Source organism: Nannobrachium achirus (genome assembly GCF_963921795.1).
Source record: "Nannobrachium achirus genome assembly, chromosome: 15".
NCBI lineage: Eukaryota > Metazoa > Chordata > Actinopteri > Myctophiformes > Myctophidae > Nannobrachium > Nannobrachium achirus.
Window position 1 is genome coordinate 1,089,455 of NC_137822.1, and position 72,089 is coordinate 1,161,543.

General features: G+C 42.5%; 1 protein-coding gene across 1 annotated transcript; it reads left to right on the forward strand.

Annotated features, from left to right (window-relative positions):
* Positions 1-3,667: 3,667 nt before the first annotated feature.
* enc1 (ectodermal-neural cortex 1) lies at positions 3,668-27,703 on the forward strand (the record flags this gene model as incomplete). Its single annotated transcript, XM_080742493.1, has 8 exons — positions 3,668-3,770; positions 21,237-21,536; positions 22,507-22,841; positions 24,046-24,199; positions 24,767-24,958; positions 25,764-26,033; positions 26,763-27,083; positions 27,494-27,703. Exons 2-8 carry the CDS (start codon positions 21,243-21,245, stop codon positions 27,701-27,703), a joined length of 1,776 nt encoding a protein of 591 aa, XP_080598619.1. The 5' UTR covers positions 3,668-3,770; positions 21,237-21,242.
* Positions 27,704-72,089: the final 44,386 nt, after the last annotated feature.

Below are 72,089 nucleotides of genomic sequence, written 5' to 3' on the forward strand. Positions count from 1 at the left end.
CTCATTTAATGTTGAATCTCCATATATGGAGATAACCGAAGCATCTCACTAAGTCTGACCTCACAAGCCCCATATTTGGACCCGGACAACCTATAACTCCATATATGGACTGAGTCATCTAGCTGCTGACATCAGTATGACATGCACTGCTGACATCAGCATGACATCACACAGTACACAAGCATTATATAAGGCGGGCATTATCTACCGACAGATCAGATGCAAGCAGCTCTCGAGGAAAGACACCATCGCCTTCCGTACGAGTCGGGATATCTGGCCTTACAACCCAGATATCTCTGCCTTATAAAGGGGTCTTCAGATCCATTATCCATTATCATTAGGGTTGACATCTCGGTTAAGTTCTTACCGGACACCACTGCGGCGGTTCCTAATCCTGGACAACCAGTCCCTTTGAGTAGTAGCCTAAATTACACACTGGTTACCATAGGCACGTGCAAACATAGACATCAAAGGGGGCTTCTGCCCCCGCCCTTTTACCCGTCAGTAAAAAAGTGCCCTCTCCAGACCATTGATGCAGTTGTCACTATGTTGAAAGAGATGCAAATTCCCAACTTGCCATGCTGTAGTGTAATGTAACCGAAGACATTTTTTGTTTGTTTTGATGATGATAATGATGATGATGATGATTATGATGAAGATGAAGATGATGATGATGATGATGATGATGATGATGATTCTTGTTGTTGTTTGGTTGATGAGGATAGGTTATGCACCTGGGTAGACAGGTGTTTTTTTACCAGCACCAGAGAACAATGCCATGAGAAGAAGATGTTTGTATAATTATGCACATTGTTTTGAGATCAGTAAACATGCAAACTAAAATCCAAGTTCTTGTGGACAATGTGTTCTTTTGCCTGCGTTGAAGACAAGCCTAACGGTCTGATATCATAATCGATTCGAAAAACAACAACCATCTGTTGAAAATAGTTATGCGTTATCTGAGCAGCTAAGACATTGCACTCTGCAGCATCACCAATGTTGTGGTGCATTTCTGGATAGGCTATGTGTCTTCCAGGTTATGCCACTTGCCCTTCGCTGCTTTAACACACAAAACACACATTACATTAAAAGTCAAAGCATGTAAGCTACTTAATTAACAAACCAACCACACAGTATAAGTGTATATCTGCACATTTAAATGTAACAACCTAGAAGACGTTTTTTACATCTGGGGGTCCCTGGGGGACCCCCAGATGTAAAAAATGACCAAATGTGCTCACACGTCACACGTCACACTTTTTCCCTGCTTATATCTCCCCACCCGTTGACCCGATCCATGCCAGATTTTACACACACACACACTCCTTGCCTGCCAAACTACAACCTCCAAGGACCCCCCTGGGGGACCCCCAGATGTAAAAAATGACCAAATGTGCAAAAATGACCAAATGACCACCCCAACGGGGCTGCTCACGGGGAATTCCCGGGGACCACCGACTCCTGGTGCTCCAGAACGGATGCAAAAGTGGTGGCGCCCCCAGTAGAGGACCCCCTGCCACTGCAGCGCACATAAAATGCCGTAACTCGGGCTAGGAGCGTCCGGGAGAGCCGGGGCCGGTACCTATTCGGCCGCCAAGGCAACGCGGAGACCACACCCCTCATTTCTCACATGGCCCTATTCTAGCGCCACCTTCAGGCCGATTTTTAAAACACATTTTTGGACACTGCTCCTACAGTTTTTGCCCTAAAATCACGAATATCACTACACAGCATGTCTACACTCATGTCATCAACATGGATCAGGAAGATTTTGGAAAAACAAATTTTTGCCCTATTTGTGGAGATAAGCCACCTACGGTCGCTTATCTCCCGATTAGGGAGTCTTACTGGTGATAGAAGACATTTGTAGAATGTGCCTATCAGTGGTTAAGGACCCCCAAAATGTGTTTTTGGCCGTGGACCCCCATCTGAAAATATGTTGTTCCACGGATGGACCCCTATTGAAAACTTTTTTGTTCCAGGGACCCCCAGAACCTCTGGGCCAGAAGCACAGATGTGATTTTAGTCTAATCTGCATCTAGCTTAAGGCCACAGACCCGTTAGATCTGACCATACAATGAACTTGTTTTTGTTTATGTGCTCTTTCAGGCTGGCTAGAGTCTAGAAAATCACATCCACTTCTGTAACTTACACAACAAACTTATAGACCTACTGTAACTTTACTGACTAGGCTAGGCCTACTGCAAAGCACAGCGCTATTTGCTTTCTGTAGGATTGTCTTTTGTACACTAGGGGGACCCATTGTCATGAAATTGATGATTTAACAGGCAATAGAACTTTTTTTTCCAGCTTTCTTAATCACTGATTTTGATGATTTTATGATTTTGATTTTGAGCCTCAGCTCGAGCAAACCACAAGGAACTTCTTTTAAGTAACAGTCGAAAGCTTTAGGCTAATTACAGTAGCAATATCTCTTTTCTCAATTAAAAGTGCCAAAGCCACATTAAAAAAAGTATGGTAAAGGGAATGAAGCTAGTCGACATCCGACATCCAAGGCAGGCTCAATGGAACAGAAAATAGCAGCAACATTTGGAACAGTAGCCTAATCAAGGCTGTAATTACTAGGGCCTATCCTAATTAGGTTAGTAGGCTACTACAGTACATCATCATCATCATGATCATTGCAAATCACAACGATTTGCAGGCATCTTTGATGCAAAGTATTCTACATTATCATCTTCTTTGCTGTTGTCCTGAATGAGTGCACACAGTTGTTCTCTTCCTGGATGATTTATTCATGTAATGGTAATGTAATTAGGCTAAAGATAATAACTCCATTCTGTCTTTTCTTAAAATTGGAATAGGCTATTTCTGTCAAATGATCTGCTATTTTCAAACAATCTAAACATTTTAACACATCTTTTATAGGTCCCAGATGGAGATCCACTCAAATAATAGGCTACAAAGGCTATGCCTGCATTTGGGGGTCCACATGAAAAGGTTTATGAACCACTCAAACAACAACCGTTTCTTAATTTTAATGATCAATCAAGATTGTGTTCTGGCTTGGATCAGTAGCCTAATAATAGTATGAACGAGGTCTCAAAGACAAAACAGGCCCAAAATAATAAAACATATAACCTAAGTATGCAGCCTATATTTATTTTAAAATATTAATGTTGTATTATCATAAAAATCTCAGTGTTTTGCCAATTACGCACCCGGCCACCCCACTCACAGTGTAAAGGGCCCACCACCACAGACAGTGGTCCCCGGGCCACAGGTTGAGAACCGCAGAAAGATGTTTTGCAGGCTCCCCTCCCACTTCATCCGAGAGGTGATGATGGTCCTCCCCCTCCTCTCTCTCCGCTGTAAAAGAAACCCACCCCATTACATTCTAGGGAAGAGAGTGGTTAGTATAGGCAGGCAGGCAGAGGGGGAGCGACCGTCACAACTCACAAACACACAGAGACACCACAGCAGCAGCAGCAGATGTCTGTGAACGTTGTGGACAGATCGAATACACACACAGACGCAGCCGTGGTGGATTATCATCTCCGTAAAGGCGTTGATGTGCACGAGAAAGAGTATATAGATGCATCTTTTCCCCCGCTGAACATTTCTCTCCAGTAGGATCGATCATCGGTATTATTTAAACCGAGGAGGAGTTGATCGTTTCTTATTCCCCCAAAAAACGCACGGGAGGAGAGGTTTCCACGGAACCAACAATCGTGGCGGCTCCCTCACAAACTGTGGCATGTTCGAGGGATAAAGCGGGCAGAATTGAACTCCTACTTTCACCCAAAGAGGTACGGACAACATGGGATTATTATGATTATCACCCTAAAGCGCAATGATGTGTTATTATTATAATAACTGTGTTATTACTGATAATGATGATAGCCCACAGCGGGGTTTCCTTCCCCCTGCCTGTAGGCTAATTTATTTCTGATCACGAATCGATGATGATCAGGGGAGGGGAGTGTAGAACATGATCAATATTAGCCAGGCTGTGTTTATGTATAAAACATGCCGGGGTAGTTACTACCCCGTTTAAACGTAGGCTATTCCATAACCATTGGTTAGATCAATTTGTATAATTGGTGGAAAATGGGTGTCACTGTCAGACACACATAATTGCAATGAATAGCCTATGCTATGACTGATAGGGTACAGCCTATATAATATATCCCACTCCCACCTTTCCTTCACGTTTCATTTGACAGCAGCCTGCAATCAACACCCGTTCTTTGTTTTAATATATGAATGCAAGGCAGACACTCTCCTTGTTGCAATGTTTGTTGAATGTCTTCTGCTCTGAGTCTGGCAGCATGGAGGTTTAAATCAGTGGTTCTCAACCTTTTCAGGCTGTGACCCCCACAATAATAATATTTTAACTGTCAAGTTGAGGCATTACATTTTGTATAACACGGTTCTATTGTGAAAATGGCAGATCTACGCGTTGTGAGCATGTAGTAGACCTATCTGCTATTTTCACCATTTCTGCCAATATGTGACAAATATGGCCAATGTTTAATTTGTTATTTTATATGTATCAAAGGGTCTTAAAAGTCCTTAAAATGTCACTTTAGAAATGAGCAGATACCCTCTACTGTATGTTGGTTTCTTTACTGTTGAGTGAGAAAACAATGTTTCACATTAAGCTAACCATATGATATGGGGAACCCCCACGGGGGTCCCGACCCACAGGTTGAGAACCACTGGTTTAAATGGCCAGGCCCGGGGCATCAGGTGTGCCCTCCAGTCCAGACCTTGCTGGCTTGTCTGAATGTGTCATTAATGCTCCTAATTTGATCAAGACATCTTTTAGTGACATGGCTTCGGTTCGAAAATACAATTAAACTGAAACTAAACAAGAGCTGGCGACAGCTGTTTCGAGACACAACGCCATGTATCATGTGGCAAACGAGAACGATTCATTCAATTTGGATGGATGGATACCCCCCCCCCCTTACCCCCCCCCTGACAAAGCAGATGGCAAATGAAAATGTACTGAAATGCATCCAGTCGTGGAGGTGCTCGTATAGTAGCCTACTGTCTCTGCAGCGTGGACAGCAAAGAGAAATACCACACACAACAACACATAATACACCTGTGCGTTGTTTTCACCAAGGTCGTGATGAAGAAGGCAACCCACTGTCAAAATGTTGGCGATTTAAAGACTAGTTGCTCGTAAGGAGCATTACAGTGCATATACTACTGCAGGGGTCTTCAACGTTTTCAGGACAAGGACCCCTTAGCTGAGAGAGAGATGAAGTGGGGACCCCCACAACCTGTTCATAGATTCCATAATAGTTTCATTGTTTGACTGATCAGTGTATTTTGGATTCATGTCAATTTGTGTTTTAAAATATTTAACCACTTGAACCATCAATACTTAATACACTTAACCTTTCACTCTGTACTCTTTCTGCTCTTTTTCCCCTCTACACCAAAGCTCTTTGCCGAAAATAGCCGATCTACAAGCTCACTGCAAGGCGTTGTGAGCTTGTAGATCAGCTATTTTTGGCTAAAGTTCTCAGAATATGGACACTAGCGTTCAAGTGGTTAATATAAAAAAGGAGAAAAAAAACGTCCTATCACTCAAAGATTTGGAGGACCCCCTGTAGTAACTCTGAGGACCCCCTATGGGTCCCGGACCCCCTGTTGAAGACCTCTGTACTACTGTATTGTTACATCCGGCGTTGAAGTGATATTGTTTTTGTTGTTCTTCTCAATGGGTAGCATGAAATATCTTTTGGTATTTTCACTTTATCCTCTTTGTTTTGGTTGCATTCATGGCATTCTCTCGAGATAGTAGCTGGGCGGTCCCGTTTCTTGACGATGGCTTGCCAGATTGCATTCATGGTAATAGACCACACTGGTATTTTGTTGCAGACCCCCATTTGAAAACGGTTTGTGCCAAAGTGCCAGGGAGGGACCCCCATACAAGATTTGTGTTCAAAAAAGTTACCACAGATAAATATTGTAAAAATACAAAATAGCTGATCTACAATCTCACACTGCCTCGTGTTAATGTGAGCTTGTAGATAAGCTATTTTCAAATCTTGTAGATCAGCTTCAAATCTTTTGCCTGTGTCATGTGGGGATCCCCCAGAATCACACAAAAGTATCAAAAGTAGCATCGCGTTTTGGGGCTTGTAGATCTACTACTTTTGCTATTTTAGAATTTGAATGCTGAAAAAGAATCCTCATATGTCCAGTTTTGGACATATGAGGTTTCCACCTGCTTCAAACATAATGGTACTTTTGTTTACCTCTCGATTAAACTCTTGATTCTGATTCTGAGGGGAACCATGACCAAAAATAGCAGATCTACAAGCTCACAAGTCGTGAGCTTGTTGAGCTTGTAGATTTGTATGGTTCAATCTGTACAGATTGGCAGCTTTTGCCGTTGGATTTACTGGTGCAGAATATATCATTGAGGAAATCAAATGAGCAGGTATTATATCATACATAATGCATTTAATTAAGCCTGCAATATCTAATGCTCAAGTCAAGAAATCTGGCACCGTAGAACCGGTCCTCTTTTAAAGGTCAATTTTAACACTCTGTTAAGAGTTAAACTCTTTTTTTTACTTATCTGCACGACTACTGTCCACCCACACACTGACTGAGATTAGATCTGCTTGTTTTGATAGATGCTACACAGATGAATATGTAGCAGAGTGACTCACTGCCTCAGCCTGATGGCCTCAAAAAGTATCTCCTCTGGTCCATAGGGATGTCCCTTTGGTCTAGTCTAGTGGTTAAGATGTTGGACTTCCACGTGGGAGACCCAGGTTCCAATCTGCATGTAACGCTCCTCTTCTACCCGGGGTTAAATCCCGGTTTCCTGCGGGTGTAACCAAACGTTTTTGTACCAAGTAGGACCCCCAAATCTTTGGTCGTGGCCTCACGCTACAGCAGGGGTCTTCAACAGGGGAGGGGGTCCGGGACCCCTTGGGGGTGTGATAGAAACTTGTATTTTTCCCCCCTTTTTTATATTAACCACTTGAACTCTAGCATCCATATTCAGAGAACTTTAGCCAAAAATAGTGAGCTTGTCGATTGGCTCTTTTTGGCAAAGAGCTTTGGAGGGGGAAAAGAGCAGACTAAGTACAGCGAAAAGTCAAGTTTATTAAGTATTGACAGTTCAAGTGGTTAAATATCTGATAACCCACATTAACATGAATCCAAAATATAGTGATGATCGTGCTGTCAAACAATGAAACTATATGGAATCTATGAACAGCTTGTGGGGGGTCCCTGATTCATCTCTCTCTCAACTAAGGGGTCCTTGGCCTGAAAACTTTGAAGACCCCTGCGCTACAGAAACAGGAGCTAGGCTCCTCCCCCATGGGCCGCGTGGCTTATTTACTTACATGCCCGTTTTCACCCTGTTGTTTGCTGACGAGCATATAACGTCATTTACTCACTGACCAGAAGCATTCCTCACCGGCCCTCAACATGAATGACAAGAGGAGGGGTAACAAAAGCAGAGGCAAGGGATTTACCCCCCCAACCCAATCCCCACAGCAGATCCAACCCTGCTAATACTTAGGCAGTCTTTACATGAGGACATATTATAGGTAAGACGATACGGAGACGCGTTTTCATGACCCAATCCGATACTTTTTTGAATTCGGGTCTGGAAGTGGATTAGTGCGGTTTCGCATCGTTTTTGTAGCTGTGTAACCAAAGAAAACGACCAAATACGGGAGAATACAATGATAGAACCCCCTCTCCCTCCCCCTGCCATGCATGTCTCATTAAAAACAATATATATTTTATAGTTGAAGGGTAAATACACAGTATATGTAGGCTGGGAACATGACACATTTTGCTTGAATTCATGCGTTGTCAACTTGTCCTGTAAACACAGAAAAACTAACCAACAACGAGGTGTAAACGCGACGTCTTTTGGGTAATAAATCCAAAACGAGACCGGCAGCGTTTCCAAGCGTCCTGGTATAAAAAAAAACCTTACTTACGCCAGCACTAAGATTTCACCCTGTGAATTTCAACCTCCGATCATACCATCAAGGTAGAGGTGGGCAACATCTCTTTCCAGGGGGCCTTACTGACTTTGATAAAGTTAAGTGAAGGGCCACACGTTTGGACAATTGAAACGTGAAACGCATGCACGCGTGGCGTCTTTAAGGCTTATGAATTATTTGGGATGATATGGATCCATGGCAGACTGTTTCACTGTTACATTGTAAACATTTAACATTTGAGTAATGAGTACATGAGGATGAAATATAGAATGCAGTGTATCGTCGTTGTCGGGTGGAAACCTTGTATGTCCAAAACCGTTCGTTTTGCTTTTTTCATTTTAAAAATGATTTAAACTAGTGAAAACAGCTGATCTACATGCACACAACGCCTCGCGGTGCGAGGCGTTGTGTGCTTGTAGACCTGCTGTTTTCACCACCTTTGTGCGAAGGCCTTGTATGACGAAGCAGGGCTTTACTTTGCGAAAAAAATACATACAAATTTGAAACTTGGAGATACGAGGTTTCTGCCCGACAGTGATGATATACTACTCAAATGGTACATAGGCCTAAGTGTTAATTACTTATAATGAATTGGAGTTACGTTAAATTGATTTCCCTTAAAAAAACACAATGCTGCCTTTTAACATGTAGATATTATGGGGGTAATTCGTTTTTTCTTGAGGACTTCGAGGGCCGTATTGAGATGGTCGAAGGGCCGGGGTCCGGCCCCCGGGCCGTATGTTGCCCATGTGTGCATCAAGGGGTGCTGGTGGTTGTGTGGTGGTAGTGGTCTGTGTTTTGTTGAAGTGGAACCACTCAGCACTTTATGAGGTAGGATTGTACTCGCACCCAAACAGTCTTCACCGCTGATGCTCAGCCAATTGACTTTTAAGGACCCTCTACGTTTGATGTTGTCGCTGTAGGCAGAAACCTCATATCTCCATATTTCAACTGGGGCTGGCCATGGACCCATATATATCGTTGTTGTCGGGTGGAAACCATGTATGTCCAAAACCGTTAGTTTTGTATTTATTGTTTTATAAGCGGTTTAAAATAGGGGAAATGGCCGATCTACAAGCACACAACGCCTCGCGGCGCGAGGCGTTGTGCGCTTGTGGATCTGCTATTTTCACTAGTCTTGTGCGACAGTCTTGTGCGACAGTCTTGTACGACGAAGTAGGGCTTTACTTTACGAATAAACATACACATTTGAAACTTGGAGATACGAGGTTTCTGCCCGACAGTGACGATATGATACCTTTTTTAGTTTCTTTTCAAGAGTCTTTGGCCAGATAAGATCTTGGGCTCATGGGCTTCAGGCAGATATACTTGTGAACCAGTAAGGTGTCCTGTCTGACATCCGGATCGATTGCAGAAGCACCTTCTATGGATGTTTTGGTCCGCAGCTATAAATAAATGCCGCTTTTCATTATCAACTTAAACCGTATATGGTTGAGCCCCCAGTGCGCTAGTTCAGTGTTTCTCAACCTTTTTTCTGCATGGGCACACTTTTCATGTCCCAAGAATCCATGGGCACACCAACATAATACGGGGGTGTAAATCTCGTCACTGTCGGGAAGAAACCTTGTATCTCCAAGTTTAGAATTTGTACGTTTCTTCGCAAAGTAAAGCCCTGCTTCATCATACAAGGCTGTCACACAATAGCCGATCTACAAGCACACAACGCCTCGCGGTGCGAGGCGTTGTGTGCTTGTAGATCTGCTGTTTTCACTAGTTTAAATCATTTTTAAATGATAAATACAATACTGGCTTTCAAGCAGTTTCAAGGGCACAATTGACCCTTCTCAGGGGCACACCAAAGGTCCCCAGGCACAGTGGTTGAGAAACACCGCTCTAGTTTATACTAGTGTGTTTTCCGTTTCCACTCTACATGACAATATGCTCGCTGAAAATAGCCCATCTGGTATAGCTCTCCACAGAATACGGATCCTGGGGTTTAAGTGGTTAAATGTCTTGCTCAGGTACGGTACGTTGTCTTGACTCATTGCCCGGGCTCGAACCAGGGACCTTCTGTGGTGCCAGGGCATTGGTCTGACATTACATTGTTCCTACATCCCATTAAAGTCAGAATCTGGTGAATGTTAACCTGGTGAAAATACTATGCCTAAACCTAACCCTAACCTCAGTAAAACTATGCCTAAACCTAACCCTAACCTCAGTAAAAACTATGCCTAAACCTAACCCTAACCTCAGTAAAAACTATGCCTAAACCTAACCCTAACCTCAGTAAAAACTATGCCTAAACCTAACCCTAACCTCAGTAAAAACTATGCCTAAACCTAACCCTAACCTCAGTAAAAACTATGCCTAAACCTAACCTCAGTAAAACTATGCCTAAACCAAACCCAAACCCTAACCTCAGTAAAAAACTATGCCCAAACCTAACCCTAACCAAATTAGGACTAATGAGATGTAGGACTTATGGGCAGTCCCTCCTTCAGTTCCCCTTGGCCGTCATGACAGTATCCCCCCCAGTACAAAGACAAAAACGTAAGCAATTGGTATACAAACAGAATGCAGCCTGTACAATAGCCTGCACTATTGCACTACTATGCAGCTAGTTAAGAACGGTAGTATTAAAAGTAGCGCTCACACGACGCTACTAGGCTGACACACCAGGTAAACAGCAAACTGTCTGCCCAGAGGCACCCTGGAGAGCAGCCGGAAACGGGGGGGACGGCGTGGCAGAAGAGTCAAGTCAACAGTGTCTAACACCACAGGATATTGACATACATCTCTGTTGACTGACTGGTGTTTGCAGTACTTTAGGGCATTATCAGAGCCCTCTTTTGCGATTTGCATACATAACGACCCATGAGACTGTCATGACAAAAGGCGCACTGGGAAATCTTTCGATATTTGTTTAAACATAGTTGCACGTTGGGCTAATTCAACGTTTTCCCATTGTTTTCACCGTGTCGCGCCACTTGGGGATTTCAGCATGTTCGCCAGCAGAACACTACTTTAGTTCCAAAAAAAGTTAGACCAAGGCACTCTTGAGGGACGGTTAAAAAGCCTTGACCAGTCATCCTGAAGAAGGCATTATTTGCCGCAACGCGTAGGTGAATGTCTTATTCTTGCCATGCGTTAGCCCTAAAATAAAGGCTTTTTAACTGTCCCTCAAGAGTGCCTTGGTCTAACTTTTTTTGCATCAATTTTGTCACCTGACTACCAAAGAGCACCTTTCCTGGGAGATTTTTACTCTACAGCCAAACAGATGCACTCCTTTAGTCCCTTACTACTTTAGTTCCTTTTAAACAAACTCCCAAATTGTGGATGCTGCAATGAGTGATAAGATATGATTATACGGTAAATGATTAACCCCTAACATGCTCCTCCCCTGCGCTCAAAGCTTACCTCTTGTTTGGAGATGAAACGTGACTCTAACCCATGTGCTCAAATTATTGCTACTAGAAAGGCTTCGCGCCCTGTGGGCGCTCAGGCAGGACTGCTCTATATTTGATCAACATAAGGGGTTTAGGGGCGCTCAGGCAGGACTGCTCTATATTTGATCAACATAAGGGTTTAGGGGCGCTCAGGCAGGACTGCTCTATATTTGATCAACATAAGGGTTTAGGTTTTAATTCAGATTAAAATGTTTTCAATACCTTATTGTCAATATCTATCATGAACAAAAAGGCACACTTGGTCGGACACCAATAACTCAGGAAACAGGAACAATTGTGTAAGGTGTCCAGTGTAGTCTGGGCTGACAGTCAATACTTTTGTACTTTTACTGACGTAGCCTATATGTTGAATTGAGGACTTTTGAGTGGTGTGGGGGTGGGGGGGGCTGTAGGCAAATTTGCGAGGTTGTTGTATCTAGACTGATTGATTGATTGAAGAGTTTAGCACTGTTTGCAATAGAAGACGCAGTTACAATACACAACATTGGCACACACACACAGTCCCATTTTGCGAGCCACCCGTGGGTCGAGACCCACACAGTACTTGGGAAACAATGCTTAAAACATCATACTCACGCAGCTTTATAGACGCTGTCTGTATCTGTGCTCTCTCTATCTCCGAGGCATGAACGCACACTCACTCATTCACTCACTCACACACGCGACGCAAGCGAAAAGCGGTTGTCCGTGGTGTAACCTACTTATTATAACTCTATGGGTGTAACATGTTGAAAATTTAAAAATATCCGTGCCGTGTGGCAAGCGACGTCGCAAATGCATCATCCCAATGAGCAAACCTCCTTTGTTACAGAGGTTGAGTAGGTATCGGCGTTATGTCGCTGTACTGTCTGGGTATATAGGTGAAGTGAATGAATAGGCTATCAGCCTCTCACCAAATCTGTCATGTGTGCGCACTATAGCCCATGCAGGGACTCATGGGTTACGCGAGGCTACAGCAAGAGTGGACACTGTCTATTGACAAACTATTGGTCCCGTTTGAGCTACTCTGTTCTGTTGTGCTGGTCTCACTCTGCTCATTGATACTTTTACTTCAGTCTAAAATGTCCACCACTGATTTCACACGTTACGTGTTCACTTTCAACATCAAGGCAAATGAAATGGCAGCTTTTAATCTATGCATAAGGATAACACTTGTCGAGTTACGTTCTAGACTCGCATAGAAACACGACACATATTCGGTAACACTTCCCAACTTCAGGTCTCAAGTAAAAGTACAAAAGTATCGCTACCAACGTACCATGCTTGTTATTAACGGACTACGTGTGTTTCTGTACCTTAACTGCTATGCTGCCCGTGGTGCCTGAGTTTCCCCCGGGGGATCACTGAAGGTCTGTGTGTATCCGTCTGTCTAACTGAGATGCAGGTCCATTGAGCGGACTCCCCCAGGGGTTTTAGTCAACAAGACATTATGTCAATATCTCCTACTGTTAAACCCTATATACTTCGTTAACCCGGGGTCCCCCAGGGATCTATCTATGTGAACAGGAAGAGTGGGCACTAAGGATGAGTCGGCACCTCAATGTAATATTGGCTATTTAGTCCAAAATGTCAAAAAATAATATATAGAAACGGTTTTCGCCAAATGTTCGCCTATTATTATTATCAAAACCTCCACCGTCTGTCAGTCTGTCCGTCACACGTCACGTCACACTTTTGCCCATATCTCAAACTTTGTACACACACTCCTTGGCTGCCAAACCACAACCCCTCATTTCTCACATGGCCCTCTTCTAGCGCCACCATGAGGCCGATTCTTGCAAAACACATTTTTGGACACTGCTCCTACAGATTCAGCCCTAAAATCACGCAAAGCGGTACACAGTATGTCTAGAGTCATGTCATCAACATGGATCTGTCCCATTTCCCATATTCCCTCCCGATTGCCTACCATTGCCTTCTAAAGTTTGTGTATGCGACATGACGGTCGCTTATCTCCCGATCAGGGAGTCTTACTGGTGATAATAGAGATGCTAATAGGGACAGTGGGGTCATAAGCAAAGCTAGAAGTCATTATGAGATTGGGGAAGGCCTAAGTACTGGTCGGAGCAGTTGGTCTGCATACCATCATGACTGTGTATCTGGATCACTTGACTTCACTGGCATTCAGCCACGTCTGTGTCAACAACAGGTTGTTCAGTTAAAGAAATGAAATCACTGTGACAGCAGTGATGGGAAAAATGCTTACCTTAATCCAAAGCATACATGACACGAAGAGTTACATTTCTAAAGTAAAAAAAAAGAAAAAGATTAAGGCTTATGATGTATGAGCAACCCAACTTTCTCCACACACAATCAGCTTCATTTGTCACATGATTTATACAGGGCATATAAAATCAGCGGGTGAAATATTCTTTCTATTTTGTGCTGTATGTTTCTTTTTAACTCTTTATTTCTCAAAGATTTTCCATTTTTTTCAACAGACAAAAAGTAGATAAAAAATAAGGTACATAAATAACAAATACAATAAAATAAAATAAAAGAGGTCATGGGACGCCCGGCACAGTTGTTGTCAGGCAGTCATATTTACAGGATTATTATATAACATGCTATATTGGATATCATCAACCTTCATAAAGAATCAGTTGCTTCACCCAAATGTCTTAACCATTTCTCCCATTTCCTTTCTCCTACCTCCTTTTGGAGTCTCAGAGAGTAGGTCATTTGTTCCATAAGATGCAATTGTTTCACAATGTTAACATATAGGTCTAGGACATTTTTTCTGCAACCAATTCTTAGTTATGGCTTTTTTACTTGCCACAAGTAGTATCTTGAGTAAATAAGAATCATCCTGACTCAGTTCATCCGGAAATTGTCCAAGATACAAGAACTCAAATGCATCGCTGATATTGAAGCCCATTATTTTTTAAACCAATGTTGTTATTTTTGTCCAGAAGGGTTGTATCACAGGGCAAGACCAAAAGATGTGTGCTGCATGGTTTTGTTCTAGTATATCATGAGAAGAGAGAGGATAGAGCTAGGATGAGAGCAAAAGCAAAGAGATAGACCACCCGCAGTGGTGTAAAGTTACTTACGGTAAGTACAGTTTTGAGGTTCTTTTAGGCCTACCTTACTGGAGTATTTCCAATTGTCAATAGTTTTACTTCTACTCCATTACAAATCAGAGGTAAATATTCTACTTTTACTCCACTACAATTATATGAAAATTTTATATTAGTTACTAGTTACTTTGAAGATTTTGATTATTATTACAAAACCTACATTAACCACTTCAGCCCTATATACATTTCGGTCATTTGAAAATAGCAGATCTACAAGCTCACAATGCGTCAATGCTACAGCGTGTCGCAAAGTGAAGCATTGTGAGATTATACTTATGTATAATACTGTTGCATACATTTTAATAGAGGTTAATCAGACTTATGTTGTTGATTATATAAACAAACAATTAGAACGTTTTCATGTTGTTTCACTGATGGGGAAAAAACATGCTTGTTGATTATTCGATTAACCTACATGAGCGAGATTAAGTCTTTATCGGTTCTAAAAGTTGGTTTGGATGTATTCGTGGATGAGATTCTTGATGTGTCTGGAAGTAGGGTGGATGAATTTGAGACACGTGAGCCAGAATGGGAAGAGACATCTCCACTCAAAATGAATATACTGCATTGTCTGCATAATTGTGCATGTGTGTGTGTGTGTGTGTGTGTGTGTGTGTGTGTGTGTGTGTGTGTGTGTGTGTGCGTGCGTGCGTGCGTGAGTGAGAGTGAAAAGGACTTTGATATATCTGAGTGTGGACATTCTTCTTTGGTCTCTTTAGAGTCAGTCTTGGCATCTTCAGAGCAGAAGGATGCATTTGTACCCGGCGGGGTAGTGGAGACGACATGTACTGTGCTACTGTCTAAAAGATTAATGTATCTTAATAATTTATATATTCTGAATATCGTTGCTGAGCCTGTCCGGCAGAAACGTTGTATCTCCCTATTTCAGTGTTTCTCAACCTTTTTTCTGCATGGGCACACTTTTCATGTCCCAAGAATCCATGGGCACACCAATATTCTACGGGCGTGTAAATATCGTCACTGTCGGGAAGAAACCTTGTATCTCCAAGTTTCAAATGTGTACGTTTCTTCGCTAAGTAGCACCCTGCTTCATCATGCAAGGCTGTCACACAACAGTAGTGAAAACAGCAGATCTACAAGCTTGTAGATCGGCTGTTTTCACTAGTTTAAATCATTTTTAAAATGATAAATACAATACTGGCTTTCAAGCAGTTTCAAGGGGCACACCTGACCCTTCTCAGGGGCACACCAAAGGTCCCCAGGCTCAGTGGTTGAGAAACACTGCCCTATTTCAACGTTTTATGTTTATGTTGTAAATTAATCCCCTACTTCATCGCAAGGTGTTTTAACGTCATTATAAAAGAGGAACGGTTTCAGAAATACAACGTTTCCATCAGATTACATCGATATATATTGTAGATGTCGGGGCAGATCTTATCTACATCGGTGCTGGACTCGCAATCCAACGGGGTTTCCCCTCGCAGGTTCAAATCCTGCTCACAGCGTTTGTATTTGTGCATTCTGTGCAAATCCTCAGTGAGACGCAATAGAGATAGAGATATTTTCACTTACAACTGAATTTTAAAATGATACAAAAAGAATCTCCACAAATGTGGCTTGAGAAGTAGAATTCTCTGGGGATTTTTGCACATTAATTCTAGGATAAAATCACATCAATGTGGAATATACACATCTATTACAAATAAAACATTCATAGACATGTACTGATGGGAAATAAAATTGATGGACAATACACCGAAGAAAATAAATTCCATAGAATTCCATATTTCCATATCTTCATGGCAAAAAATCCACAGTGACACACACATAATGCCCTAATTCAGTGTTTCTCAACCACTGTGCCTGGGGAACTTTGGTGTGCCCCTGAGAAGGGTCAAGTGTGCCCCTTGAAACTGCTTGAAAGCCAGTATTGTATTTATCATTTTAAAAATGATTTAAACTAGTGAAAATCTACAAGTACACAACACCTCTCACCTACTGTTGTGTGACAGCCTTGTATGATGAAGCAGGGCTTTGCTTTGAAAAAAAACGTACACATTTGAAACCGACAGTGACGACATTTACACCCCCGTATTATGTTGGTGTGCCCATGGATTCTTGGGACATGAAAAGTGTGCCCATGCAGAAAAAAGGTTGAGAAACACTGCCCTAATTAAATAGGGTGAGAGAGACATTAAGCCGTGTACAGAGAGAGAGAGAGAGAGAGAGAGAGAGAGAGAGAGAGAGAGAGAGAGAGAGAGAGAGAGAGAGAGAGAGAGAGAGAGAGAGAGACGTATACCACAGCTCTCCAGACAGAAGCCAGTGATTAAGTGGTTGACGCACACATCAGGTAACCTAGCAGTGGCACCCTGACAATTAATCTCCTTGACCTTCACAGCTCCAAATGTTGGCTTGTTTAGCAGCTTTACGTTTAAAGCTATCGATTCCCTCAATGGCTCTCTATGAGCTCATATAGCAACCTGCTTCGTTCAAAGGTTAGGAGGAAGATCACAGAGGAGGATTCCAGACAGAAAAACCCAGCATCCATTCGTATTCTGGGGAAATGCTTTTGCTGAACATAGCAGATATAAAAGCTCATGAGGCGTCACAAATGAGACATTTGTGAGTTGCTAGTGTCAGTGAAGATAGGCTATGTATTGTAGAGTGAAAACAGAAATATGTCTAAGTAGGCATGTGATGACTTATCCTAAATCGATTTAAACTGGGGACAATTTAAAGAAATAATATCTCTTTGCGTCTTTGCAAGAGAATTGATAAAGAAAATTGTTTTGCTACTGTATTGAAAAGAGGCTAAGAGAAAACAGAGTATTGTAAAATTGTAAAAATTCTGGATTTGTGGAAGAGGAAAAAAAAGATGAAAAAAAAAATGTCTGTAAAATAAGTTTCTTTAAAAATCGTGAAATTCTTTATATCAAGAACCTAGTATCGTGATTTGAATCATATTGTGAGTTGAGCGAGTATAGTAAATAGTATTTTTAACAATATATAATGCAAATAGCCGGGACACCAGGTTGAAAGTGATTAATGACACTGAAGGAGTCACGTGTCACCATGTCCTCTTATTGTGGCGTTCAGCATACCAAAGAAGAACATTCTTTGTACTTTCCCATCATTGCTTGACGATGCGTTACTTATCGGTATGCTATGACTCATCGGGGGTAAAGCAGTCCTTGATGCATGTTGTGTGACCCAAATCATGCCTGTTGTTTTCTTTTCTCATACCTGCCACGTAGATTATGGAGCTCCATTTCCTTCTTTTGAATGTCATGTTCATTTTGTAATAAAACTGGGAAGGATTTGAAATATTCAAAGACTTGCACAAATGTTCACAATCTTTCAAAAATAGCAGATCTACAAGCTCGGTGAGCTTGTATATCTGCTGTTTTTCAATAGTTAAAGCTCAAAATAATTGTGCGGGGGCTCGCAGTGAATCATTGTACCCAGGGCCCAGAATTTGGTGCGACACCCCTGTACAAAACAATTATGCTGCTATATACTGTAGTGTACATAACAACAACAACACAAAAATGTGTTCCCTTCTTGAAGGGTAAGAACACAAAAAGGGTCTCCCGTCCTTAATGGGTTTTAAAGGGGTATTTCACTTTGTGACATCTACTCTTTTGTGTGCAGTCTTAGGTTGCTTGAATCAATATTTAGGTATTTGATATTGTCCTGCTAATGCGTGAACAGGGCCGTTAAGTTTCCAGTAACAAATTGTAATTTGTTTTTGTCTTGAAAAAAAAAAGAAAAAAAAAGACCTGGCTCGATATCTGGTTGTAACAACCTCATTCTCTTCTGACATCTGCCGAGACAGCGGTTGAAACCAGTTCTTCACCGTGTTTTAGTGAGCCGTTTTGGCAGGGACTTAACCTGGCAAGGAAAGAGGGTGCTTATCTCGAACCGGACAAAATGGTTTAGTGGCTTGTAAGACTTAACCCGTCCGGGAACGTGCCCGAGTCGCGTTATATTTTAACCACTTTAACCATTATTTTATGCTTTAAGTTTTGAAAAATCGTGAAAATGTGTGCAAGTCTTTGATGCTGGGAAGAGTGAATGGTATGGGAAAGATGAAAGAGATATGGGATAGTTTTCTAACATATATGACACTTATTTGAATATGTGAAGAGGTTCCTACTTTTATTTATTTTGCATTTTTATTATTGTATTATCTTGGACTGACTGTATATATATTTGTACCCGTTGCTGTGCTGCACTGTACCACCCATTACCACTTTTTGTATTGAGAAGAAAAAATAAAAAAAACATTTGAATTGAATATCCTTGACCCGATCTTTGACCCGACTTCTAAATCCTTCTTCTAAATCAGTGGTTCTCAAACTTTTTCATGTCAAGGACCCCCAAAATTACATTTATTTGGCCGCAGACCCCCATCTCAAAATATGTTGCTCCAGGGACCCCCCAGAAGCAGAGATTTCAGTTACGAAAGTTTGCTTTGAAAAATATATATTGAAAAATGTGCACACATGTTCACGATTTTTAAAAAATAGCAGCTCTACAAGCTTTCAGCGCGGCAATAGTTAAAGCATTAAATAATTCTAGGCCTAAACGGGTTAAGAAAAACCAATATCAACGTGGAGAAACACAATACAGCACTGTATTAGGTTTCTCCACCTACTCTATCTGCAAACACGTAGATAAAAACAGGTCAAATATACACGATAAACGCATGGTTGCTCTTGGAATCCCACCACGTGTTACATTATACTATCGTGCTGTAAAGTGATATTGTTTGGTTAAAACGGCAGTGTGACTTCTCTCTCTCTCTCCCCCGCTGGATGAAATCCTGACCTGAAAATGTATATTCTGCTAAAGAGCTGGAGAAACGGGGACCCCTGTTACTGAACAAACATTCTATAGCAATGATTACTGGAACAATATCACTACACCACCTTTAAAGAGCTGGTGCCATGATCCCCCCCCCCCCCCCACCCCCCCCCTCTAAAACATGATTATCAGGTATTATGATTATACTAGGAGGAAGATTTTTTCCAAAAAAGTATACAGAAAGAGTTAAAATTGGGTTTTTATGTGGCCACACCCCCAGTTCATTAAGTATGCATGGATGTCATGGTGGGTGGTGACCCAGCTGAAGTTAGCCACACCCCACAGTGTTGGGTGAATGGTAATTTGGGGAGGAGTTGATTCTGTGATGTAATCGTATCTGTGTTTTTTAACTGACACTTTTGACCACAAGGTGGCAGCCTCCAAGAGAAAACAAACAAATATCAAGAGAATACATAATTGCTCATAAAAACCACACCAGGGGGTCTAATGAAGTACTGTCAACCTCCTAGACACATGAAAAACAGAAAAAGTACAAAACTATGGCACCACCTCTTTAAGTCATCATTAGTAGTGGAATGATGAGTAGACAAAATACTTGTCTACTTCTCAAGCCTTATCTCAGTGTTTCTCAACCACTGTGCCTGGGGACCTTTGGTGTGCCCCTGAGAAGGGTCAAATGTGCCCCTTGAAACTGCTTGAAAGACAGTATTGTATTTATCATTTTAAAAAACGATTTAAACTAGTGAAAACAGCCGATCTACAAGCACACAACGCCTTGCTCCGCGAGGCGTTGTGTGCTTGTAGATCTGCTGTTTTCACTACTGTTGTGTGACAGCCTTGTATGATGAAGCAGGGCTTTACTCTGTGAAGAAACATACAAATTTGACACTTGGAGATACAAGGTTTCTTCCCGACAGTGATGATACTTAGACCCCCGTAGTATGTTGGTGTGCCCATGGATTCTTGGGACATGAAAAGTGTGCCCATGCAGAAAAAAGTTTGAGAAACACTGCCTTGTCTATCTATCGATTACTCACCCCAATGGAGACTTGAATTCATGGATTTTTTTTGTTTGTTTTTGTCACATTCTTAAAGGACAACTTTTTTCAACATATTTTAGATTGTAATTAGAGAAAAGAAAAGATGAGTGTTAAAATTGTTTCATTTACTGCTTTCTATCGTTTTAGCCACTTTAACGATGCTGATTTCAGTGGTTGGGGGCACACGTACAGAGTGGCTAAATATGTATTCTTAGACACAATAAGCCCATTCCCAAGATGCTCTGCAATCGTTCATGGGAATATGTGACTTATGAGGGCTAGTATAGTGTTACTGTAGATAGTAATAAAGAAATCACCCCCACACACTGAAATCAAGCTCGCTAAAATGGCTAAAACAATAGAAAGCAGTAAATGAAAACACTTTAACACACATCTTTTCTTTCCTCTGTTTAAAATCTAAAATATGAACCCTTGTTGTAAAAAAACAAAAGTTGTGTGTTAAAGATCCATGAGGCCGATTTGACAAATTCCTTCTTAATCAGTAGTTCTTTGTGTCAAGGACCCCCCAAACATGAAATGTATTTGGCTGCGGACATCCCATCTGAAAATGTTCTGTGCCAGGGACCCCCAGAAGAGATTTTGTGTACAAAAATAAAATGAAAAGAAAAGGGGAAAAAAGAAAACGCTTTCAAAACTTTTCAAAGTGTTCAGCATGCAAGTGAGCATGCCACTTTTGGAGCTCGCCCTCCCTCAGAAAACTGTCAGCGCAACACAAACGCATTCCGATTTCATCATCTGGAACAGTGGTTCTCAAAGTGGATTCTAGGGATTCTGTAACTCTGAACTGTTAGGGTCCATTTGGTTCCATTTGTACCCTGTCAGAGTCAAGGGGAGACCTTGAAATGTAAAAGTTTGAGAAACACTGATCCCGGAACACATTTTACAACGTGCTTTTCCTTTTCTTTTTTCTTTTGGCAGGATTCAATGAAAATGTCCGTCTGCGTCCACGAGAACCGCAAGTCTCGCGCCAGCACGGGCTCCATGAACATCTACCTGTTCCACAAGTCGTCATACGCCGACAGCGTGCTGATGCACCTGAACGCGCTGCGGCAGCAGCGGCTCTTCACCGACGTGCTGCTGCACGCCGGCGCGCGCTCCTTCCCCTGCCACCGCGCCGTGCTCGCCGCCTGCAGCCGCTACTTCGAGGCCATGTTCAGCGGCGGGCTGCGCGAGAGCCAGGCCAGCGAGGTGGACTTCCGCGACTCCATCCACCCGGAGGTAAAGGAAGATGACTTGATTTTTTTGCGACCGTCAGGTCGCAGTTACTATCAAAACCTTGACCAGCTGTCAGTCAGTCAGTCTGTCAGTCTGTCACACGTCACACTTTTGCCCTGCTCATATCTCCGCAACCGTTGCCCCAATCCATGCCAACTTTTGCACACACACTCCTTGCCTGCCAAACCACACCCATCAATTCTCACATGACCCTCTTCTAGCGCCACCATGAGGCAGATTCTTGTAAAACACATTTTTGGACACTGTTCCTACAATTTTTGCCCTAAAATCACGCAAATCGGTACACAGTATGTCTACACTCATGTCATCAACATGGATCTGTCACGTTTAGCGCCACCTTCAGGCCGATTCTTTTAAAACACATTTTTGGACACTGCTCCTACACATTTTGCCCTAAAATCACGCAAATCGGTACACAGTATGTCTACACTCATGTCATCAACATGGATCTGTCCCATTTAGCGCCACCTTCTGACCGATTTTTTAAAACACATTTTTGGACACTGCTCCTACAGATTTTGCCCTAAAATCACGCAAATCGGTAAACTGTATGTCTTCACTCATCTCATCAACATGGATCTGTCCCATATAGCGCCACCATCAGGCCGATTTTTTCAAACACATTTTTGGACACTGCTCCTACACATTTTGCCCTAAAGTCACGCTGCAACCTGACGGTCGCTTATCTCCCGATTAGGGAGTCTTACTGGTATATTTAGGTTATGTGTCATATCTGCCATGTGCAACTTCAAAGCTTAAAACCCAAACAGAAACGTAATTGTCAACGACAAAAACACAATAAAATCGTTAATCGCAATTATCTGAGTGACAATTAATCGCCATGTAAAATGTCATAATGTCGTGACAGCCCTAGTTGTATGTACATCTTCATAGCTACCGGCACGAAGGGCCTGTCCTAAGTCCTAACTCTGTCGGCTTTGACCCACTGCAGGTCCTGGAGCTGCTGCTGGACTACGCCTACTCGTCGCGCGTGGTCATCAACGAGGAGAACGCCGAGTCGCTGCTGGAGGCCGGCGACATGCTGGAGTTCCAGGACATCCGGGATGCCTGCGCCGAGTTCCTGGAGCGCAACCTGCACCCGTCCAACTGCCTGGGCATGCTGCTGCTCTCTGACGCCCACCAGTGTGCCAAGCTGTCGGAGCTCTCGTGGGGCATGTGCCTCGGCAACTTCCCCGCCATCTGCAAGACGGAGGATTTCCTGCGGCTGCCCAAGGACATGGTGGTGCAGCTGCTCGCCCACGAGGAGCTGGAGACGGAGGACGAGCGGTAATGGGGAGTGGGGGCGATTATTGTGGCCAAAGAAATTACGATTTACGATATTATCGTGATGATCGTTATATCCCCAACGACCGCTATCCTGTGGCAGGACATTTGCCCAAAATATAGCAGATCTACAAGCTCACAGCGCGACGCGTTGTGAGCTTGTAGATCGGCTATTTTTGGGCAAAAGAGATTTGGTAGAGAGTGAAAAAAAAGACTGTATCCAGTATGTTATTTCCAGGTCTGTTTTACCGATTATAAAGGGTTTAATTGGTACCAAATATGCTCTTAAAGGAAGTAAGTCGGTGTGTCCGAAAACGTAGTTACTGCACTCTGCCTAGTTCACCCCCAAAATGACTTTTTTTCTATTGATTACTCATGCAGGGGTTGACACTAAGGTCTCAGAGGCACTTGCCCGTCGGGCAAGTACAGGTCATGTTCTACTTGCCCAAAGGTTATGCCCACTTGCCCGAAAAGTAAATTGTCCATTATAAAATGATAGGTACGATTTTAATTACCGCTCAATTTAACACTTATTTCTTTACTTTCTGGGGCTGTGTGATAAAAATGTCATACTGTACCTCAATACTTACAAATCCAAATACCAAATAATCTGTCGTAAATAGTGCTCTTATTTTACATTCCGCAGACCAGAAGACAGAGCACGCTGGCCACGTTCAGGTGTTTAGAGAGATATATCTTGTTGTGTTTATAGACGGTTGTGTCGGCCTCTCAAATGAGCACTTGCCCTGTCGGGCAACTTGAAAGCAAACTTCACCTGCCCCCAGGTTTTAATTACCTGCCGGGGGCAGGTGGGCAAGCCTTAGTGTCAATGCCTGCTCATGCCATGGAGACTTTATTTGTCGCATTCCTAAGACAAAGAAAATCATTATAGTAAATGTACCCCCACTGATTCCGGATGGGGACCCAAATCCTTTGGGGTACATTTATTTTACTGTAATCAAATTACTGTCTTAGGAATCCCCCGAAAACCTAAATATATTATTGAACTCAAGTCTCCATGACGTGAGTAATCAATAGAAAAAAGTCATTTTGGGGGTGAACTACTCCTTTAAGCAAATAAAAGGTGAATCGATCCACAGTGCATGACGGAGGACAATTTCAAGAAACATTTAAATCTCCACGATGCGTTTATTGCAAGTGTTTTTTTTTTTATCACGATAATAACGGCTATCGTCCCCATCCCTAGGCTGGTGTACGAGGCCGCCCTCAGCTGGGTGAACTATGACCTGGAGCGGCGACACGGCCACCTGCCCGAGCTGCTGCGGACGGTGCGGCTGGCGCTGCTGCCAGCCATCTTCCTGATGGAGAACGTGTCCACTGAGGAGCTGATCAACGCCCAGGTAGGGCTGGGCGATATGGAAAAATACAATATCATCACGATAGTTTCCCAAGCTGTATCACGATACACGATCTTATCACGATTCTTTTTCATGTTGGTTTTTATGGTTATTTTTCGAGTTAAATAACAGTACAACAACCACCTACAAGGTAACAAAAACTAAAATAAAAAGTAGTAAAGCTTCATTCCCACCGGACGCGATAAGATATGTCGGCGTTCACATCAACTATGGCGGCTTTATCGTTGTGGTGTGGACGCTACCATCCACTTAATCCACAGTGGGAAAGTGCCTTAACAGACCATTTGGACCAGTGGTCCTCAAAGTGGGTCCAGGGACTCTCTGGGTTCCTTTTGGGAGGTCTAAATTGATCCTTACAAGTATGTAACTCTGATATACAAATGACTGTCAGTAACCAAATGAAAAATGCAGGTTTAAATGAATTCTAGGATTTCTTTATGGGGCTCCCTCTGTGTATCACAACATATACGATATCTCTGAAAAGGCATATCATGGAGACGTATCATCTCAATGATATTTATCACCATATCGCCCACCCCTACTACCCAGGCCAAGAGCAAGGAGCTGGTGGACGAGGCCATTCGCTGCAAGCTGCGCATCCTGCAGAACGACGGCGTGGTCAACAGCCCCTGCGCGCGGCCCCGCAAGACCAGCCACGCCCTCTTCCTGCTGGGCGGACAGACCTTCATGTGCGACAAGCTCTACCTGGTGGACCAGAAGGCCAAGGAGATCATCCCCAAGGTAGGGAGGGGCACAGGGACGATAAAGGCCTGTCCAGACTTTCACCAAAAAAAACTAACTTTTCGGTCAAAACGTTTTTCCGGTTCGACCACAAAATGATGCCACTCGCGACTTCTGAAAAGCATTAAGAGTTCGGAAATTTGCACGTCGGAAAGTCCAACTTACCGAACATTTCGGAGATACTATGGACAGGCGTTAAAGGAGTAGTTCACCCCCAAAATGACTTTTTTTCTATCGATTATTGATTGTTATTGTTTATTGACTTGAGTTCAATAATATTTTTAAGTTTTTGCCAATAATTAAGCCAATAATTTGATTATAATAAATGTACCCCCATTGATTCCAGATGGAGACACAAATGCATTTGGGTCTCCATCCGGAATCAATGGGTCCACAAAGAGTCTCTTCAAATGATTGGCTCCATGGGGTGGGTAATCGATAGAAAAAAAGTCATTTTGGGGGTGAACTACTCCTTTAACTGTAAAATGTATTAATTGCCGTTAAGAAATGATTTGATTAAAGTAAATAATTATATGTATATATGTGTGTGTGTGTGTGTGTGTGTGTGTGTGTGTGTGTGTGTGTGTGTGTGTGTGTGTGTGTGTGTGTGTGTGTGTGTGTGTACGTACGTTCATGCTCGTTAATGTCACATACATCAAGGCAATTATGTTTCTGCACTCATCTTTGGTTTTGAACCAGAATTTTCCTTTTGGTCCTAAAAAAGAAACGATCGATTAATTGATCGAAAAGGTTATCAACTTTCAAAACATGAATGAATCGTTAATTTGCATCCCCACCCCATAAGGCGGACATCCCCAGCCCCAGGAAGGAGTTCAGTGCCTGCGCCATCGGCTGCAAGGTCTACATCACGGGCGGGCGGGGCTCGGAGAACGGCGTGTCCAAGGACGTGTGGGTGTACGACACCGTCCAGGAGGAGTGGTCCAAGGCGGCGCCCATGCTCATCGCCCGCTTCGGCCACGGCTCGGCCGAGCTGAAGCACTGCCTCTACGTGGTGGGAGGACACACCGCGGCTACCGGCTGCCTCCCCGCCTCTCCCTCTGTGTCTCTCAAACAGGTCAGTTGGTGGACAGAAAGTACTCCCAAGTTACTGTAGGTCCGGTACTAGAGTCAAAGCATAGATACTCCTGGTCAAGTTGAAATACTGGACTACTTGGTTTAAAAAAAAAAGATATTCATAAATACACTTAAGTATTCAAAAGTACACATTACAAAGTTAATTTTCTATTTAATATCAATGTGTTGCTGTATTTAAATGTATACACTATCAATATTAGTGATAATAGCAGATCTACAAGCTGTGATAATAGCAGATCTACAAGCTTGTAGATCTGCTATTTTCAATATATTTGAAAAAGGGCCCTTTCCCCTTTCTAGAAATGTAGTGGAACTAGAAGTTCGCGCCGCTCACGTCTAGAGACAACTGATCCAAGACACAGAACTATTTTGGTGCGGACATGTTTTACAGACAGTACTTTCGGTTTCCGCTAGTACTTCCGGAGCGTCGCAAAGCAGATTTTTATAGTCATTTCAAAACTATAACATATGTTTTTTTGTGGTGTAGATGACACTAAAATGAATATGAGTATGAATTGGTAAACTTAGGAGAGAGTATATAGCAGCATGTAGTGTGTGTTTGTGGCGGTGGCAGTCACAACATGTTAGCATCGTCTATGGGAAGCTCCATGTGAAACGTACTCAAGTAAAATAAATATACTCCAAAACCTGTAAACCGTAAAAGGTCCAGTGCTCGAGATAACCGACCGTCACTCCCACTGTGAACCAGGTGGAGCAGTTCGACCCGGCGGCCAACAAGTGGACCATGGTGGCGCCGCTGCGGGAGGGCGTGAGCAACGCCGCCGTGGTCAGCGTCAAGCTCAAGCTCTTCGCCTTCGGCGGCACCAGCGTCACGCACGACAAGCTGCCCAAGGTGCAGTGCTACGACCCGCTGGAGAACCGCTGGACCGTGCCCGCCTCCTGCCCGCAGCCGTGGCGCTACACGGCCGCCGCCGTGCTCGGCAACCAGATCTTCGTGATGGGCGGCGACACAGAGTTCTCGGCGTGCTCGGCCTACAAGTTCAGCTGCGACAGCTACCAGTGGACCAAGGTGGGTGGCACACATAGACATCAAAGGGGGCTTGAGCCCCTGCCCTTTTATCTTGTCTGTAAAAACTGCCCTTTCCAGACCATAAATGCGATTATTACTATGGTGAAATAAATGGCTGTTGCCAAGGCAATTAAGCCTTGGCAAGCAGGAAGTTATTCTAAGCTAGCATTGGACAAAAGCTTTTTGGGAGGGGCATAGCTACCGGCTAATTGCCCTCTCTGTGTAGAAATCCATGCCATTATGCCACATCTCCAGTATTGACTTGGTTGGTTGCACAACATGTGTGCAGTGCGACATGTTGTGAGCTTGGAGGTCGGCTATTTCCGGTGCTTCCGCCAAAAAGGCCCTTTTGGAAATTCCAGCCCCTGCCTCTCTAGTAGTCTCTAACATTCTCTGCTCGTCCCTGACAGGTGGGCGACGTGACGGCCAAGCGCATGAGCTGCCAGGCGGTGGCGTCGGGCAACAAGCTCTACGTGGTGGGCGGCTACTTCGGCACGCAGCGCTGCAAGACCCTGGACTGCTACGACCCCACGCTGGACGCGTGGAACAGCATCACCACCGTGCCCTACTCCCTCATCCCCACCGCCTTCGTCAGCACCTGGAAGCACCTCCCGGCCTGAGGCCCCCCCCCCCTCCCCCTCCCCGTCCTCCGTCCTGGTCGGCGTTTACCCCACCTCGTCCACTCCTCTTCCAGGAGGTATGTATAGACCTGTCACGATTATTGTATTATCGTATAATCGCAATTATTTGACATGATCCAATTATTTCGTCAGAATCGTCAGAATTGTTTCCATGTTGAAAAACATTTTCAAAAATAGTGGAAATAGCAGATCTACAAGATCTACAAGACAGCTTGTAGACTAGAGGGTCTATTTCCTAGAGCAGGGGTTCCCAAAAGTTTTTTGTCTCAGGGCACCCCATGAATATTTGTTTTAATCCGAGGTACCCCTACATTATAATTTTCACTCCCATCACCTTATATTTATAGCATATAATTGTTGTCGGGTGGAAAAAACATTCGTTTTGTATTTATCATCTATGAAATGTCCAAAACCGTTCGTTTTGTATTTATCATCTATGAAATGTCCAAAACCGTTCGTTTTGTATTTATCATCTATAAAATGTACTGAAAACAGCAGATCTACAAGCACACCTCGCATCGCGAGGCGTTTTGATTATGTTGCGAGGAAAACGTTGAGATAATAGCCATTTTGATTAGAACTGACTGAACATAACTTTGTACTTCAAGTTTAAAATGATACTAAATATTTTTTCAAGTGTCCAAATAAATTCCAAATATTATCAAATGATCTCACGGCACCCCTGGACTGCCGTCACGGCACCCCGGGCGCCCCGTCACCCACTTTGAAAACCCCTGGTCTAATCGCAATTATTTGACATTATTTAGTCAGAATCATCATAATTGTTTCCATGTTGAAAATGTTCAAACATTTTCAAAAATAGTGGAAACAGCAGATCTAGCAGATCTACAAGATATACATATAGCAGATCTACAAGCTCACAACGTGACGCGTTGTGAGCTTGTAGAGGGTCTATAACCACTATCAAGTTGTCAAATATGTCAGTAATTCATTTGTATATTTAGGTTATGCGTCATATCTGCCATGTGCAACATCAAAGCCTACAAGCCAAACAGAAATGTATTATTCAACGACAAAAACCCAATTAAATCGTTGATCGCAAGATTATTTGAGTGACAACTGAATTAGTCGTCATGTAAAATGTCATAATCGTGACGGCCCTAGGGATGTACTGTGTACGTGTGTTTGGAGAAAGCCTGTCTTGCTACACTGCAATGTCCCTGAGTGTTGAATGTGTGTTTTAACGGAGGAGAAAAAGACAAACCGTGGCTGTGATGTGAATATAACCTGGCACAAAAAAATCGGAAATCTAACTTTGGTCGATTATATCTCCCCTTTAATAAACCAACTGGTATTGTGTTTTATATCATTTTTATCGTTGATTTGTCACCTTTACAATGAGGTACAGCTTGTAGGGATCTGTCATTCGTGGAATGAGCAACACAGCCAAACGTGTGGGTAGCGCCCCTCCAAAAATGGACAAAATGGCCTGGCAGGCCTGCAATACTGTTCTTTTGGTGTTCACCTTTTTTACTTGGGGCATTGAATGATTGCACTCTCTCACAGTAATAAGGAAAAGAAAAAATAACACATATTGGCCATTTTTACACTTTGTTAATGTTAAGCTTAGTGTCAGGGAAGCCCAAAACGAGAGTAAATGCCAGCAGAACAGTATATTGCCAGCCATTTTGGCAAAATTCTGGTCGGCACTACCCACACGTTTGGCTGTGTAGCTCATGCCTCGAATGCCTGATGCTTACAAGCTGTACTTCGTTGTAAAGGTGACAAATCACTGATAAAAATGATATAAAAATACAATACCATTTGGGTTTATTAAAGGGGAGATATAATCGACCAAAGTTAGATTTCCGAACTTTTTGTGGCAAGTTTTTTAGTTGCTGTAGCTTCAAGTGAAAAAGGGAGTAGCTCTTAGAAGGATATACATCACTGTTCTGATGACGGGGTGGTTTGGGCAGCAATGCACAATGCTTCTAATACGAACCAGACACTGTCCGTCTGTTTTTAATTCCTTTGTTTGTCTTTCAATTTTTCCATGAAGTTGTTTCCACGTTGTTAGACCCAATATAATATGTGAACAATAGCACACATAATTGCATAATTAAATATGCAACGCGCTTTGAGCTTGTAGATCCGCTATATTTTGCCATTTTGGAATCTGAATCCTGACACAATCCTTGTATGTCCGAAACCTTCCCTTTTTTATTATTTAAAAAACGATTTAAAATAGTGAAAATAGACGATCTACAAGCACACAACGCCTCGCGGCGCGAGGCGTTGTGTGCTTGTAGATCTGCTATTTTCGCTACTTTTGTGCGACAGTCTTGTATGGCGAAGCAGGGCTTTACTTTACGAAAGAAACATACAAATTTGAAACCCGCAGATACAAGGTTTCAGCCCGATTTCAGGATTCGACGATAGTAAAAGCACAGCCGCAATTCTTGTTTCACCCGGCGTTCCCCTCCATAAAGTGCTGCTATTCCGCGGGGGATCGTATGTTATGTCTCACTGTCATAGTGAGGATACTATTCTTCCTGTGGGACTCTTGAGGAGGACGGGAGAAATGGAGGAGGAGGAGGAGGAGGAGGAGGGGAACATTATAAATAAGAAAAGATAAACCTCTCCTCTAGTATCTTTTTGTTGTTGTTTAAGACTATGAATATGCAAAGAACCATATGGCTGCATCAGTGGTGTGTGTGTGTGTGTGTGTGTGTGTGTGTGTGTGTGTGTGTGTGTGTGTGTGTGTGTGTGTGTAGGCATGTGCACACATAGACATCAAAGGGGGCTTGAGCCCCTGCCCTTTTATCAGTCTGTAAAAGGTGCCCTCTCCAGACCATGAATGCAGTTTTTACTATGGTGAACGAAATGCAAATGCCCTCTTTCCAAAGGCAGAGTTCAAGAGAACTGCCTCTTCCAAACTCTCCTGAACTTGAATCCAGCATCTTATGTTGAAAGAATTGCCCTCTCTGTGTAGAAATCCATGCCCTTACATCACATCTCCAGTATTCCTTTGATTATGCTTAGTTCAGTGCGGTATCAAGTAGTGAGTGAGTGAGTGAGTGAGTGAGTGAGTGAGTGCGTGAGAGAAGGATGGGGGTAGGGGGGGTCGTTGGGACACAAAGAGAGGTTAAATGACTTACAGTATGGGGGGGGGGGGGGGGTAGCACCAGGCTGAAGGACACAGTATAGAATACTATTAGTGTTGTTCCCGGTGGGGGGTGTCGATTAGACGCGCTCTGCGCTCCATGGTGACTCCCGGGCTAATCCACTCTGTGTCATGTTGATGAGGAGCTGTCACACATGTTGATGAGGAGCTGTCACACAGAGAGAGACTGACCCTTCTTTATGGCCACTGCTGTCCTGCAGTGCATTGGTTCCCGAGCAGCGGGTCGCGGACCCAATTGTGGGTCACTTTGTTTTTTGTTTCCTACATTTTGTTTTTGAAGCAGTGAAAACCGCTTCCAATGAGTGGCTTTGTGTGTCCCACGCCCATATATGGTCATTTCAGTCCAGAATGAACAGGTTTTTTCAAAAACAAAATGTGTGTTTCATGTCCATATATGGTCATCTCAGTCCAGAATGAACAGGCTTTTTCAAAAACAAAATGTATGTCACCTCATGTCCATATATGGTCACTCCTGTCCAGAATTAACAGGTTTCTGTCCCGTACGTCCAGAATATCAGTCCAGAATGAATAGGCTTTTTCAAAAAGCAAATTGTGTGTCCCATGTCCATATATGGCCATTTCAGTTCAGAATGAACAGGTTTTAGTCTGTACGTTCATAACTCTAGAACACATAGAATAAAAGTTCACCGCTTCACTTCGAACCGAGGTTTGATTTTTTTAATTACTTGTAAGAGCGCCTCAGGGCGACATGCAACCTGTCGCGCCAATTCTTGGCCATCTGGCCAGTGATGTATATCGGACCAGTTACCCATATATGGAGATCCATGTACTGTTTAAATTACATTCCTTTTATGCCCATACATGGAGATCCCTGTCTGAACCAGCCGCAGATATGGGCGGTCTTCCTCCATGTATGGGCATTCCCATATGAAGTACTGTTAGGTAGGAAGCGACTTATTGTGAGCTTGTAGATCTGCTGTTTTCACTAGTTTGGGTCCCGGGGCGAATATGTCATTTCTCTTTGGGGTCACAGGCTAAAATGTTTGGGAACCACTTGGTGCCAATAGTTATGTTCTTTTCTTTTCAAGTCAATTTTCAATTCTGGACTTTTACTTGTAACATAGTATTTCTAATTGTACTTAGGTAGAACATTGGAATACTTTTTCCACTACAGCCTGCTGCTTATCCCATTTAGGCCTCGAATTATTGAATGCTTTAACCAGTGAAAAATAGCAGATATACAAGCTCACAGCGCGGCACCGAGTGCCGCGCTGCGAGCTTGTAGATCTGCTATTTTTGAAAAAGTCGTGAAAATGTGTGCAAATCTTTGAATATATGTATTTTCAAAGCGAACGTTTGTAATTCAAATTTTGCTTCTGGGGGGGTCCCTGGAACTAAATATTTTGAAATGGGGGTCCGTGGCCAAATACATATCATTTTGGGGGTCCTTCACATGAAAAGGTTTGAGAACCACTGACATAGTAGTCTCTCAAGAACAGACTAACTGAGCTCCAGTTCAAGTGAAAAGGACCTTTTCTTTGACGATGGCTGGCCAGATTGCTGACCTAGAAACATAGGCTTTTCAAAAAACCTTAGAAGGATTCAAAAGACACTTATAGAATTGGGTCAAAATTCAAATCTTCGCAATTTTTCAAAAATAGCAGATCTACAAGCTCGCAGCGCGGCACTCGGTGCCGCGCTGTGAGCTTGTATATCTGCTGTTTTTCAATAGTTAAAGCATAAAATAATGATACGCAATACTGTGTACCCGTTCTGAATGGCTTATACAATGCCCCCAGCCTCGTAGCTTCCCCCTGCCCTCATCCCATGACAGTAAGCAGGCCAGACAGATGTGGAACATGGGCAGTCAGTTGGCAAACAGGATGATGATGATGATAGCACACACTGCAGGCCATACATCATGCTGCCTCATTAAACCCTGAAACATACTCCGCGCCAAGTATACGGAAACACAGGCACTCCAAGGCGCCACGCGAGATCCGTTTCATGCGTTGTTGTTTCGTTTCGGAAAGTTCCGCATCGCAAGCGTGGACATCGTGTTGCGTTTGCAGCGAGGGTTTCTAAAGCAGGCAGTGGACATTAGCTTAAACAGCATGGTTTGGTACAGTCTCCTGGCTGACTGACTGATTGATTGATTGATTGATTGATTGATTGATTGATTGATTGATTGATTGATTGATTGAAGACTTTATTAGAAGTTGGCATAGAAAAAGGTACAGTTTCATGACGGTACCGTTCACTGGTACAAGGTCAACTAAAAGGAGATCCTAGGAAAGCACTTGGCTTATTTACACGGGAGGCTTATTTACACGGGAGTATCTCATATAACATTGAATGACAGACGGATAGAACACAGTACTATGCAGTAGATATAGTAAAAAAAAGTAAATAGAAATAAAATAAACAGTGCAAAAAAATATATACAGTAGGTAAATACAAAGAGGGGTCAGGGGAGGCTGGGTTAGGTTTGTTATTGCCAGTTGCGAATGGCTGCCGCCTGTACTGTAAGTGGTTTTTCAGGGCGATTTTAAAGGATGCTAGGGAACCACACTCCTTTAAGGCCTTTGGTAGGGCGTTCCACACTTTGGTTGTATAGCAGAAGAACGAATTTGACCCTTTGTTTGAGTTGACTTTGGGTTGAACATGATCTGTGGCGCTGCCTCTGGTGTTGTAATTGTGGATGTCCTTAACGTTTATAAAGTATTTTGCCAGGCACATGGGTATGTTAGTGGCGACTGATAGTGCGACTGATAGCGCTAAGCACAAGCCCCCAGAACCCTGGTGGAGCCCTGAAGCGCAATGGACATGGTGGCCGTTTTGAGGTACTGCAGTTGGGGCCACTAACATGAACGCGCATCTAGGCTTCTTTGTATTGACGCGCGTTCATACCGGAAGTGCTCGTTCATGAATTGGAGCCCCAGCGCGTCCATGAACACAAACTATGACGAAAAATGTGTCACAGTGGCCCCACTACGTCACGGTTTTACAACCCGGAAGAAAGGGTGAAAACGCCTCATGCGCTGGGTGAGCAACTCAATGCAAGTGGACGGGTGGGGATATCTGGTGTCCTCTCTATACTTATTATAACTCTATGGCTAAGCATCAGAGCAGCTTCACTCACTTGCTCCATCATTCCAGGATGACATCCTGTCTGACGTATTAATCGCTGTGTTCTCAGTGACAGTGACTCATCACCACCGGGACGGAGATGCATGCTGCAGATGCATTGATGGCCTTAGTTAACACTCACTTGGTCTAAAGCAGTGGTTCTCAACCTGTGGGTCGGGACCCAGGGGGGGTCCCCAAATGATTTCGGGGGGGTCCCCAGATGATTAGCTTAATGTGCAACATTGTGGCGGGTCCCCAGATGATTAGCTTAATGTGCAACATTGTTTTCTCACTCAACAGTAAACAAACCAGCATAAAGTTTAAGTGAATAGAGGGTATCTGCACATTTCTAAAGTGAGGACTTGGTAATACCTCTAAAATGACAAATTAAACATCGGCCAAATTGTCAAATATTAGAGACATAAATTGTGAAAATAGCCGATCTACTGTACATGCTACGCCTCGCTTTTGTTTTACAAAATGTAATTCCTCAACTCTTAGTGCTCGTCAGGGTGGGGGTGGTCTCCAGTTAAAATATGATTATTTTGGGGGCCGTGGCCTGAAAAGGTGAGAACCACTGGTGCTAAAGAAGCCAGAGCAGCCGCAGTGTTCAGGGAGGTTCATGGCAACCACCCTGCTTCACAGAACAGAGGAGAATAATGAAGAGAAGGAAGGTGTGAGGAGAACAGGAAAGAGGAAGGAATGTAACTGGAGGGAGGAGGGTGGTGTTTTCACACTTCAACGTGTGGCAAGGCTTCCCACTTGAAAAGCGGTCGCGGCCCACCCATCTGAAAAGCGCCCACAGCTCGCCACCCCTATGCTCGTATATTCACGCTTTTCGCATTTAAGTGATTTACGGGTCCCGATTTGGAATTCTGTACATACCAAGAGGTTCGGGCCTCACATCTAGTGTTTGGGCCGGTTTGGCTGGGACTGTCCCGTTTTCAAGCTGTGTGTCCCGGTGTCCTAAAACACTAATATGTCCAGGTTTTCACTACAAAATTGTCTCGGTTTTAGAATTAAAATAATAGTTGTTGCATAGACATTTATCATGTTCTTTTCATGAAAACATGCTCCCCTAACCAATCAGAAACATGAACAAATTCATTGCATGTCTGAATTCAAGGCTGAGGCTGTTTGTCAATCACTCACTGCCTGTACGCAACCCTGCGTGTATGTGCGTGCGCACAAACGTTAGAGAATGGGCATACGCATGCGAGGTAACGTGCTCATTGCTTTTAGGGTGCCGGTTTTAGGCAACAGTGATTCGTGTCCCTGTTTGAGCGGCTGAAAATATGATCACCCTATATACAAGGCTCTGGAACACTCATACGGACACTCATAAATAGGGACCTACATACAAAGTCAGACGGAGGAGTGGTTAGGTAATTAATACTTAACTAACTCAGGAAGGAATAACCTTATCAGTCTCAGGCGGTTTGACGTGTCAGCCGACCCGGGGCTCAGCAGCAGAATGTGTTTGTCTCGTCATACATCCAGTGCGTAGACAGCAGGTCGCTGCCGGGGCCAGATGGCGTGCAAGCCAGGTGATGTTAAATGATTCATAGAGAGCTGGGAGGATGGACACAGTGAATGAGGATTCACAAGTCATAGACAAAAGGCTCACTGGAGGTCATCTAAACCCAGAGCGGAACATTTGCATGCATGTGCGTGTGCATGTGCGTGCAAGTGTGTGCGCATGCGTGTCTGGAGCTGACTCATAACCCGTCATGCATATCGTTGTCGTCCGCTGGAAACCCTGTATGTCCGAAACAGTTTGTTTTGCATTTATCATGCATTCATCATTAAAAATGATTTAAGACAGTGAAAATTGCTGATCTACAAGCACACAACGCCTCGCACCACAAGGCGTTGTGTGCTTGTAGATCTGCTATTTTACAGTGTGTTACAGTCTTGTATGATGAAGCAGGGTTTACTTTATGAAAACACATACACATACTGTAGAATAGGCAAGCTGCATGGTTCAAGTGGTTATTAGAATAACATTGCATTAGTTGAAATAAGCTCCAGATAGAAGCCTCTTAACTTTGGGCATGAGAAAGTATTTACGTTACTTCTCGCTACATCCGTGGGGGTAAGCAATAAGCATACATGTACGTTCGATCATTGACCAATGATTTGCCTGCGAGGCAAAATGCAAATGTCTCTTCAGGTAGTCAGGGTTGACTTCATACACAAAGGGGATATCTTGGAGCCGACTCATAAGCCATTATGCATGTTGTTGCTATTGGGCAGACACCTTGTATCTCCGTAACTGTGTAAATGAATGGGATACACTCGGACTGAAAGACCTGCAAAAAACACTCTCCCGTAAATAAATGGCCTACTTCTAAGAGTGTCGCACAAAAGTAGCAAAAATCCGCCACAGAGAAACACTTGGAGTTGAGATGGACTCATATGGAGTTTAGTAGTGTTTCTCAGTGTTGATTTGGTCGACTAACACTATGACGAAAAATGTTCGTCGACTACCTTTTTTCACAGACGAAAACTAAATAAAAACGAATCTATGATGGCTAAAACTGAGACTATACTGAAAACTTTGTCCACAAATAGTCATCATGTCTGATTTACAAGCTCACAGATCGGATATGTATGGCATGCAGCCAAAGTGAAAATCTGACGAAATTGACTAATCCAACAATAGATTTAGTTGACAAAAAACTTGTGATATTTAATCAACTAAAACTAGACTGAAAGTAAAACATTTGAGATGACTAAAATATGACTAAAACTAAACTGAATTTTATTGAAAAGACTGACTAAAACTAAATAAAACATTTCTATTTCTTCGTCATGGTCTCATATGGAGTTCAGTGGAGTGTTTCTCCAACATGGACAGAGGGCTCACATGGAGTTTAGCAGAGTATTTCTCTAAACATGGACACAAGGGGCTCATATTGCGCGGCCGCCAAGCTCATAAACCATCCCGGTTTAAAGTTAAATTAAACGAAAGCCTCAAAATCCGAAAGGTCAAAATGAAATTCTTTGCGGGAATTGAATCCAGCGGCAAATGATGGGGGGCGGGGGTGGGAGAAAGTATAAGTAGATGATGTTCACACAAAAAATCTTTCAGCCCGGTATAGGAGATGTATTTTAGAGGAATATCATCGTCGCTGTCGGGCAGAAACCTTGTATCTCAAATTTGCAAATTAGATTTTTCGTAAACTAAAGCCCTGCATCATCATACAAGACTGTCTCACAAAACTAGTGGAAATAGCAGATCTACAAGCACACACGAGGCGGTGTGTGCTTGACTGTAGAACGTCTATTTTCACTAGTAAACACATTTTTAAAATGATAAATACAAAACGGTTTTGGACATACAAGGTTTCCACCCGACAAGAACGTTATGTTTAGCTGTAAATCCTGGGAGAAGAGAATATGCACCACCTTTTGGCAGCCTAATGGCTCACCAATCAGTCACCTTTGGCAGGTGACTGATGAAAAGCCATTAGGCCTGAATCATCGTCCAGTAACCCAGCGTCGGAGCAATAAATTGCGCAGCTTTTTTGTATTTTTTGTATGTTTTAGGTGGAAGACAAGACATCATTATGAGCTCATTTAATGGACGTTTTTTTCTTTTCTTCTTCTTTTCCTCAGATTTCCCCGCGTTGCATCATCCACTGGATTTCCAACTGTGAAGAATCGCACCCCGAACCTCCTGTGCTGCAATCATAATTACACAAACATGTACTTTTACACGTCCGCGGAAAGCGAACTAGACATCGATGTACAGACAGACACCTTGCGCCTCATTTCTTTGGATGTTGCAAAAACAAGTCGCTCGGCACACACATGTGAAGCAAATCATCGTTCCTGGGAGGACCTTTGTAGCCGGAATGATGTCATCTCATGTTTCTCAAAGGGAAGCGGGGAACATAGTTCACGTGAACATACCAAAACAACTGCTGCTCGCTGGAATGAGACACAGACTTCAGCCTATATAGTGTGCTATTGTTGCCATATGGTCGCCGTCGGGCAGAGACCTCGTATCTCAGCGTCTCTACTTCTTAAGCTTTTATTTATTTCTTTGTGAGTCAAAATGAACGCCCTATACTTTGTCATATCACAGCGTCACGCAGAAATAGCAAATGAATAGCAAGCTCTTTTGCGTTTGTGTTACAAAGTTCTTAACTTGTCACAAGCTAACAACTTGTTCATGCTTTTCTAGTTATTATTTAATAACAGCTACATTGGACCATCTGGCATGCAGGTTTAATGTACAAGGTTTCCCACCGACATCGATGTTTTATTTTCTTCGAGGCACCGACATACAGTGAGAACTCCAAACGCAATCGCATCTCGCATCCTTCTTTATTTTTCTCCTTCCCCCATCCACTAAATAATTCCAAGGACGTGTATAATGGATGGATGTTCTTCTCCTGGGTGGAGATATATTACCAAAAAAAAAAGCCGGTGACCCCTGTGCATGAAGGACCGAGAGGAGGGAGAGAAAAAGGGGGTCCCCGTAAAGTCAACCAGATAAAAACACTTGCTGACTGACAACATGGCACAATGGAAGGAGCACCGTTTCCCCCTCCAAACCAAGCCCCGCAAATAATACCTGCTGTGTGTGTCTCTCGAAAGAATGTCTCTGTCTTCTTCAACTAAAAGCCTGATTACGTACTTGGTCGCACGCCGGGCTTGTCATGCTCGGTAAATAGCGAATCTGCAAGCTCGCAACGCGTCACGAACGTGACGCGTTGCGAGCTTGCAGATCCGCTATTTACCGCATGCAGGCAATGCCGGTGTGCCAACTAAAGTGTGAATCGGGCTCATAAGCTCATCAGATGCTCTATGTCCAATGCTGCCTCTTGTTCTTTTTTAACCAAGACATTATTAGTCTTATTCGCTTTCGTTTTTTTGTGTTTTCATTTGGGATGGGTCCTCTCGCTGGTCCCTGCACCCAAAAAATATTAAGGAGCGGAAAATATTGTCAGGCAATATGCTTCTGATAATGTACTTCCAGACATGGAAGGTTTTGGGCTTTGATGGTTTCGCTGCATCCCCCGGTAGGTTGGCTGAGGGAAGCTGAGAGTGGTCAGAGAGTTACTACAGGGGGGCCGCCAAATCTTTGTGTGATAGGAACCTATTTCTTTTTACATTAACCACTTGGACCCTCGCATCCATATTCTGAGGAGAACTTTAGCCAAACAATAGTAGATCTACAAGCTCGCAGACTAAGTGCAGAGTGAAAGTTTAGTGAGTATTGAGGGTTTAAGTGGTTAAATGTCTGAGATAAACGCGATAAATTAATTTCGTCACTGTCGGGCAGAAACCTCGTATCTCCGAGTCTCAAACGTGTACGTCGCACAAAAGTAGTGAAAACAGCCGATCTGCAAGCACACAACGCCTCGCACCGCGAGGCGTTGTGTGCTTGTAGATCGGCTGTTTTCACTAGTTTAAATAATTTTTAAAATGATGAATACAAAACGAACAGTTTTGGACATACAAGGTTTCCACCCGACAACAACGATTTAGTAGTGTTTGTGTGTGTGTGTGTGTGTGTGTGTGTGTGTGTGTGTGTGTGTGTGTGTGGGCGGGGGGTCCCTGCTTCATCTCTGTCTCAGCTATAAGGGGTCCTTGGCCTGAAAAACTTTGAAGACACGTCCATTCATTGTGACAGACAGTACCATTGGCATGAACCTCTCCGTGGTCTTACATGTTTGTTGTCACCTTACTCTATATGAGCTGAGAATGAACTCGTTTTGGTTTGGAAACTCGCTGCAATATCTTTTTCTAAAGTCTTAAGTTATACGAGCGATTATTATAACTTTGTTTGCTATGTTCAATCCTATTTATTGTTTCTATGCCTGCATTCATATGAGTGAATGTCTTTTTTCTTTTCTTTTTTTCTAGAGTGCGTCATGCATGGCCAGATAATGTGCTTTATTGGATCTCAGTTGGACTGGATTTTCTTTTTTTGCACAGTTCAGTCTCCGAAGGTGAATTCTTTTTTTAAAACGAGAGGGAATTTCCCCAGTCTGAGGGAGGTTAAGCCCAATTTATACTTTTATCACCCCAAAAATGGATAATACTCAACCGTTTCTTGGTTGGAAAATCGGTTATCTTCGGCGCACGCGTCACGGTCGGAAATATAAGTGGGCCACCATTAGAGTGCTTAGGGATGGACATGGGGAAGAATGCCTGGCGGCGTGACACCTGCCCAATACCGTGGTTGATCTTTTTGTTCTCCAGAAATCTCAGATCCTTATTTAACCACTTGAACCCTAATAGCCTCCTGATTCCGATGGCCAATATTCGCAGAAATTAGCAGATCGGCATATCTTGTAGATCTGCTATTTTCAACCCGGGATCCCCGGCTGAGTTGTCTTAGATCTCATTTACTGCCACCATTAAATGTTGACTTTGGTAGTTCCCAGCCACGCTCTATTTTCCAGTTTTTCGTAACTTTTAAAGCGGTACAGGGCCGATCGCAAAAGACTCCAAAATCCCAAAACTATTAAGCCACAACACCACTTGGAGACATAAGTGATAAGGCAGCTGTCCTTGGACGCGTGCGTGTGTGCGCGTGTTGTTGCTAACTAAGTGGCAAGTTGTCCTGACCTGACTGTATCTCTACGAGGAGATCACTGTTAAAATACGCAGAGCACACAAAGTGACTGTGACATGTTTAAAGTACACAGAGTGATTCCGGCGCGGTCAGGAATGTGACTGTCTAAGCAGCCGTACTACAGGGACAGCTGGGGGAGGAGGTGGTGGTAGTGGTGGTTTGTCACACGTGTTTACTTTAGCCTCTGAGGGTGTCAGACGTTAGGGGCGCCAACTGCTATACTATACAGCTACACTATAACAGTGATTCTCAACCTGTGGGTCGGGTTAGGGCCCCCCAAATTCCCAGATGATTGGCTTAATGTGAAACATTGTTTTCCCTCTCAATAGTAAACAAACCAACAACGTTTTAAGTGTATAGAGGGTATCTGCACATTTCTAAAGTGACAATTCAAGGACTTTTTAATACCAAAAAAAAATTCAAATTAACAATTGGCCGAATTGTTAATTATTAGAGGAAGAAATTGTTAAAATAGCCGATCTACATGCTCACAACGCCTCGCGCTGCGAGGCATTGTGAGCATGTAGATCGGCTATTTTCACAATAGAACCGTGTTATACAAAATGTAATTCCTCAACTCTTAGTGCACATTTCTAAAGTGACAATTCAAGGACTTTTTAATACCTCAAAAATGTCAAATTAAAAATTGGCCAAATTAGAGGCAGAAATTGTTAAAATAGCCAATCTACATGCTCACAATGTAGATCTGCTATTTTCACAATAGAACCGTGATGCCTAAACTCTTAGTGCTCGTCAGGGTGGGGGGTCCCCAGTTAAAATATGATTATTTTGGGAGTCGCGGCCTGAAAAGGTTGAGAAACACTGTACTATAACACAGCTTGTCCACCACTTAAAGGAGTAGTTCACCCCCAAAATGACTTTTTTTCTATTGATTAGTCAAGCCATGGAGAGTAGAGTTCAATAATATTTTTAGTTTTTTGTCGCATTCCTAAGACAAAACTTTGATTAGAGTAAATTTACCCCCATTGATTCCGGATGGTGACCCGTTTCGAAACGGGTCACCATCCGGAACGAATGGGGGTACATTTATTGTATCACATTTTTGTCTTAGGAATGCGACAAAAAACTAAAAATATTATTGAACTCTAGTCTCCATGGTGTGACTAATCAATAGAAAAAAAGTCATTTTGGGGGTGAACTACTCCTTTAAACCCTCTAGGAGGCTTAGTAAACTCGACCTCAGATGTACTAGGACCGCTCGTTTTCAGCGTGAACCGAATCTCTTTGCCAGAAATGGACAGATCTACGAGCTGAGCATGTAAATCTTGCCATTTTTGATTCCCCCAAATGGTTGTTTCCCCCAAGAGAAAGAATTCTGGGGTTCAAGTGGTTAATATAATGTACAAAAATGACATTTATACAGTGAGAGTTTATCGGTGCATCCCTTGTTCTTCCTAGTAATAAGGGCAGGTGTCCCTTAAGTTTGCATTTCAGATATTTGGCAACCGTATAGCCTTCTGGTGGCCCTTTTATATCTCGCCGTGCGGCGCTGTAGAGTGCCGGAGATCACCAGTCTACAAGCTCACAACGTGTCGCGCGCGCCGCTTTGTGATCTCGTAGATCTCCTTGTGATGTCGAAGATCTCCATTTTTTAGCGAGTGTCACCAACGTGCGACGAAAGCACAAATTAGGCCATTGTTCCTGACCTGCGTCGGATGCTACAGATGGCTCAGTGGAATCCAGTTATGAGTTTTATGTTTCTTATTTAAGGGCAGATACCACAGTGCTTTTCACCGTAGTGTCATTGATGCACAAACGAGAAGAAAATATTGCAAGTTGTAAAAAAAAAAAGACCAAAAGAAAAAAAAAAGAGAAAATGTCTTAAAGACTTTTAAAACTTGTTTGGTATACGGTACCTCTTTCTGATGTATTTGTCTGTACAGTATGTCTGTCTATAGGTGAGCTGAACATTTTATTTTAATTTTTTTATTATTATTATTATTTTTTTTACAATTGAACATTAATGAAATCATGCTCCAATGCAAACAAACATGTGATGTGTTTTAAATCAAACCAATCGATTTAATTGATTATAAACATAATCGGCAATCGGCAGTTTTATGAAATAATCGATTCATGATCGGTCCCTATTCTGTCATTCACGGATGAAAAGCAGAGAAACGAAATGCAGAACTTTTCAAAGTAGTGAAAATAGACGATCTACAAGCTCGTTTAGCTTGCAAAAATCGTCACCATTTCGCGTCAAACTATGAAAGAGGGCTCAAGTCGATCTATTGACATAAAGAAAACATATAGTCTCTGTGACCGTCCAAAAATAAAATCCTTTTCGATTAATCGGGGGAAAAAAGTGATGGAAAACATGTGAGACATGTCGCGGCCTTGATGGGGTCTGGTTTTGTTCCCCCCCCCCCCCCCCCCGTTGAACGAGGGGAGAACAAAACGAGGGGGGTCCGGTAGCATTCCTGCTCATTGTGTGAGGCGCCCACAGACCACCCTTTCAAACCTGAGAGACATTTTAGGAATTCCGGGGATGTCCTTTCATTGGCTCGTTGATGTCGACCCCCCCACCCCCTCTGACCCAGGGGTCCTCACACTTTCTAATTTCAAATCCCCCCCCCCCTTTGGTATGCATTAGGGCCACGGGCCACCCCCCTAAAAGCAGTGGTTCTCAACCTGTGGGGAGGGGGGGGGGGGGGGGGGGGGGATTAGCTTAATGTGTAACATTGTTTTCTCACTCAACAGTAAACAAACCAACATGAAGTTTAAGTGAATAGAGGGTATCTGCACATTTCTAAAGTGACAATTTAAGTTTTTAATACCTCTAAAATGGCAAATTAAACATTGGCCAAATTGTGAAATATTATAGGCAGAAATTGTGAAAATAGCTGATGTACATGCTGATCTACATGCTCACAACGCCTCGCTATATTATATTATGATATGATATTTTCACAATAGAACCGAGTTATACAAAATGTATTGCCTCAACTCTTAGTGCTCGGCAGGATGTGGGGGTCCCCAGTTAAAATATGATTATTTTGGGGGGTCGCAGCCTGAAAAGGTTGAGAACCATTGCCCTAAAGTACCATTTTCACTACTACAGTACATTAACTCTTGAGGGTGTACAAATGTGCATTTGTTACAAACCTGTAAGGGTTGGTCCATTTTTGGTCATTTTGCTGGGGAACAGGGACCCCCTGGGGGTCCCCGTGCCCCACGTTGAGCACCACTGCCCTAACCGCTGTCCGGAGAACCAAACCTCTGGCTTCTACCAATCGGATAAGAGCCTCCCTACCCAACCTCTGGCTTCCACCAATCAGATATAAGAGCTTTCTGTCCTCGCAAAAAAAAAAAAGACCAAGTTTCCCCGGCAACAGTGAGTAATGAGTGCGCCTCAGAATTCACACGTAATTGCTGAGTGCCGTTTATTTCCCAGTGCTGTCCCTGTACTCAGTGGTGGGGGAAAAAGTACTCTGATTGTATTTATGTTTTACTTAAAGGAGCTATAGTCAACTTTTTCTTGAAAAACGGATGCTAAAATAAAAATGATGTTTCGAAAATATTTGATAAAAGAAATGCTTCATAATATGTGTTTCTGTTCAAAAATGTCCACAAAAAGCGTAAAATAATGATAAAATAATCATTTTGGCCATTGTCGAGCTGACACTTTGTTAACATCCTAGTCTATTCTTTTATATGGAATGATAGGATTACAAAGTGTCAGCCCGACAATGGCCAAAATGATTATTTTATCATTATTTTACATTTTGAGTAAATGTACTTAGTTACTTTCCACCACTGCCTGCCCTCTCTCCCTAGACCATGGGTCTTCAACAGGGGGTCGGGGACCCCTAGGGGGTCCTCAGAGTTACTACAGGGGGTCCTCCTAATCTTTGAGTGATAGAAAGTCTACAAGCTTGTAGATCGGCTATTATTGGCAAAGAGCGTTGGTGTAGAGGGGAAAAAGAGCAGACTAAGTACAGAGTGAAAGGTCAAGTTTATTAAGTATTGACAGTTCAAGTGGTTAAATATCTGAAAACACAAATTGACATGAATTCAAAATACACTGATGATTGTGCTGTCAAACAATGAAACTATATGAAATCTATGATAAGGTTGTGGGGGTCCCTGCTTCATCTCTCTCTCAACTAAGGGGTCCTTAGCCTGAAAACGTTGACGACCCCTGCCCTAGCCTCTGGTTTATCCCACATTCCAGGTGCTCACATTGGAGCTGTAGAAAGAACACAATTCCTTCATATAATGACGTGAACCCAGGCAGAACACACTGTCAATACGCATCGATTTCATTTATGTCATGTAAAAGTTTGAGTTCATTTTCTATTTTTTTAAATAGCATTGTTTTGTACATGTGTTTTTTCACAATGTGAAATCCATGGCTTAATAAATAAAGAGTTTTTCCTCTTGACTGTAAAGCGTTGTCTGTGTTTGGTATGAATTGTTGTGGACTTTTCGGTATACTTGTTGAGTGGAAACCACTTAATGTCCAAAACCGTTACTTTTTTTTCTCCACCATGTATCTGGGTATAGCTTGACAAAATAATACATACCTGCCAACTTTCGCTTTCTTTCCCTTTCTCCTGCTGTGCTCCTATACCGTATAATGTAATTTTGAAAATATCCTTAATTTTGGACAACTCAATCCCATATGCCCATATGGTGTTACACATCACCACTGATATGCAGCCAGGGCCATAAAGATAATATTAAGTCAGCGAATACTGTCAGTGAATACTAAGTCAATGAATACTAAAGTCAGTGAATAATAAATTAATACTACAGTAAGTCAGTGAATACTAGTCTGTGAATTCTAAGTGAATGCTAAGTCAGTGAATACTAAGTGAATACTAAGTCAGTGAATACTAAGGAAATACTAAGTCAGTGAATACTAAGTGAATACTAAGTCAGTGAATACTAAGTGAATACTAAGTCAGTGAATACTAAGGAAATACTAAGTCAGTGAATACTAAGGAAATACTAAGTCAGTGAATACTAAGTGAATACTAAGTCAGTGAATACTAAGTGAATACTAAGTCAGTGAATACTAAGTGAATACTAAGTCAGTGAATACTAAGTGAATACTAAGTCAGTGAATACTAAGTGAATACTAAGTCAGTGAATACTAAGGGAATACTAAGTCAGTGAATACTAAGTCAGTGAATACTAAGGAAATACTAAGTCAGTGAATACTAAGTGAATACTAAGTCAGTGAATACTAAGTGAATACTAAGTCAGTGAATACTAAGTGAATACTAAGTCAGTGAATACTAAGTGAATACTAAGTCAGTGAATACTAAGTGAATACTAAGTCAGTGAATACTAAGTGAATACTAAGTCAGTGAATACTAAGTGAATACTAAGTCAGTGAATACTAAGTGAATACTAAGTCAGTGAATACTAAGTGAATACTAAGTCAGTGAATACTAAGGGAATACTAAGTCAGTGAATACTAAGTCAGTGAATACTAAGTCAGTGAATACTAAGTGAATACTAAGTCAGTGAATACTAAGGGAATACTAAGTCAGTGAATACTAAGGAAATACTAAGTCAGTGAATACTAAGTGAATACTAAGTCAGTGAATACTAAGTGAATACTAAGTCAGTGAATACTAAGTGAATACTAAGTCAGTGAATACTAAGTCAGTGAATACTAAGTGAATACTAAGTCAGTGAATACTAAGGGAATACTAAGTCAGTGAATACTAAGGAAATACTAAGTCAGTGAATACTAAGTGAATACTAAGTCAGTGAATACTAAGTGAATACTAAGTCAGTGAATACTAAGTCAGTGAATACTAAGTGAATACTAAGTCAGTGAATACTAAGTGAATACTAAGTCAGTGAATACTAAGTGAATACTAAGTCAGTGAATACTAAGTGAATACTAAGTCAGTGAATACTAAGTGAATACTAAGTTAGTGAATACTAAGGGAATACTAAGTCAGTGAATACTAAGTGAATACTAAGTCAGTGAATTCTAAGTGAATACTAAGTCAGTGAATACTAAGTGAATACTAACCCAGCCAGCACGCCCACATGGGTCCCGCATGGGTACAGGGTGGGCTTCCCTACATGGGCCCCATGTGGGAATGTCCGCGGTTTCCACAAGGGTCCCTTGTGGGTTAGCCCACGTGGGCTCTGTGTGGGTTCTACATGGGCCCGGGGTGGGCCCCACCTCGGCTAATTTACATGGGACCCAGGTGGGAACCACTTGGGCTAGCCCACGTGGGCTCAACGTGGGTTCTACATGGGCGCTGGGTGGGCCCCACCTCGGCAAATTTATATGGGACCCATGTGGGAACCGCCTGGGCTAGCCCACGTGGGTTCTATGTGGGAATGTCCGCGGTTTCCACAAGGGTCCCTCGTGGGTTAGCCCACGTGGGCTTAACGTGGGTTCTACATGGGCGCTGGGTGGGCCCCACCTCGGCTAATTTATATGGGACCCAGGTGGGAACCACTTGGGCTAGCCCACGTGGGCTCAACGTGGGTTCTGCAGGGGCCCTGGGTGGGCCCCACATCGGCAAATTTATATGGGACCCAAGTGGGAACCACTTGGGCTAGCCCACGTGGGCTCTGGGTGGGTTCTGCATGGGTCCTGGGTGGGCCCCACCTCGGCAAATGTATATGGGACCCAGGTGGGAGCCGCTTGGGCTAGCCTGTGTGGGCTCTAGGTGGGTTCTACATGGGCCCTGGTTGGGCCCCACCTCTGCAAATTTGTATGGGACCCAGGTGGGAGGCGCTTGGGCTAGCCTGTGTGGGCTCTAGGTGGGTTCTACATAGGCCCTGGTTGGGCCCCACCTAGGCAATTCTATGCGGGAACCATAGGGGATAAACGTGGGATCCAAGTGGGTTCAACCTTGCTCCTAGGAAGATTTTAATGGTAGACTAAAACAGTGTTTGACATGAACTGTGTTAATTATTGAAACACCTGAAATACATTTTGGATGAAAATAGACAATATACTGTATATTTGACAACGTTTATTACAAAAATAAACAAGATAATAAAATACGATATAGATAAAGATAGCAGCAGCATGAAGGCAAACAGATCAAATGTGCAAGTGTACATACAGTACATCAGTGGTTCTCAACCTGTGGGTCGGGACCATAGACTGTGGTCGGGACCCCCAGGGGGGGTCCCCAAATTATTTTGGGGGGGTCCCCAGATGATTAACTTAATGTGCAACATTGTTTTCTCACTCAACAGTAAACAATCCAACATGAAATGTAAGTGTATAGAGGGCATATGCACATTTCTAAAGTGACAATTTAGGACTTTTTAATACCTCTAGAGGCAAGAATTGTGAAAATAGCCGATCTACATGCTCACAACGCCTCAGGTTGCGAGGCGTTGTGAGCAATGTAGATCTGCTATTTTCACAATAGAACCGTGTATATACAAAAAAAAAGAATTTTACTGGGGGTCCCCAGTTCAAATATGATTATTTTGGGGGTCTTGACCAGAAAAGGTTGAGAACCACGGCAGTACATTAAAGAAAACACTTGAAATGCAAAAAGAGATATTGCTCCACAGATTGCTAACAGAACAAAATAAAGGATAAACATTTTCCAAAAACATAAATTGCGTAAGAGGTGCATCAAAATCTTGAATTTTGTAACAAAACTGTTTTAGGGCATAGGTTTTCTGGAATCCAGTGTTCATTCATGTTGCATTCATCATCTGGGTCCGTTGTGCTTGTGGGTGTTTTTTTTTGAGCCAACCACAGGGGAGGGAGAGAGAGAGTTTGTCTATTGGGGTGGCACATCACCCAGTTCTTTTTCTGTTGTATAGTCCTTACACTCGGTTGCAGCAATCCAGTCGAGTGTGTCATTGTCTAGGTCATGATCATTCTCGGCCATGATCACCATTCAGTGGCTGGTATATAGGGAAGCTGATCATCACATGCTCCACAGTCTGTGATGGATCCTGTGCTGCACTGAAACGTCCCACACCTGTCCTCAGCTGATTGAGGGTTGTCCACTCCTTACAGGGGAGGTGCTGGTCAGGAACATCTGTGAGATCCTTGATGAATTGGTGAAGCCTGGATGGTTCTGCTGCCTTCCACTGTTCTGGCCATCTTGCCTTCACCCAGGAAGCCTTAACCTTAGATATCTCCGACATGGCAATTCCTGAGTTTATGACAAAAGTCAAAGAAAGGAAAAGCCACAAGATATGAATGTAAAGTAGTAGTCATTCTATCTTTAAACACACTTACACTGGCGTCACCAGGAATGAGATTTTAGTAGGCAAAATGCCAGCCGAAATGCCAGTGAAGTGAGCTTGTAGATCGGCTATTTTCAAATGGACAAAATGTATAGGGCTGAAGAGATTAATGTAGGCCTATGTTTTATAGCCTAATAATATTCTAAATAAGTAATTAGTAACTAAAGTCCAATAGTGTAGTATACAGGAGGAGACATCATTTGGTGAGTGTGTGCACATTTGATTCTTTGTAAAGCCAGGTGACGATGACCCAAAGTAAACCCCCGTCACCCAATGGAAACAATAGCAATAATTTGCATCTCTATAAGCAAGTTGAGTAGGCTATCAGCTGCCTACTGTCTACGTGCCTGCTGACTGTGGACAAACTTGTTTTGAATTCTCAATGTTTACAGGCCAAGGACCCCTAGTTGAGAGAGATGAAGCAGGGACCAACACCTTTTCCTTGCTTCCATATAGTTTCATCATGACAGGAAAATCATCATTGTATTTTGGATCCATGTCAATTTGTGTTTCAGATATTTAACCACTTGAACAGTCAATACTTAATAAAGTTGACATTTCACTCGGCACTTGGTCTGCTCTTTTCCCTCTCTATAAAACCTCTTTACCCAAATGTCTGATCTACAAGCCTTGCACTGCGAGGCGTTGTGAGCTTGTAGATCTGCTATTTTTGGCTCAAGTTCTTCAACAAATCTGCCCCTTCCACTAGTTAGCTGCAGCTATATGCTGTCACATTCAACTTCAGTTTTTTCCACACAACATTTAAGTTAGCCAAGCATTATGTAAGTTTATATTACCATTGTCACTTATGGGGTACTTCATTGTCTGTCTGTAGTTCGAAGCCTCTGCTTTTCAGGTTTGTGTTGAGCACATTTTCTTCATGAAAGAGGGAACAAAAGAGATTTCAAAAGTTAAAGCAATGTAAATGTCAATGTAGGCCTACACATATTTGAGGAGGGGAAAAAAGTTATGTTCTGGCCCACCTTTAAGCATCTGGCTGCACTAAATACTTAACTGCTCTGCACACAACTCTGACACAACATTGCCAATTTACAAGCTCATAACATATGTGCTGTGATGCTTCATTAGCTAGTAGAACTGCTATTTTTGTGGGTTTGCCCAGAATAGGGACACTATAGGGTACATTAACCAACATATACAGTAGGCTACATTAAAATATAATATATAACAATATTGGCCTGTCTAAATCCATGGTTTGAAATAATTGGTTGCAATGTGATAACTAGAGCATAAAACATGTAACTTGTTGTTTAAAGATAATGTCCTTATAGTTAAGTTGACAAAAACAACAAACCTTGAGTTAAAACTAGGCTAGTCTCTAGGCTAGTTTGAGAAGATTTTAGAATATAGATTAGATAATGAGGTTACTTACCACATACTTTTGGATTTTTTTAAGGTCCATTCGTGGAACCTCTCATGAAGTTCCTCACTCTCAAATGACAAAGAAAAAGAGATTCAGTTTGAAAAAGTCTGGGAAGGACAGTGATTGGCTAGACGGTCAATAGCACCTACATGTGAAATCACCCTGTATTCACATGGTAATGAGAGTCTTGGTTTGGTCTACTCACTGTGCCTGCCTGCCTGCCTGCCTGCCTGCCTGCCCCTGCCTTTTTGAACAAAATGAATCAAGTAGAATGTGGTGTTGTAGCCTAGCGTAGCGAGACTATATACTAATGCAGCTAACTAAATGCAATATTAGGTGGATTGTTTAGCTCTGCTAGGCTATTGGTGTTGTACAAAGCAGCTATAACTAGCAGCACATAAAGCAAAGTCCAAAGTCTGGCCAATCGTGGAACACCGACAGATTGTGTATGGCCTGAGGCTTTTCTCCTAAAATGTTTATAACCACACATAATAACTACAGTTTTGCAGTGGAATGCGTTGTGATCTTGTAGATTGGCATATTTGAGTGTGGATTTGACCAGGAGTCTGCTTAACTTATTTTAATGAATATAATGTAATGTTGTCGAATGTTGTTTTAGGAGCATATGAACAAAATAGAAGTAATGAAATTAATGTTTTTCCTACTACCACCAGACAGGTTAAAAGCACACGCACGCACGCACACACACACACACACACACACACACACACACACACACACACACACACACACACACACACACACACACACACACACACACACACACACACACACACACACACACAGACAGACACACAGACACACACACCACCAGTGGTCCTTTATTATTATTATTATTACCCTTATTAATATTATGAATAACCTGTGTATAGATATTTTGGTCAAGCTGTTGTTAATAACTAGGCTACTCTTGGTTGGTCCATATGGAAATATGTAAAGGAAATATGTTTTTCCCCCACTGCCTAAGCCAAAATTCACAGCAAAAGAAAATTAAACTGGGTAATGATAAAAAAATACACCAATGTAGGAACTGCAGGGATTGAAGCTTGAAGTGTATGAAAATGTATGTAGACCAATGTGGGAACCACGTGAGCCAGCCCACTTCCATCCCATGCACAGTTATCCCACATGTAGCCCATGTGGAAACCATGTGGGCCAGCCCACTTCCAACCCATGCCCAGTTAGCCCACATGTAGCCCATGCGGGAACCATGTGGGCCAGCCCATGTCCATCCCATGCCCAGTTATCCCACATGTAGCCCATGCGGGAACCATGTGGGCCAGCCCATGTCCATCCCATGCCCAGTTAGCCCACATGTAGCCCACATGGGAACCACCTGGGCCAGCCCACTTACATCCCATGCCCAGTTAGCACACATGTAGCCCATGCGGGAACGACGTGGGCCAGCCCACGTCCATCCCAGGTCGTTAGCCCACATGTAGCCCATGCGGGAACCATGTGGGCCAGCCCATGTCCATCCCAAGCCCGGTTAGCCCACATGTAGCCCATGCGGGAAACACGTGGCCCAGCCCACTTCCATCCCATGCCCACTTAGCCCACATGTAGCCCATGCAGGAACCACGTGGGCCAGCCCATGTCCATCCCATGCCCACTTAGCCCACATGTAGCCCATGCAGGAACCACGTGGGCCAGCCCATGTCCATCCCATGCCCAGTTAGCCCACATGTAGCCCATGCGGGAACCACGTGGGCCAGCCCATGTCCATCCCATGCCCAGTTAGCCCACATGTAGCCCATGTGGGAACCACTTGGGCCAGCCCACCTCCATCCCATGCCCAGTTATCCCACACGTAGCCCACGTGGGAACCACTTGGGGCAGCCCATGTCCATCCCATGCCCAGTTAGCCCACACGTAGCCCATGTGGGAACCATGTGGGAAAGCCCACTTCCAACCCATGCTCAGGTATCCCACATGTATCCCACGTGGGACCCATGTAATTTGCCCACATCAAGCCCATGCCCACGTGGTACCCAAGTAGCCCAACTCGTACCCATGCGGGACCCATGTGGGCGTGCTGGCTGGGAAGTCAGTGAATTCTAAGTGAATACTAAGTCAGTGAATACTAAGGGAATACTAAGTCAGTGAATACTAAGTGAATACTAAGTCAGTGAATACTAAGGGAATACTAAGTCAGTGAATACTAAGTGAATACTAAGTCAGTGAATACTAAGTGAATACTAAGTCAGTGAATACTAAGTGAATACTAAGTCAGTGAATACTAAGGGAATACTAAGTCAGTGAATACTAAGTGAATACTAAGTCAGTGAATACTAAGGGAATACTAAGTCAGTGAATACTAAGGGAATATTAAGTCAGTGAATACTAAGTCAGTGAATACTAAGGGAATACTAAGTCAGTGAATACTAAGGGAATATTAAGTCAGTGAATACTAAGTTAGTGAATACTAAGTGAATACTAAGTCAGTGAATACTAAGTCAGTGAATACTAAGTGAATACTAAGTCAGTGAATACTAAGTGAATACTAAGTCAGTGAATACTAAGTGAATACTAAGTCAGTGAATACTAAGTGAATACTAAGTCAGTGAATACTAAGTGAATACTAAGTCAGTGAATACTAAGTGAATACTAAGTCAGTGAATACTAAGTGAATACTAAGTCAGTGAATACTAAGTGAATACTAAGTCAGTGAATACTAAGTCAGTGAATACTAAGTGAATACTAAGTCAGTGAATACTAAGTGAATACTAAGTCAGTGAATACTAAGTCAGTGAATACTAAGTGAATACTAAGTCAGTGAATACTAAGTCAGTGAATACTAAGTGAATACTAAGTCAGTGAATACTAAGTGAATACTAAGTCAGTGAATACTAAGTGAATACTAAGTCAGTGAATACTAAGTGAATACTAAGTCAGTGAATACTAAGTGAATACTAAGTCAGTGAATACTAAGTGAATACTAAGTCAGTGAATACTAAGTCAGTGAATACTAAGGGAATACTAAGTCAGTGAATACTAAGTGAATACTAAGTCAGTGAATACTAAGTGAATACTAAGTCAGTGAATACTAAGTGAATACTAAGTCAGTGAATACTAAGTGAATACTAAGTCAGTGAATACTAAGGGAATACTAAGTCAGTGAATACTAAGTGAATACTAAGTCAGTGAATACTAAGTGAATACTAAGTCAGTGAATTCTAAGTGAATTTTAAGTCAGTGAATACTAAGTGAATACTAGTCTGTGAATTCTAAGTGAATGCTAAGTCAGTGAATACTAAGTGAATACTAAGTCAGTGAATACTAAGGGAATACTAAGTCAGTGAATACTAAGTGAATACTAAGTCAGTGAATACTAAGGGAATACTAAGTCAGTGAATACTAAGTGAATACTAAGTCAGTGAATACTAAGTGAATACTAAGTCAGTGAATACTAAGTGAATACTAAGTCAGTGAATACTAAGTGAATACTAAGTCAGTGAATACTAAGGGAATACTAAGTCAGTGAATACTAAGTGAATACTAAGTCAGTGAATACTAAGGGAATACTAAGTCAGTGAATACTAAGTGAATACTAAGTCAGTGAATACTAAGTGAATACTAAGTCAGTGAATACTAAGTCAGTGAATACTAAGGGAATACTAAGTCAGTGAATACTAAGTGAATACTAAGTCAGTGAATACTAAGGGAATACTAAGTCAGTGAATACTAAGGGAATATTAAGTCAGTGAATACTAAGTCAGTGAATACTAAGTGAATACTAAGTCAGTGAATACTAAGTGAATACTAAGTCAGTGAATACTAAGTGAATACTAAGTCAGTGAATACTAAGTGAATACTAAGTCAGTGAATACTAAGGGAATACTAAGTCAGTGAATACTAAGGGAATACTAAGTCAGTGAATACTAAGTGAATACTAAGTCAGTGAATACTAAGTGAATACTAAGTCAGTGAATACTAAGTGAATACTAAGTCAGTGAATACTAAGTGAATACTAAGTCAGTGAATACTAAGGGAATACTAAGTCAGTGAATACTAAGTGAATACTAAGTCAGTGAATACTAAGGGAATACTAAGTCAGTGAATACTAAGTCAGTGAATACTAAGGGAATACTAAGTCAGTGAATACTAAGTGAATACTAAGTCAGTGAATACTAAGTGAATACTAAGTCAGTGAATACTAAGTGAATACTAAGTCAGTGAATACTAAGTCAGTGAATACTAAGGGAATACTAAGTCAGTGAATACTAAGTGAATACTAAGTCAGTGAATACTAAGGGAATACTAAGTCAGTGAATACTAAGGGAATATTAAGTCAGTGAATACTAAGTCAGTGAATACTAAGTGAATACTAAGTCAGTGAATACTAAGTGAATACTAAGTCAGTGAATACTAAGTGAATACTAAGTCAGTGAATACTAAGGGAATACTAAGTCAGTGAATACTAAGTGAATACTAAGTCAGTGAATACTAAGTGAATACTAAGTCAGTGAATACTAAGTGAATACTAAGTCAGTGAATACTAAGTCAGTGAATACTAAGGGAATACTAAGTCAGTGAATACTAAGTGAATACTAAGTCAGTGAATACTAAGGGAATACTAAGTCAGTGAATACTAAGGGAATATTAAGTCAGTGAATACTAAGTCAGTGAATACTAAGTGAATACTAAGTCAGTGAATACTAAGTGAATACTAAGTCAGTGAATACTAAGTGAATACTAAGTCAGTGAATACTAAGTGAATACTAAGTCAGTGAATACTAAGGGAATACTAAGTCAGTGAATACTAAGGGAATACTAAGTCAGTGAATACTAAGTGAATACTAAGTCAGTGAATACTAAGTGAATACTAAGTCAGTGAATACTAAGTCAGTGAATACTAAGTGAATACTAAGTCAGTGAATACTAAGTGAATACTAAGTCAGTGAATACTAAGTGAATACTAAGTCAGTGAATACTAAGTGAATACTAAGTCAGTGAATACTAAGTGAATACTAAGTCAGTGAATACTAAGTGAATACTAAGTCAGTGAATACTAAGTGAATACTAAGTCAGTGAATACTAAGTCAGTGAATACTAAGTGAATACTAAGTCAGTGAATACTAAGTGAATACTAAGTCAGTGAATACTAAGTGAATACTAAGTCAGTGAATACTAAGTGAATACTAAGTCAGTGAATACTAAGTGAATACTAAGTCAGTGAATACTAAGGGAATACTAAGTCAGTGAATACTAAGGCCATTTCCAAAAAGCTACAGTTCCCTTTCGAAAGAGAGCTTTCTACGCGGCTTTATTTGACCACACGGCCATGTAACCTCGCTTTAATCACGTTTATATGCTTTATATTTGTAACATTGTTTGATGTATTGAGGCAGGTTTAGAGTGAGTGCAGCGCTTACACGCTTCTCTGGAGGCATTAAAACCGGTGCATTATTGGATAGTGGTTCTCGTATGTTGCACACTGATCTCATTTTTATCTCTGCCTCCGGCTTCCTAAGCCCTCTTCCCAGAAGAAAAAAGGCTGGAACACAAGCCAGATCCTTACTTCCTCTTTCTGTGTTGACTCACCTTGGCAGTCCTGACCTTTTATCTGCAAAGCACGGGGGCTGAGGGAGAGAGAACATTAAATTTTAAAAAAGCACTCCGTTCTGATCTATTCCCCTCTCTCTCTCTCTTTCTCTCTCCCCATCCCCCCACGCACACTTACTACCAGGAGAATTCACTGCAAAGCATGGTGGAAGAAGTGTCCCCGTTTATTTGTATTTCTACCATTGTACTAGCAAAGACGATATCAAAATAAATCTCTGTTACAAAGTCCTGCATTTGAAATGTACAACAGTACTTTTTTTTTTTTTTTTAAGACCTGTCCAACCTTTAAAAAAAATAGCTGATCTACAAGTAACATAGGCCAGGGTTAAAGTGGTTAAGACCCCAGCATCCATGTTCTGGGAAAACCTTTGCAGAAAAAGATCAGACAAGCTCGCCTATTTTCAGCGAACATTTTGAATGTAGAGCGAAAACAGAAACTACACTAGTATAGAGCCCTGAGGGACTCCGCTCTACAAGGTATGGAGTTTAAGTGGTTATAGATAGATAGATACCTTTATTATCCCAAGGGGGAAATTTAGTAAGGAGGCAGTGGTTAACAATCGTTTTCTTGGGGGGGGGGGGGGGGGGGGGGGGACCCTTGAGGGAACCAGTGTTCATTTCGCTCTGAAAATAGCAGATCATACAAGCTCACAAGTTGTGAGCTTGTATGATCGCGCGTTTGTTCGTCGACAAAATCGACTGTAGATTTAGTCGACTAAAACTAGACTAAAAGTAAAACATTTCAGATGCCTTAAACTATGACTAAAACTAAATGGAATTTGATTCAAAAGACCGTGACTAAAACTTAACCAAAATCTTCTGTCAAAATCAACACTGGGGCCAGTGGGGGGAACCCCCATCAATCAGGCACGTGCACACAGACATCAAAGGGGGCTTCTTGAGCCCCTGCTCTTTTATCTGTCTGTATAAAGTGCCCTCTCCAGACCATGAATGCAGTTTTTACTATGGTAAAATGCCCCTCTGTCCATGCCATGCCTGAAGGCAGCATTCAAGAGAATTGCCTTGTCCAAACTCTCCTGAACTTGAATGCAGCATCTTATGTTGAAAGAATTGCCCTCTCTGTGTAGAAATCCATGCTTTTACAGCACATCTCCAGTAAGCACTTAGATTATGCTTAGGATCAGTGTGGTATCAAGCACTGAAAATAGCCGGCCTCCAAGCTCACAAGCTTGGAGGTCTGCTATTTTCGACATTTCCACCAAAAGGACCTTTGAGAAATTTCAGCCCCTGCCTCTCTAACATTCTCTGCATGTCCCTGCCCTCTAGGACAGGGGTTTTCAAAGTGGGTGACGGGGCACCCTGGGGTGCCGTGACGGCAGTCCAGGGGTGCCGCGAGATCATTTGATAATATTTGGAATTTATTTGGACACTTGAAAAATGTTTTAGTATCATTTTAAACTTGAAGTACAAAGTTATTTTCAGTCAGTTCTAACCAAAATGGCTATTACCTCAATGTTTTCCTCACAACATAATCACTAAAATATCGCCACTGTCGGGCAGAAACCTTGTATCTACAAGTTTCAAATGTCTACGTCTTTTGGTAAAGCAAAGCCCTGCTTCATCATACAAGACTGTTGCACAAAACTAGTGAAAACAGCCGATCTACAAGCACACAACGCCTCGCGATGCGAGGCGTTGTGTGCTTGTAGATCTGCTGTTTTCACTAGTTTAGTACATTTTATAGATGATAAATATAAAACGAACGGTTTTGGACATACAAGGTTTCCACCCGACAACGAAGATATGCTATAAATATAAGGTGCTGGGAGTGAAAATTATAATGTAGGGGTGCCTCGGATTAAAAAGATATTTATGGGGTGCCCTGAGACAAAAAAGTTTGAAAACCCCAGCTCTAGGACCCCTGGCGGGTTCCCCGGACCCCACTTTGAGGACCACCGACTCTCTGGACGGCTCCAGATGTCCTGCTGTGTTGGTTGTGTACAATCCGGGGTCAGAGGAACAGGAAGTAAATTAGAGAAAAGAGGGGGGGGAAAAAGAAAAACCTGGCGTTTCTCGCGGGCCTGCTGCCATCAATCAGCAAGTTGTTTCAGGGACAAGAATGTAAACAATGGAGGAAAAAGCTGGACTCTGGAGCGCTGAGGAATGTGGTAAGCGGTCGCGTACAGCGGCCTGTGTAAGCGCGCTCTGCAGTAAGACAGACGCCTGATGACACCGCGTTGAGCGTGTTGTAGGAGGCCACACGACTTCAAACACTGACACGTCCACTGTCAGCAAAGCCCAGGATTTGCAGCACTGTAGGGAAAGCAGGATAGCTTTTGATCGATCGATTGAGTACTTTATGAGTCTTACAGCAGTGGTTCTCAACCTTTTCAGGCCACATTTTGTATACACGGTTCTATTGTGAAAATAGCGGCGTTGTGAGCATGTAGATCGTCTATTTTCACAATTTCTGCCTCTAATAGTTGAAAATTTGGCCAATGTTTAATTTTTCATTTTAGAGGTATTAAAAAGTCCTTAAATTGTCACTTCAGAAATGTGCAGATACCCTCCATGCACTTAAAATCTATGTTGGTTTGTTTACTGTTGAGAGAGAAAACAATGTTGCACATTATCTTAATCATCTGGGGACCCCGCAAAATAATTTGGCGACCCCCCCTGGGTGTCCCGACCCACAGGTTGAGAACCACTGTCTTACAGGAATGTAAAGCAGCACGAGGTACAGTCAGACATTTCAGCTAAAAGGATAGCAAAGAAAAAAAGTAGAAAAAAAAAATCCCAGGGAACTTCTTTCCATTGTGGTCTATCATGCGGGTGATTAGATCAAACGGACCCTTTCATGCTTTGGTTACATTTGGTTACATTTGGTTACACACTGCACCCTCTCAGAGTTAGATCCATTCCTATGGGATCCCAGTGTGCCAGGAACAAAGGCCTGACACATGTATATAAATGAATGGTGATCTGTGCGACGGAGGCTTTTTGTGGTTAAACGGCTCCTAGACAGGGACGTGCAGAGAATGTTAGAGAGGCAGGGGCTGACATTTCTAAAAAGGGCCTATTGGTGAAAATATCGAAAATAGCAGACCTCCAAGCTTGAAGGTCGGCTATTTTCAGCGCTTGATACCACACTGAACTAAGCATAATCAAGTCCATACTGGAGATACGGCATGGGTTTCTACACAGAGCGGGCAATTCTTTCAACATGCGATGCTGCGTTCAAGTTCAGGAGAGTTTGGACAAGGCAATTCTCTTGAATGCTGCCTTCAGGTATGGCATGGAAAGAGGGGTTGCATCTCTCCATTCCGACATCTCTCCATTACGACATGTCTCCTTTCCGACACTAACCTTATACCTAACCTCTATGGTAGTGTGTTGCCACTCCGACAATAAGAAGTCAATGTCGGAGTGGCGACATGTCGGAATGGAGAGCGCCCCCCCGGAAAGAGGGCATTTACATTTCTTTCAGCATAGTAAAAACTGCATTCATGGCATGGCGAGGAAACTTTTTTTTTACAGATGAATAAAAGGGCAGGGGCTCAAGTCCCCTTTGATGTCTGTGTGTGCACGTGCCTGCTCCTAGAGGACGCATGAATTGTCTGTCTCTACACTCTACAGAGAGACTTGTCCCTCCCATACCAATGGTTAAAGCAGAGGAAGCAGGAATTGTCTGTCTACAGAGACGCGTCTCCCTTCCATACCAATGAGGGATCAATGGCCTGGCTGTGAGTCACTGCTTAATCTCACACAGACCCAGTTTGCTTCAGCACATTCAAATAGCGAGCCGCTGTCGGGCCGGGAAACCTTGTATGTCCGAAACTTGATATTTTTATTCAGGAAGTATAGAAGAAATAAATAACCTCTGTTCCAATGGATCCAGGCTATACAGACCAGGGACGTGCTGGCCATTGGGAAAAGCGGGACAACTCCCGAACGGCCGGTTCATTCCCGGCCGGTCCAGGCCGGCCATTAGGAAAAAATTAAAAATAAAATGTCAGCCATCGTTCCATTTTGGGGGCTGGGCGGCCAACAAAGTAAATCGTCACTGTCGGGCAGAAACCTCGTATCTCCAAGTTTAAAATTTGTAATTTTTTTCGCAAGGCAAAGCCCTGCTTCATCATACAAGGCCGTCGCACAAAAGTAGTGAAAACAGCAGATCTACAAGCACACAACGTCTCGCGGTGCGAGGCGTTGTGTGCTTGTAGATCGGCTGTTTTCACTAGTTTAAATCATTTTTAAAATGATAAATACAAAACAAATGGTTTTGGACATAGCCTACAAGATTTCCACCCGACAACGACGAAATATAAGTCATGTAATTGGCCCACTGGCTTGCCAAAACTTATCAGGATCTGAAATGGCAAATCTTTGAGTAGCAGCAGCGCTATAGAGAGATCTATAGCGCACAATGAGGGCCTCTCCAACTCTTTTTCCCGGACTGAATCAGGGGCCCATCATGTCCCTGATACAGACCCTTCTCGAAAAATTAGAATATTTTGTAAAAAAAGCATTGCAGATGCCATAGCAGCCCAAATCATAACTGACTTTGGAAACTTCACACTGGACTTCAAGCAACCCTGACTTCAGAAGGTTGACACTTCTATTATAAATCCTTGTTTTGAGTGGTCTCGTGTAATATTGTAATATTTTGAAATATGGGCATTTGATATGATATTCATGAGCTGTATGCCATAAAAATATCAAAGTTTTAACAGAAAAAGGTTTGGAATAATTCACTGAATGTCCAATGTATCTAGAATATATGAAAGTTTCAAGAAATATATGAAAGTCTCAAGAAAATGTACTTTTATACAATATTCTAATTTTTCGAGAAGAATCTGTATATACAGGGGTGTCACACCAAATTCTGGGCACTGGGTACACAAGGATTCACTCACATTTTGTGAGATATACAAGCTCACAGCGCGGCACCAAGTGCCGTGCTGCGAGCTTGTATATCTGCTATTTTTTTTAAATCGTCAATTTTGTGCAAGTCTTCGAATATTTCAAATCCTTCTAAGGTTTTTCGAAAAACCTATGTTTCTATGTCAGTGGTGCTCAAACCTTTTCATGTGAAGGACCCCCAAAATTATATGTATTTGGCCAGGGACCCCCATCTCAAAATATTTAGTTCCCCCAGAAGCAACATTTGAGTTACAAATGTTTGCTTAAAAAGTACATATATTCAAAGTTTGCACACATTTTCACGACTTTTCAAAAATAGCAGACTACAAGCTTGCAGTGAGCTTGTATATAACTGCAATTTTTCAAAAGCTGAAGTATAAAAAAATTAAGTCCAACCACCTTGGGCCCTAGTAACTCAGTCCCACTCCCCCCCCCCCCCCCCCCCCCCCCTTTGTGACGCCCCTGTATATATAGTTATAATTTCAGTCACCAGTAGGGATGGGTATCGTCTGCGATACTTTAAATTGTATCGATTGCATGACGTCGATACTATCGGGTATTGGTTCACGTAAAAACGAACGATACCTCGTTTCGATACTCTGGAACGCACCTCTGGCCGGTCGCATCTGTAACAGTTGGGCTACTGAGAGTTTAATGACTGCTTTAGTAGGCTACACTCGTTACTGTGGAAAATAGCCGACAATAGCCTATAATGTTCATTATTATGATGATCCAATGTCTATCTTTCTTATATTATATGGCAATTTGGCCAATGTTTGACCATTTGATAGTTTTTCGATTATCTTTTTTCTTTGTTTTTTTGTGAGGTATTAAAAAAGTTATTTAAAAAAGTCCTTCGATTGTCACTTGTCACTGTCATCTGGGGACCTTTATGAGGGTCTAAATTGACCCATTCAAGTCCGTAACTCTGACAGTGTGCAAATTGGTTCCATTTGTACACAAACGGTTCCGTTTGGTTCCATTTGTACACGGTCAGAGTTAAGGGGAGAAACACTAATTTACAAAAAAAATATATATATATATAACAAAATGGAGATGCGAGGTTTCCGCCCGACATTGACAATATGCACTTTTCACTTTAAGGAGGAGGAGGTTTTACAGACAGCAGAGGTAGAAAATAATTGCTCATGAAGCGCCCCACGCTGCTGCACACCTGTGTGTGTGTGTGTGTGTGTGTGTGCGTGCGTGCGTGCGTGCGTGCGTGCGTGCGTGCGTGCGTGCGTGCGTGCGTGCGTGCGTGCGTGCGTGCGTGCGTGTGTGCGTGCGTGCTCACACCACCAGTGATAAAAACAATGTCCCTTCATGTCTCTGTCGCCATGGCAACAACATCTAGCAGGCAGCCTCGATTCACACCTGCGTTATGCACACGCACACACAGACGCGCGCACCAGGGGCCTCAATTGGGTATGGCAGGGGTATGCAGCTGCCATACCCTGGGTCCAGGGGGGGAAATAAAAGTTACTTTTAAATATAAATCTTTGTCTATCTGTGCTGGTTATTATGTTGTTAAATTACAGTAAAATAACTACAAATGCAAAATGTAATAAAATGGTCACTTTAACAAGGTATTATAATTATATTCTCCACACTTGTATTCTCCCCATCTTGACAAAATGGTATATTCCCAGGTTCCGCAGGTCAGCTGCACAGGTGCAATTCATTATTGTTAATTGTGGCACGTTTACTATCATGCCAAGTTTAGCTGCACTTGAATAACCGTTCCAGGCTGCCATATCCAGCCCAAGAAACCGTAGAAACGGGGGAAAAAATAGAATGTACTTCCTAAAATAAATGTATCATGCCTGTTGCTAAGGTATGGCAACATGACTGGTGTCTTGCACGGGCGTCGCAACACGAGCTTGTAGATCATTTGGCAAGAAATTTGATAGAGAGTGAAAAAAAAAAGAATGTATCAAGTACATACAGTATATTATAAGTACCTTTTTACCAATTATAGAGGTTTAAGTGGTACCGGATATGCAGCTCGGCAAATAAAAGGTGAATTGATCCCAGTGCATGACGGAGGACGATATCACAAATCTCCATGATTCGATTATTGTGTTTTTTTTTAGGGCTGGGACTTTAACTGATTAATTGCGATTAATTAATTACAGAAAATTAACACGATTAAAAAAAATAACTTTGTTTTTGCACCACAGAACTTTCAGTTTCGGGCATACCAATCATAGCGATGCCAACCAAGAAGAGACAACAAACGCAAAGGGAGAAGTAGCCAATCAGAGCGCTTTGCTTGGCCCAGTGGATGCGAAATTTAGATTTAAATATTCACTCGTACAACCAAATATGTTTTACTTGAAAAAATATGCTTCTCAGGTCAAATATTTATATGCGATTAAACATGTGATTAATTTCGATTCATTAATTACAAAGCCTCTGATTAATTCGTTTTTTTTTTTTTTTTTTTATCGAGTCCCAGCCCTAGTTTTTCTTATCACGATAAACTATAATATCGCTTATCGTCCCATCCCTACTCCATTGCTGACGGCGTCCAACCTCAAAAGTCGCCCCGGTTAATGTTTTGGGCGCCATCTGACGCCGGCATGAGGCCGATGGCTGCAGTGGAGCCCTGGAGTAGGCATAAATCAGCCCCCCTAAAACGTGTGAAATTGGACATTCTGCAGAATGAGTTAACTATAAGTAGATTTGTATGCCAATATTTTTATCGTCGCTGTCGGGTGATAACCTTGTATGTCCAAAACCGTTCGTTCTGCATTTTTCATTTTAAAAATGATTTAAACTAGTGAAAACAGCCGATCTACAAGCACACAACGCCTCGCGGTGCGAGGCATTGTGTGCTTGTAGATCTGCTGTTTTCACTACTTTTGTGCGACGGCCTTGTACGATGAAGCAGGGCTTTACTTTGCGAAAGAGCGTACAAATTTCAAACTTGGAGATACGAGGTTTTCGCCCGACAGCGACGTTATGCTTTTAATACCAGACTTTTACTTCACGCCACGGTCACGGTCACGTAAGGGCACGGTCGGTCACGCCAAAGTAAGGTTGCCAGGCAGATAAACTCTTTTTGCGTGCGGCCGACTAAAAACACAGAGAGCGTATTCTGTCCCAAAGCCTGTGACGCCCCTGTCACTCACTTCCAGGACCCTCCCTGTATCTGCTTGGACTCTGATTGGACAGAGGGGGAAAGCCGTCATCTACGTGGAGAATATCAGCTCCAGCATAAACGCAAGGTCGGCGCGGCACGCAGAAATCCTCTACTGGCATGAAACCGCTCCATTCCCATTGAAATACATTGGCGGAATGGGGAATCTACCCTCATAGGTACTTTGTGTGAAAGTGCCCTAATAAGAGTATTTCATTTCAGTAGTGATACCGGTACTGTCACCTAAAGGGGTTGAGGGGGCAGATTACACTCTACACTGTGACATGAGCTTCTCTGAAAACGGTCTGAGACAGTCAGCTCATGTCACAGTGTAATCTGCCCCTCGCCCCCCAACAACAGCCGACCAGTACAGTAAGTAGTCATACAGTCAGGCTATACAGACAATTCATTTGATTGGCTTATAATTGCGCATCCCCACAATGACATCATAAAAATATTAACTTGTTTTTTAAGATGATTCTTAAAGTGACAGTAACCCTTTAGGTGACAGGCCCCCTTTAAGTAACACATGTGAGTACAGTATTTCTTCCATCACTGGAAATGATCCAGATACTGTCCACATAACGTACTGTATCCTGTCAAGGCTGATTTAAGATGAACACGCCACTCCTTTGAGTTGTGGAAGAAGCTCTTGCATTCCCATTACATCAGCTCTCAGAAATGCAACTGTCTGTCTGTCTGTCTGTCTGTCTGTCTGTCTGTCTGTCTGTCTGTCTATAGTGGACCATGCAGTCAGCTTCACAGACAAGGGAACTGAGTCTATAGGGTTATTATGTCGAGGAAAAGAAAAGACATCCAACCAAGCCCCCAGAAGAACCCAGGGCTAGAGTTGAGGCAAAAGGACATGGTGGCCAAAGCTGGAACTGCAGGCGGGGGGAAAAATACATGCACAAGCAAAGGAGCGTGCCGCTGCGGGGTCTGCCATGGTGTTCAATGGACGTCGTTTGACGTTCGTGACGTAATTACGTCTCGACGTAAGTAAAATTGGCAAACCTTTGTTGCCAATTGTCCCCACAATGCACCTGGATTCTGCTTCTTCCGGGCACTTCAAAACGTCACTGAGCAACTTGCATTGCTGGGGGCGGGGCCGTCCACTCTCTATATTATATCTATGCATCCAACTCCTTCTAAAAGTCAAACTTTAAAGACATTATGACACCACACTGAACTAATCATAATCAAGTCTTTCAACATAAAATACTGCATTCAAGTTCAGGAGAGTTTGGACAGGGCAATTCATTCTCTTGAATGCTGCCTTCAGGTATGGCATGGAATGAGGGCATTTGCATTTCTTTCACCATAGTAAAAACTGCATTCATGGTCTGGAGAGGGCACTTTTTACAGACGGATAAAAGGGCAGGGGCTCAAGCCCCCTTTGATGTCTATATGTGCACGTACGTGCCTGAACGGAGCTGAACTCTGAGCTCTGGCGTGAAGCTGCACACTAGCTGACGTTAGAGGGAGAAGGTGACCATTAAGCCCCACTTTGAACTGATCCGGGGCCAGTTAATGAAAATGTTGTGTCTTTTCCTGCGAGGCCTTCGGCTGACCTCATGCTTATCTGGATCACAAGGCAGACTGGAACAATAACACACAGGAGGAGAAAGAGAGCCAACATCTGCTGATACAGACTGTGTAGTCCACAGTGGTGCAATAACTATGTACATTTACTTAGGGGTACTTTCACCTAAAAGGGTACTGTCACTTTAAAAAGTCATCTTAAAATATTAGTTAATATGTTTATGATGTCATTGTGGGAATGCACATTGCACAATTATAATCCAATCAAATTAAATGACTGTACTTAGACTACTTACTGTACTGGTCAGCTGTTGTTGGGGGGCGAGGGGCAGATTACACTGTGACATGAGTTTCAGACTATTTCAGACCGTTTTCATAGAGACCACGTGACGTGACCTACTGTATCATACTATTATAATTTCGAGGCGTGTCAGCGGGCCTTTAAGTACTGTAAAATGTTGAGGTATTTGTAATATCTTTACTTCTAGAAGTACAAATATTGGAAATACTCAAGTAAAGTACAAATACCTCAAAATTACACTACATCTCAGATCCAAATATTGTACTTTTACTCCACTACATTTATTTGAAAACTTTAGTTACTTAGGCCTAAATTATAGCTTTAGCTATTAAACAATAGCAGATCTACAAGCTCAAAGCGCCGCTGTGAGCTTGTAGATCTGCTATTTTTGAACATTTTTAAAATGTGGGCGAGTCCGATTCTACAAATGTCTTCTAAATCCTTCTTCCAAATCAGTGGTTCTCAAACATTTTCATGGCAAGGACCCCTAAAATTAAATGTATTAGGCTGTGGACTCCCCATCTAAAAATATCTTGTTCCAGGGACCCCCAGAAAGCATAGATTTCAGTTACAAAAGTTTGCTTTGAAAAATATACTGTATCCACCTCTTTCCGCGGGAGTTTGCTGGAGGCGACTGGAGATTATTTGGACCACACTTCCGGTTTAAGAGCAGACATACAAGCTCACGTCACGTTGCAGATGCAGCCTGTTGTGAGCTTGTAAATCACACTCGGCTGCGGTGCCGGAAGCTCGGTACAGCGTCTGCGCAATGCACTATGGGGCGTTGGAAACTTGTGGATATTCAAAGTTTTTTTTTTTTTTGGTGAAAAATAGCTGATCTACAAGCTCGCAGCGTGGCACTCGGTGCCACGCTGCGAGCTTAAAAAAATAATTACAGGTCTTAATGGGTTAAGACCAGTACAGAACTTCGGGAGAGTGTTTTTTGCAGGTCTTTCAGTCCGAGTGTATCAAAAAAGGCAACTGGGTTAAAGCAGACCGAAGCTTGTGATTGGCTGAGCGGAGGTAACGAAAGTCAGGGGGACGGAGATACACCTAAACCTAACCTTAACCCTAACCTCAGTAAAACTAACGCTGGTGAATGCTAACCTGGTGAAATGCTAACCTGCCGACGCTGGTGAATGTTAAACTGGTCGGACCAGCACAGCTCTTAACCCAGTTGCTTTTTTGATACACTCGGACTGAAAGACCTGCAAAAAACACTCTCCCACAGTACTTCATGCCACCACCAACACTGCACTAAGCTATAGACAGCTATAGGCTTTGTACGTCTATTGAGAAGATCTCCAAAATGCAAACCCTGACAAGTCACCATACATACTGCTCCTCAGTGCAGGGCAACACAGAGCAGCTTATTTACTCAGAGTGTGATGTGGGCGTGTCAGGAAGGAAGGATGGACCGAGCGGAAAACGGCAAGCTGCTGTCTATTGATCTGCTTATCCGCGTGGGAGACACACACACACACACACACACACACACAGACGCACGCACACACGGACGCACACACACACACACACACACACACACACACACACACAGAAACCTCTCATCTCCATATTCTAACTCAGGGGTCTCCAACATGGGGGTCCGGGACCCCCAGGGGGTCCTCAGAGTTACTACAGGGGGTCCTCCAAATCTTCGTGAGATAGAAACCTTTTTTTTCCCTCCTTTTTTATATTAACCACTTGAACCCTAATGTCCATATTCGGAGAACTTTAGCCAAAAATAGCCGAACTACAAGCTCACTGCGAGGCGTTGTGAGCTTGTAGATCGGCTAACCAATATCGTCCAGGTATCGTATCGTCAACCATGTATCATGATGCTTATCCTATCGTTGTTAAAATGTATTGTTACACCCCAGTAACAAACAACCAGACGGGATACCAATTTCATCCAGTCAGGAGACTGGATGAAATCACACAGAGGATACAGGATAAACCAGTGTTTCAAAAACGTTCAAATTTCAACGTCACCCCCTTAACTCTGACAAATGAACCCTAGTGGGTTCATTTGGTTCCATTTGTACACTGTCAGAGTTACAGACTTGTATGGGTCCATTTAGACCCCCATAAAGGAACCCACAGAGTCCCTGGAATCCACTTTTAGAACCTCTGGGATAAACAACGTGGAATTAGAAGTGACAAAGTGATGGAATTGTGTCTTTTTCTTAGAAAAAAGGAGAAACTCGCGAAATAGGACATCCTGCATAATGAGTACCTTTACCTTTGATGAGAAAAAAAAAACCCAAACATTTCTTGTTCTTCCGCCACCGACTTCTAAAAACGCCTCATCCCTCCCGGCTTACCGTATCCACACACTCCACATCACCACCCCTTGAATACAGCGCAGTCTTTCAATGTGTTTATGGTCATTAGGGTGTAATTATTAACCCGTAAGGCAGGCTTTTAAGAGCACTTAGCTCATACCTCAAGCGCTCGGGGGCTTTATATCCTAACTGCCGATACACAACACACAGAGATGAAACCCAGCACAACTTCATAAGGTAGGGGAGGTGGTAATAAGGGGCCTGGGATAAGTCACTGCAGGCCGGCTGCTCATAACACTGTTTACTGTTACTTTGAAATGCTGGCAGCTGGCTCTTTAAAAGACAAAACACTAGGTTCTCAACCAGGCACGTGCACACATAGACATCAAAGGGGGCTTGAGCCCCTGCCCTTTTATCCACCCGTAGAAAGTGCCCTCTCTAGACCATGATATATACGACTACGTATGACAACAGCCTTCTAAGGTTGGCAAGAAATATTACCTCTAATAGTAGCCATGTGTTGCATAGAGAATATAGGTTGCTGCCTTCAGGAAGGAGATACGGTGTTCCAGAATACAATAAGGTCAGACTAAAAGGGTCCTTTGTCCATCAGCCGACTTTAAGGCTTAATCAGGAGTTTGGCCATAGAGGCTTAGCGGTGGACATTGCTCTTGTCTGTATTATCCTTATGTATGTAAACCTGTCTTGTTTTTGTTCCCTTGTGTCAAATGTTTGTATATGTTTAGCATACATGGCTGCTGTGTCGCAAGACAATTTTCAGTGTGAAATGACAATAAAGTACTATATCATATCATATCATATCATATCATATCATATCATATCATATCATAACATGAATGCAGTTTTTACTATGGTGAAAGAAATGCAAATGTCCTCTTTCCATGCCATGCCCAAAAGGCAGCATTCAAGAGAATTGCCTTGTCCAAACTCTCCTTAACTTGAATGCAGCATCTTTGCCCTCTCTGTGTAGAAATCCACACCACATCTCCAGTATTGCCTTTTTTATGCTTAGTTTAGTGTGTTATGAAGTACCGAAAATAGCCGACCTCCAAGCTCACAACGCTTTGCGGCACGACACGTTGTGAGCTTGGAGGTCTGCTATTTTCAATATTCATCCCCTGCCTCTCTAACATTCTCTGCACGTCCCTGTTCTTAACCAGTGTTGATTTCGTCGACCATAAAACTATGACGAAAAATGTACGGCAACTACCTTTTCTTCATGATGAAAACTAAATAAGAACTAAAATATGACTAAAACTAAGACTTAATATATTGACAATTTTGTCAGCAAATAAAAACTAGACTAAAATGTCAGGGAGGGACTAGTGAAGAGAAGAGATTCAGTATAGAACTAAAAGACAAGTAATCTTATGTTTGGTTGGCTGCGCTCGGGCGTTGCACTCTGAAAATAGCAGATCTACAAGCTCACGACGCGTCGCAGCTCGTAGATCGCCTATTTTCAGCATGCAACCAAGTAAAGTGTGAAATTGATAATTTGACTTAAGTATACAAAATGTGGGTATGCTCTTTACAAACCTCTGCTAAACGGTAAACACTCTTGCTGGAGGTGAGTGAGAAGTGAGAATCCTAAACAATCAATTATATTTAACCTTCTAATTATGGATGGAATGCCACGGTGGCCACGCCGCGTCTGCTCCGCTGACTCCCTGTAGGCCAGGGGTCCCCAAACTTTTTTGTCTCAGGGCACCCCATGAATATTTTTCTTTTTAATCCGAGGCACCCCTATTATGATTTTCACTCCCAGCACCTTATATTTATAGCATATCGTCGTTGCCGGGTGGAAACCTTGTATGTCCAAAACCGTTTGTTTTGTATTTATCATCTATAAAATGTACTAAACTAGTGAAAACAGCAGATCTACAAGCACACATTGTAGATCGTCTGTTTAAACTAATTTTGTACGACTGTCTTGTATGACAAAGCAGGGCTTTGCTTTCTCCAAGTTTCAAATGTGAAGGTTTCTGCCAGACAGTGACGATATTTTAGTGATTATGTTGCGAGGAAAACATTGAGATAATAGCTATTTTGGTTAGAATTGACTGAAAATAACTTTGTACTTCAAGTTTAAAATGATACTAAATCTTTTTTCAAGTGTTTTGCACGGAAAAAAATCATTGGGCTAAAAAAAAAAAAAAAAATGATGGTTTAGTGATGAGTCATCACTTTTCGCAGTGGTATGGGGGTCCATTTTTAGCCCAAGGAATGTTTTTCGTGAAAAAAAAGCTTGCAATGGATTCAGAATAATAAAAAAGACCCATCACATTCCACTTAAAGCATATTTTTGGGAGTCATTTTTTCCCTTATAGTACAGTGTATAGCAAGTGAATGAGACCCAGAAAGCTGACAAAGATTTTCCTAGGGATGTTGAATTTCAATCTTTGTTAGATATGTTACTAGACACCTTTACGAACACATTGGTGAAGAAATTGTTTGGTAAGGATTCCCAGATTTGACAGGTATTCTGCTAATTTTCCCTGACTATTAGAAGGATTAAACAGAGGAAAAAGCAGGCAGCTATATCCTGGTAAAACTGGGGTATAGTTATAGTTCAGCTCAACAACAAAAGCACAACAGAAATGAGAATATTGTATGGTTCTTGTACTGCTTGAGCGATGCCAGCTGCTTTGGGATCAGACGCCGATCCCGATTTTAGAGAATGCGAACCCACCGATTATTATAATTTTTGTTACCAATATTTGATCCAGTGTTGATTTCGTCGACTAAAACTATGACGAAAAATGTTTGTGGACTGCGGTTTTTTTCACTGACAAAAACTAAATAAAAACTAAATAAAAAGTAAGCTGTGATGACTGAAACTAAGTCATAATAATACTAAGTAAATATATTGACAATTTCGTCAACAAAATAAAAACTAGACTAAAATGTTAGGGAGGGACTATGGAGAAGAAGGTCATTTTATGTTTGGTTGCTCTCTGGTGTTACATGCTGAAAATAGCAGATCTACAAGCTCGTAGATCAGCTATTTTCAGCACGCAACCAAGTGTAAAATCAGCCAATACAATGTCATCAAGGCCTGCCAAAATACATTTTAATTGACTAAATAAACTGTAGATTTAGTCGCCTAAAATCGAATGATATTTTGTCGACTAAAATTAGACTAAAACTAAAACATTTCAGGTGACTAAATTATGAGTAAAACTAAAATACATTTTATTCAAAAGACTAAAACTAAATTAAAATTTGCTGTCAAAAACAACACTGATTTGATCAAAAAGTTTGCAGGAGCTCAGCAGGCAGGTATTAGGCCTCCTAAGTAAGCCCGCAAAGTAAAACTAACTGGCCAAAAAAAAGTCACCCTGAAACGCAATCGTGAGAGAAAAAAATTAAATAAACAATTTCTCAGGTATTTTTCTTTACGCGTCCACGGAGTCAGACTGCGGTCGTATAATGCCTCTCACTCTCTTTCATCAATTAACAGACCCCCTAATTAAGCGTGGCGCGTGCAGATGGAGCGGAGGTGAGCCGGGGTCGGGCCGGCGGTGGGCGTCTAGTCGTGGTGGGTGTCTAGTCGTGGTGGGGACAGGGGCGTCACAAGGGGGGGAAAAGTGGGACTGAGTTACTAGGGCCCAAGGTGGATTGGCCTGGAATTATTTCCTACTTTAGCTATTGAAAAGCTATTGACTTTAGCTATTGAAAAATAGCAGATCTACAAGCTCACAGCGCGGCACTTGGTGCTGTGAGCTTGTAGGTCTGCTATTTTTGAAAAGTCGTGAAAACGTGGGGAAAATCGTGCTCTTTCGAACGACCGTCATTTCGACCGGGAGGGTTAGCGACTCACCCCACGGAGGTTAGGGTTAGGGTGAGGGTTAGAGTCGGGTGTGTTTTTAAGATTTGTTTTTGGGCTTTTTATGCCTTTATTCGATACTATCGATAGGACAGTAGACTGACAGGAAATGAGGAGAGAGATGGGGAATGACATGTGGCAACGGTCGTCCGGATCGGGAATCGAACCGGCGACGCCAGCAGGCATCATAGCCTAGTATGTGGTATGCACCTTGACCACCAGGCCAGCGGGCGCCCTGAATATATGTATTTTTTAAGCAAACATTTGCAACTCAAATCTTGCTTCAAGGGGGGGGGGGGGGGGGGGGGGTCCCTGGAATTAAATATTTTGAGATGGGT